We start from the raw sequence: 72089 nt of genomic DNA, 5'->3' as shown, positions 1-72089 counted from the left end.
TGCAGATCCATTACATCACCCACCATTCGTGTTTCAAGGGAGGCCTGGCAATTCTATAATACTGCCCCTGCATCTTGTAAAGGTATCTCTTTATTTTATAACCTATTCCAACAAAAAATGGACTTTGTTAAATCACCCCCTTATCAAAAATGGGAAGCTGACCTTAAGACAACTTTTACTATTCCACAGTGGAAGGAAGCTTTCAAGTGGCTATATAGAGCCTCAAAATGTGTTAACCATTGGGAATTGTCACAAAAGATTGCCCTTAGGTGGTATCTTACCCCGTATAGGATTGCCAAGTTCAGTAGGGATGGCTCCCCGCTATGCTGGAGGAACTGTGGAGAGGTGGGCAACTTGCTCCATATGTTTTGGACATGTAAACATCTCACTAGCTACTGGAATTCCATATTCCGCTCGCTCTCCAGCATCACGGGCATCATCACACCCCCCAGCCTGACCCTGGCCATACTAAACTTAGGAATAGACTCCTTCCCACCGGAATTTAGAGTGGTGGTCACACACGTATTGCTAATAGCCAGATCCCTGATCACAAGACATTGGAAGCTGGACAAGGCCCCTGATGTGGCCGAGGTCTTTACTACTATGCAGACCCATTATATATATGAGTCACTAATAGCAGCAGCAGGAGGAAACAAAAAATACTTTGATAATAAATGGAAGAGTTGGACAACTTGGTATAAAAATATGGACTGATCAATACCCCCGTCTTCTGGACCAGACCAGACCACCTACACCCTCCCCGCCCCCTCTTTGATTCCCTTCTTTTTTCTTGCCCCTTTTTACAATTTTTTGCTCACACAATCCTCGGTAGTGTACTTTTATAGTTAAATAATGATATGGTATTGGACCCTCTTTAATTGAGTCCTCTGCAGCCCAAGGGAGTCGGATTGACAATTTTGCAAATTAGTTGATATATTGTATAATATACATCCTAATACTCCCTTGGCTGCTTCTCTGCCGCAATATGTACTTGTTGGTTTACCTACATCACTGTACCGATATCCTGACACTGCTGTTTTTGTTTTTATTTTCTTGTTCCTTTTTCCCTTTCTTGCCAATATGCCTAACTTGTTGTGGAGATCGACATCTGTCATTTGCAAGAAAAGTGTATCTTCTTTTCTTCCTATGTATCCTGTCTTTTTATGTATGTTAATACCTTAATAAAGACTATTTATACAAAAAAAAACACAGTTTTTAAAACTTTTTTTGCATTGATCCATGTCCCCTGGGGCAGGACCCAGGTCCCCAAACACTTTTTAGGACAGTAACTTGCATATTAGCCTTTAAAATTAGCACTTTCGATTTCTCCCATAGACTTGTACAGGGTGTTCTAGCTTTTCGAATTTGCCGCGAACAGCCCAAATTGTTCACTGTTCGCTGAACAGGCGAACAGGCAATGTTCGAGTCGAACATGAGTTTGACTCGAACTCAAAGCTCATCCCTAATGTGTGTATATATATGAAATAATTTTTACTATGTGCTTTATTGTTATGTATTGTCACACTCAATATGCCAATTAAATATACTCTCAAATTATTCACCCCCACAAATCAATAACCTCATTTAAAGTCCCACTTTTCCTTTCTCTCATACTTGAACCAGGGATGGAGGGACATACCATGTGCTTCATTTAAAGTCCCAAATTCCCCCCATTATTTTATAGTCCCACATTTCCTTTCTCTCATATAGGTGCATTTCATTGTTCAACATCTTGAAGTATAACATTGTTATACATACTTCCCCAATGGCCTTCTTGTGTTCCTCCATGAGAAAGTCAAGATGAAGAAGAAAGATTTATGGTCCTCAATGCAAAGTTAGTGGCCTAAGAAAGTGCCATTATCACAGATTACAATGCAAGTGTAATATCTGATATGTGGCATTATATGTTTTTTATGGAAAAAAACGTTTTTGGTTATTGAGTATATCTTTTTTAATAAGTTATGTTCATTAATTTTCGGGTATAAAGATACAAAACACAGTACTTTACAGAAAAAAACAACAGGTTGTGCGCCACTCCTATAACTTCCATATATTAAAATGGATGTAAACCTGATTCATGAAATTTTGTCTAGGCACATATGTCTGCAGTGTTTTATTATCTATCTCTGTTGCTCCATTCTTCTATTATCAGCATGATAACTTCTGACAGGTTCTCCAAAAACCGAGATAAATCTAGCCTGAAATTTGTGTTGGGTGCTATAAATAGATTAGCAGAGAGCTGGTCTATTCACAGCACATTCCTTCTTTCCTCTGCCTGTGGAGGGGGGGGGGGGTGGCTTTCCTTCTGTCAGAGGTCACACAGTGTATGCCAAGACTACACTCCCAGTGCTGTACACCAAGAGAACATTTATAACATGATGTTCACTTTATAAAGACTATATAAATCTGAAGACAGCAGATATGCATGTAAAACTTCTGTAAATAGATTTGTTTTTTCTCTGCGTATCATCTGAGGCAGTTCACTTCACTGGGTATATGCAAGGGTTTACATCCATGTTAAGACCTTAACAGCAAATTATGCTTGATTTGCCATACCACACAGGATCATGTACCAACCATAGCTATAGAACATAACACATACAATACAATCTGGATCCCTAAAAGCAGTGGGACCCCACAACAGCAGAGGATGTGGCCCCCAAAAATGTAAAGGTTAAGTAACAGAAGGGCTCTTTATAAAGAGAGTGCAAAAAAGCCTAGAATTAGAGAACTATTGTATCACACTACTTAAATCCATGGAAAAGTACCAATGAGGGATGTAGTCAGACTGTCGAAATTCTCCACCCAGGGAGTCCAAACTTTATCAATATTAGTGGGACAACTTCTACTGTTATAGGTGGCCTTATACAGTACAAGAGGAGAGCATAATCTATTAAAGACTTCCACTTATCAAAAGTTGGTGAGGCAGAAGACTTCCTTTTAATCGCCACTGCCTTTCTGCTATAATAGAGCATCAGATAAAGTAAGGTTCTGCTAAATTTTCTGTGGGCCAAGGGTTTAACAAGACCCAATAACAGACATCCAGGAATTACTTGTGAAAACCAGGACCAATGTCTTTGCATTTCTGGACAAGTCCAGAAGATGTAAAGGAAGCCATCATTTCGACTATCACATCTCCAACACACTGCAAAGTGATCAGCTGAGAACTTTGCCAGTTGCTCCAGAGTAAGGAAGTAGAGATGTATGATTTTAAATTGTGCAAGTCTGTTACCAGCATAGACTAATGCCATGTACACCTGATCAGAATTTCGACCAGCAAAAGACCGATGAGAGCTTTTCATCAAAAAATTTGACCGCATGTAGGCTCCATCAGAATTTAGCTGGCTGAATTCCCACCAGCAAAAATTTGAGAGCATGTTCTCAATTTTTCAGACGGAAAAAGCTTTTATCGGAAATTCCACATGCTCGGAAGCATTGAACTTGATTTGTTCTCGGCTCGTCGTAGTGTTGGATGTCACTGCGTTCTTGATGGTCGGAATTTGATGTGATCGTGTGTAGACAAGACAACTTGAGTGGAATTCTGTCGGAATTCTGTCGAAAAAAACATCAGAGCTTTTTCTGACCATAATTCCGATCGTTTGCAAGCGGCATAATTGTTGAAATGGAGATTCCCACACATAAAACCAATCATCATTATCAAGATCAGGCATAGCTACTGACCACTTCTCTCTGCATTCAAGCAATTCCTGCCATATGGACTGTTGCAGGGCCTTATATAAAGCTGAGTGGGCCTTATGCAAGAACATGAGATATTCCAAACTGGATGAAAACAAAATAATATTGGTCGAATTGGGAAGCACAGTCATGAAACAGTTACGAGTAACAGAAACAATACCAGCTGGTGAGAGAATACTTTGATTGTAATAACTTAAATGATAAAAGTGTGTTGTTAACTAACAAATCCCGCTATACCCTGATGCCCAGATGGCTGGCTCTGGCAAGTGAAATAGAAGTGGAAGATTTGGATTATTCCACAAAAGCACATTCGGAGACCACCAACCAGAGTACCTTTCATCTATTATAAGCTGTATTAGTCACTTTTATGGTACAGGTGAGGAGATGGGGCCCCATATATACAAACCAAAAGCAGCACTGAGGCAGTATCTTTATTAACAGTGAGCCAGTTGTGTCCATACACAAGTTGACCAGACAAAAAATCTTGAAATGGCAGCGTGGCCTGGACATGAGACTGTAAAGACGCATCGCGCAAGAGCTCCGGCGCCGGCATCCTAATTGCCCGAGTAAACGCAGCCTATCGCCCTAAAGTCCTCATGGCCAGCATGGGAAGGAGATCGGCCAAGCCCCAGCATAAAAAGACCACACAGGCAAGCTCCATCAAGCGCTAATTAGCCACGGAGATGGAGGACATGCCGGAGCTAGATGGGCTGTCCGCCACATGGACCGGGCGATGGCTCGTCCCCCCGACACACACCGTTCTCCAGTTTCCTCAGGTGGCTCGGATGGCGAGGGGAGCCCAAGTAGACACATGAGAGTAGCGGACCTGATGAGTGGATTACCCACTAAAACCGACCTAGCCTCAATGCTCGCGGGGCTGGAGAAGGTAATTAAGAAAGAACTTGCGGCGGTCCGCGCTGACCTCTCCCAAGTCTTGAAATGGGTGGAGGAGACAGAGAAGTGCTTGGATAGGCACGCAGTAGCCATCAGAGAACTGCAGACTGCAACGCGCTCACTCTCCATTGCTCACAGGATGGCCATGTACAAAATTGAAGACCAGGAAAACTGTAACCGGAGAAACAACAACCGCATTCAGGGTTTACCGGAGGCCACGAGGGATGAGGACCTAGAGCCCACCATTCGAGGTATTTTTAATAGCTTACTGGGCAACCCGGCGGACCATCCCCTAAAGCTAGACAGGGTTCATCGAGCCCTCCGCCCACACAACCTCGCCTCTGAGACACCCAGAGATGTCATCTGTCGGGTACATTATTTTGAGGAAAAGGAACTTATAATGAGAAAGGCAAGAGAAGCAGCCACTCTGGAGTTTGATGGGGTTGTTCTGGCCTTCTTCCCGGACCTGGCCAGGGAGACATTGGAGAGATGCAGAATCTTAAAACCCCTCACGGATAAGCTACGCACGGCCGCCAATTAATTACAGATGGGGGTTCCCATCTGCTCTCATTGCAAACAGAAATGGAAAGACGGCCCTTCTGAGGTTTCCGGAGGACTTAGACACATTTTGTATGGATCTCAATATCGAACCCCCGGAGCTACCAGGTTGGCAGGAGGGCATACCGACAGCTCCCAACTCCACAGAGGTTCAATGGCAGAAAGTCACCCGCAAGCGACGCTCAGCCACCCAGGGACCAAACGCCATGGCAGGTTGATCAGGCGCTCCATGAGTGTGGAGGCCTAAGAGATAAGTAATGTGGTGGAGAGGTGTGATCTAATAGTCATGTTAGTTGTTAAACTAGTTGTCATGTTAACACGTTAAAAGGTTATAAGTTTACTATTTTGGTTAATTTTAAAAGGAGAACATTTTCCTTTTGGTAAGAACGTAGATGGTTTATTATTTGAGAAATGGGCGTGGCGAGATATGGCAGGATGGTGTTACGGTATGGGCTGCATATCTTGCATTCACAATATGTCAGAGCCAGACCACAATCGGTCCAGAGTTGAGGCTGAAACCTACCCCCTACAACTGGGACAGTGTGTGGCACACTGTGACAGGGGCTGCTGACCCCTCACGGGGAAGGTGGGCCTGCGTGGTGGGCCACATGCTGCTCTGGAAGAGGCACAGCAAGGTTTTGTGTGCAAGGCAGGGAAGTACTGTCTTATTGTTTGTTTAATATGATTTTTTTAAATTATATTTCTCTCTGTTTCTCTCTCTCTCCCTTTTCCCATTATTTTCTACATCCCACCCCATCTTACCACACCCTAAAATCTATCAGCCAGCCAAGCGGACGTAGGTTACAAGGGGAGGTCCCCAACCAAACCCAATGGCCACAATCAAATTGATATCGCTTAATGTGAGAGGACTACATGCTGCTGGTAAGAGACATGCACTCTATAGGGAGATGAAGCGCCTGCAGGGATATATAATATTCTTGCAGGAAACCCACCTTACACCTCTAAAGTCAGGTTGTATGCACATCGTTATCCCACATGGATGTATAGCCTTTCAGACATCTCAAAGGCGAAGGGTGTGGCCGTTGGGTTCAAAAGGGAACTTCATTTAATGTGGAGGATTTTCTTGCTGATCTGTATGGGAGATTCTTGTTCATAAGGGGTAGCCTGGGGATTGTACCTTGCACACTTGCTAACATTTATACCCCTAATCAAGGACAGGCAGAATTAATTTCCATAGTTTTAACTAAACTGAAAAATTTTGCCCAGAGATGTGTAATCATGGGAGGAGACTTAAACGTACCTCTTGAACCTCTCGTGGATACATCCCAGGACAAATCACGCATCCCTCATAGTCAGTTAGGCTACATACGTAAACAACTTCATGAAGCTCAACTTATGGACGCCTGGAGGGTGATGCACCCAAGGGAAAAGGATTTTACATACTACTCCCCCTTATATAACACCCATTCAAGGTTAGATTACTCCTTATTACAACACCACTTTCTAGAGATCATGACACAATCTCATATAGAAGTCTCAACGGTTTCAGATCACGCCCCGATTAGTCTATCTATCCTAGTCCCGTCCTTACCCGTTAGATCCACAAACTGGAAACTCAATGACTCACTCATTGCGGAAGAAATTGAGGTTAAAAGGATTGGTGGGGACATCTCCCTTTTCTTTCAGGATAATATTTCCCAAGAATTGACACCAGATGTCTTATGGGAGGCCCATAAAGCCCATATCAATGGCAAACTCATAGAATTGGGTGCTAGGAAGAAGAGGGAGAGAACCCAGCTACAATCCCAACTCATTCGAGAAATAGGAATATTAGAGAAGGATCACAAGTTAGCAAGCTCCCCCTTGGTAGGGCACTCCCTCACCAAGAAAAGAGAAGAGCTGAAAGCTCTTTTCTTTGACAAATATACCTCACAAAGACGTAAGGTCTCCCAACAGTTTTATGAGTGGGAGAATAAACCCAGTCATATACTTGCACATTCAATTGCTCAAAAAAAGTCAGCCTCTTTTATAGACACAATTAAATCAGCATCAGACAATTTGCTTTATAAGACTAAATAAATAGCCAAGGAATTCAGGACATTCTACCAACAGTTATATCAAGTAGAACCCTCTATACCGGACGGTGAGGCCAGGCAACCGGCAGTCCAAGAATATTTGTTGAGAGCCAACCTGCCAAAACTGCTTAAATCAGCGCTAGACTCTTTGGAAGGGGATCTCACCATTGCGGAGCTCAAATGCGCGCTCAAAAACATGGCAAATGGTAAAGCATCAGGCCAAGATGGCTTGACAGTGGCTTACTACCGCACCTTCGCAGGCATACTTCTCCCACATTTAACATCCTATGCCAATTGGGCTTCTGGGGGGAGGGGGGTTCCGCCTGGAGACTCTACATGCTCACATTATGGTTTTGCCTAAACCTGGGAAGGATCCGAGCCTATGCGGCAGTTACCGCCCAATTTCTCAATTAAATATAGACGCAAAAATGTACGCATAGGCGATTGCCAATAGGCTGCTTCCTGTCATACCCCAGTGAATTTCCAGCGAACAGACTGGGTTCATACCAGGGAGGGAGGCTCGAGATAATTCACTCAGAACCCTCTCTCTGATATCATATGTGCGGAGGTACTCCTAGCCCACCCTCCTACTGTCCACGGATGTGGAGAAAGCATTTGACAGGGTGGACTGGGAGTACCTATTAGCCACACTTTCACATATTGGGATAAGCCCAAACCTGTTGGCAAAAATAGCGGCTCTGTACCAAACCCCCTCAGCACAATTAAGAATTAATGGCACATTGAGTGACATTCTTTTTGCACTATGGAACCCGACGGGGTTGTCCCCTGTCCCCTAACCTTTTTGCATTACCATTGGAACCCTTCTTAGCTATAATACGCAGCGACCCTAACATACATGGAATTAAGATAGGACCGTCGGAACGCAAATACGCTGCGTACACGGATGACATCCTCTTCTACATACAGCAACCATTAATTTCCCTCCCCAATCTCATGGCAGCATTCCACGAATTTGGAGCAATATCTAATTTTAAAATTAATTTATCAAAATCAGAAATACTGAACATATCAGTCCCACATAGGCTGGCAGTTGGTTTGCAATCTACATTCCCCTTTCAATGGCAACCGTCAGCTCTAAATTACCCTGGAATATATCTTACACCCAACCTCGCCTCCCTGTTTCGCAAAAATGACATACCTGTTTTAAATGCATTTAGGGCAGACCTACAAAGATGGTCGCAGCTAGCACATTCTTGGCTAGGGAAAATTGCAATAGTAAAAATGAACATATTGCCCAGACTGTTCTTTGTATTTCAGATGATCCCATATAGAGTCCCCATGGGGTTTTTTAAACTTATACAATCTGTAATAGGCAGGTTTATATGGAATCGCAGGAAACCGCAAATAGCCTATAAATGGCAAATCAAACGCAAATGAGCTGGAGGTCTGGCACTCCCAGATTTTAAAAAATACTTTATTGCTATAATCTTAAATCACCTATCAGACTGGAAACATCCCAGGGAGTCAAAGCTATGGGTGCAGTTGGAAATAGATTTATATGGAAAAGATCTGTACCCGCTGATATGGATACCCAATAGCTACCGCAATCTACCTCTCCTCTCACCAAATCCTCACTTGCTGCATGGGACTCTTTATGCCAGACACATAGGTGTCTCTGCAACTCTCCACTTATGCAGCTAACAGGGCACGACTACTTCCCACCGGGAAACCTGGACTCAAGTTTTAATCACTGGATCTCAGACTCACCTGTTATGCTTTTTCAAGTGGCAAATTCCTCTGGCCTACTACATATCTCGGATATTACTCTGAAAGAGACACTCTCATTCATGAGTCGCTGGAAATAGCATCAATTAGGGAAGTTTGTTAACTCCCTCTCTAGACCTTTGCAATCCACCGAGAATTTAAACCCAGTGGAGGAGGTATTTGCCAGGAATCTGCCTCCAACCAAAACTATATCTAACTTCTACCAGGCCTTATTATCAGTTGCCTCCCCACCCCAATGTTTGTTCCTAGATAGATGGGAACTACACTTACCAGCCAACTAACAGCTAACCAATGTACCAAGATTCTGCATCTCTCTCACATTTCATCCATATTCTCCAAGGCAATGGAAACAAACTATAAAATGTTAACAAGGTGGCATTACACCCCAGCTACCCTTCATAGGACCTTTGCATCTATCTCGGAACTATGCTGGAGGGGCTGTGGGTACATAGGCTCCCACGCCCATATCTGGTGGGCATGTCCATTTATTAGACCATACTGGCTTAATGTCATCTACTGGATCGAGAAAATGTAGGGAAGTAAGTTATAGAATGATCCTTGGAGGATACTGTTCCATTGTACAGATGAGCCAGCGAGATCATATAGGAGAATTATCACTCCTCATTTGCTGAATGCCGCAAAGGCACTTATACCAAAATTTTGGAAACAGCAAAAAATCCCCTCCATTAGACCGTGGCTGGTAGAGGTGGATGGGATCTACCAGATGCAAAATAGTACGCTCAAACTTATGAACAAAGCTGAATTAGCATCCAAGATATGGTCTTGCTGGCTCATCTTTAAGTTCTCAACCACCTATGCTGAAATCATGTCCCAAAAATAAGTTCAGGAATAATGAGAAAAGTTTGGTAGTATGCAATATGATGCGCTCTCTCGGCTGGACACCTACCCTACCCCCACCCTCCCTGCTTTTTTTGTTGACTCTGAGCTTTCCTTCCTATCCTCTTTTCTATATATAAGGGCACAGTTAATAAACAATCTGCTGAAATTCAAAGCTCTCTAGAAATGCAACCTACCTAGTTAATATGACTACAACCGTCACCTCTAAAGAAATGTCATAAAGTTGCATGTGCATAAGAGTATGTTGAATTTGCCAGTTACATTCTACTGTAATGTACAACATGTCTTTAATAAAAACTTAATGAACAAAAAAAGAAATTTGGAAGTGGCAATCCAAGAGTGGATAGGCTAAAGTGTGGATGCCCATTTTTCCATAAGAAACTGGACATGTATGAATTAAATTGTTAAAAAAGGACAATGGAACCCAGGTATGAGCATTTCATAGGATGTGTAAAAAAATATAAGTATTTTCATTTTTATCAGATTGATCTTACCAGTTAGAGACAAGGTCAAGGATTTCTAACTATCAAACTTGGTTTTAGTCAGGAGGGGTAGAAAGTTCAAATTGACAAAGTCTGCTACCTTATTGGATAGTCGTATATCCAAGTACTTAATTTCTGCAACTAATTGTAGAGACAATGAGCTGTCTCGGACTACATTTGGTATGGGGTCAAGCGGCAGTATTTATGATTCGCCCCAATGTATTTTCAGTCTGTAAGTAATCTTCCAATTTCAATAAGGCAGATTTCAAAGACACATTAGGATCCTGCCAGAATAGAAGCATGTCATCAGCATACTTTTCCCTCAAGTCTACTCAAGCTTAATTAAATATAAGGCTGCTTATCAAAGGGTTAGTGCAGAGGACCAGAGCTATTAGCGCCATCATTAAAGCAAATGTATTTGGTGATAGAGGACACCCCTAGCCGGTACCTCATCTCACAAGAAAGGGGCAGATACAATGTTTCCCATTTATTTATTATTAAAGGATGCCTGGGATGACTATTTAAGTGTGGCACAATTTACTGGGAGATAAAAAGAGTAATTAGTAAAAAAACAAAGTCTGCTACAATAAAAATAACCCACAATTGTTTTTAACACAAAACAAAAGCACTCTTCTTCAGTAGAAACATGCAATTTTTCCAGAAAAAAGGTTAGGAATCCAATTTATTCCTGTCACAAATCTGATTCACAATATTGGAAGCTTTTCTGCCTTTTAATTGGAATTTGGAAACAGCATAAACTAACAGATGTTTATGTGGAGGCTTGATCAAGGTTCATGGCTTAATATATTGAGTGATTTAGTGTGTTGCTCTACAAATTGCTTTTATGAAGTAGAAAGCCTCGGTGGTGTATTGCTTTATTATATTATTCTCGGTTAAAATTTCATTTCATTTACATAAGAGTGTGAACAGGCTGTCAAACAAACAGTGAGATAAGAAATGTACCAGAATCACAATGTGTCAGCTTGAATAACTGTGTAAATATAGTTTACAGAATTTATATTTTTATAATTCTGGATATATTTTATTTAGGTGTAAAATAGATAAATATAACCCATCTGTCAAGTTATAGTCAGAGATATTACATGATGATCTAAGTACATACAATATATTTTTGGACAAGATGAATGGATCAATAGATGAGTATTTGGTAACTAGGGATAAGCCAAACACCCCCCTGTTTGGTTAGAAGCAGAACATACGAACAGGCAAAAAATTTGCTTGAACATGGAAACACCATTTAAGTCTATGGGACACAAACGTGAAAAATCAAAGTGCTAATTTTAAAGGTTCATATGCTATGTTATAGCCATATAAAGTGTTTGGGGATTAATACAAAATAAAGTTTTAAAAACTGAAGTTTTTTCAGGACCAGTGATTTTAATAATCCTTAAAGTGAAACAATAAAAATTAAATATTCTTTTAAATATTGTGCCTTAATATGCCTATGCCTAATTTGCCTAAAATGCCTTAGTAGTGCATCTTTCCCATGTTTTTTTAACATTGCCACAGCAAAATAACAGTTCTAAAGGAAAAATGTCATTTAAAACTGCTTGCAGCTGTAATGTATTGTTGGATTCTGGCAATGTAGATAAAAATACTAAAAAAAAAAATTACAAGGATGCCCCCACAAAATCCATACCAGGTCCTTCAGGTCTGGTATGGATATTAAGGGGAACCCTGCACAAAATGTTTAAAAAAATGGTGTGAGGGTCTCCCCAGGCATTATATACTCTGAACATCAGTATATCTACTATATGGCCTGCCCGATATACTCTGCAGAAAATTGGGCCTTGGGTGTTGGTGGTACCAGAACACTGTAAGCCCTCACGGTTACTCTTGTTGGGTGCAGTAACAGGCCCTGCATTGAAATATTATATCAAAAATTTTAATTACATGCCCCTGTTAAACAGGGGCAGAAAAATTAAACCTCAGACAATGGTGGTGGTGCCACAACACTGTAAGCCCTCACAGATACTCTTGTTGGGTGAAGGAACGGGCCCTGCGTTGAAGTGTTATAACAAAAATTTTAGTTATATGCCCCCGTTAAACAGGGGCAGAAAAATTGGACCTTGGGTGTTGGTGGTGGTTCCACAACACTGTAATCCCCCACAGATACTCTTGTTGGGTTGGCCCTGTGTTGAAATATTATAACAAAAATTGTAATTACATGCCCTTGTTAAACACGGGGAGAAACATTGGGCATAGGGTGGTGATGCCACAACACTGTAAGCCCTGACTGTTACTATTGTTGGGCACAGGAACAGGCCCTACGTTGAAATATTATATCAAGAATTGTAATTACATGCCCTTGTTAAACACGGGGAGAAACATTGGGCATAGGGTGGTGATGCCACAACACTGTAAGCCCTGACTGTTACTATTGTTGGGCACAGGAACAGGCCCTACGTTGAAATATTATATCAAGAATTGTAATTACATGCCCCTGTTAAACAGGGGCAGAAAAATTGGGCCTTGGGCGGTGGTGGTGCCCTAAACCAAAAATATTGTTGGAAGTTAACATCATCAAGATTGTGAAGAAAAAGGGTAGTCAGCATAGGCAGTCTTCAAGTCATAAATTTGCTCCAGAAGAAGCGTAAAGGTAAGCGAAACATGCCGAGCACGAATCCAGCATCAGCATTTTGTCATCTCTGATGTTCCGCTATTTTGTCTATTATATCAAAGTCTTGGATTACCTATCATTGAAGAAAATACCCTTTGTCTCTTAGTAACTATATTATGACTACAATATTAATAGTGGTAACATTGTTTGTTGATGAACTCTTGACTGTTTATGACTTTCTTTTAAAAATATTTATTTATGTAAATGCTATTTTTGTAAATAAAATTATACCTTTTTAATAAGAAATTCTTTGTAATAGTGCCTAGAAAGTCCATATCCCTCCTCTTCATTTTTCCCCCAAAATCCTTACCAGGCCCTTCAGGTCTGGTATGAAAATGAAGGGGAACCCTGTCCCAGTTTTTTTTTTAAATGGCCTAGGGTTGTGGGTATGAGGCCCTTGTCACCATCAACATGGGGACAAGGTGCTTTGGGGGCTACTCTAAAGCACCATCCCCATATTGAGGGCATGTTGCCTGGTACAGTTCAGGGGGCACTCTCTTGTCCCCTCTGTTCTCCTGAAGAGTGCCAGGTTGCGTGATCGGATAAGGGTCTGGTATGGATTTTGGGGGGACCCCTACTTCATTTTTTTTATTTGGTGCAGGATTCCCCTTAATTTCTATACCAGACCCATGAGTGTTATCTATATTGCTGAGACCCGACAATTTATTACAGCCACGATCAGTTTTAAAGGACTTTTATCCTTTAGAAATGTAATTTTGCTGTGGTACTATTATAAACACAGGAAAACTGCACCACTTTACAGGCATACTATAGACTAGGCATGTCCAAAGTCCAGGCCGCGGCCCGCGTTCCAGTTTCGGACGGCCTGCCTGGTAATGTTGACATATATGTCTTTTGTGGCCCCTAAAGAATCCCTGAGTGCTGGGCGCCACAAAAGATAGATATGCTGGCTGCCATGGAGGGGGTGGGACGAGCGCCGTGGATACAGGAGTATTTCCTGTTTACACGGCGTCCTGTGTAAAAGGAAGCCCCGTCTCCTGGACATTGGACAACTGTTTTGTCCATCATAGGAGGCGGGACTTTCAATTAAAGAGGCCGTCGGTAAAAACAGGAGTTTCTCCTGTATGTCTGTCAGTGCTCATCCCGTCCCCCTCCCTGTCTCCTCCAAGGCTGCAGAGGACATGATTTAGGCTGCACTGAGGGCAATGGTGAGTCTGCATTTATGTCAGTGTGGGGGCTGCATTCATGGCAATGTGTGGGGGTTGCATTCATGTCAATGTGGGGGCTGCATTCATGTCAGCTTGGAGGCTGCATTCATGTCAGTGTGGGGGCTGCATTCATGTCAGTGTGGAGGCTGCATTCATGTCAGTGTGGGGGCTGCATTCATGTCAGTGTGGGGGCTGCATTCATATCAGTGTGGGGGCTGTATTCATGTCAGCGTGGAGGCTGCATTCATGTCAATATGGTGGGGGCTGCACTCATGTCAATATGGTGGGGGCTGCACTCATGTCAATAAGGGGGGGGCTGCACTCATGTCAATATGGTGGGGGTTGCACTCATATCAATACAGTGGGGGCTGCACTCATGTCAGTCTGGGGGCTGCATTCATGTCAGTGTGGGGGCTGCATTCATAGAAATATGGTGGGGGGCTGCATTTATGTCAGTGTGGGGGTTGCATTCATGGCAATACGGTGGGGGCTGCATTCATGGCAATACGGTGGGGGCTGCATCCATGTCAGTGAGGGGGCTGCATTCATGGCAATACGGTGGGGGCTGCATTCATGGAAATGGAGTGGGGGCTGCAGATGGGCACTGTTTACGCTGCATTGATGGGTACTGACCCTAATTTTGCTTCACAGTTCTTTATTTAAAATGTAAGATTTTTTTTCCTGAGACTTCCTTTTTAAAGTTAAGGTACATGGTATAAGCCGATTAAATAAGGTATATCCAAATAACACACCAAGCTCATCTATTCACCACACACAGCACAAAGGCAAGAGAATTCTTGTTGGGCCACGTATTAGTGCTCAGATGAACACACTTAGACCAAATTTTTATGGTTTAAAGAATGTCAGGCAAAATAGTTGGCCCTCAAGCATGTTCACTTCATCAAATCTGGCACTCTGAAAAAAGTTTGGACACCCCTGCTATAGACACCCCCCAGACACAATATTTAAAGGAATATTTCATTTTTATTGTTTCACTTTAAGCATTATTAAAATCACTGCTGAAAAAACTTTTTTTTTTAAAACTTTATTTGCATTGATACATGTCCCCTGGGGCAGGACCTGGATCCCCAAACACTTTTTATGACAATAACTTGCATATAAGCCTTTAAAATTAGCACTTCGATTTTTAATGTTCGTGTCCCATAGACTTTAGCGGTGTTCGTGTGTTCGTCCAGATTTTTTGCCTGTTCGGATGTTCTGGTACGAACCGAACCGGGAGGTGTTCGGCTCATCCTTACCAGCAATCCAGTGGATGCTCTGTAGGAAAGGTCTCTAAGTCTGCTCTTGACCCTAGATATTCCTGTACCATGTAATGCAGATAATGGCGATGGTTGCTTGAACCGATCAGACCTTGGCGTCGAGGACTATGAAATTGTTTAAAGGCATCGGTCAGCCGGCCACCTTCTCCACTGCTCTTCCTCTGACTGAATGAAGCCTCAGCAACACGTTGTCCAGTACCAGCAAATTGTAATCACCCAGGGTCTGGAAATGCATTGCACAAACCTTTCTTCAAGGCCTCCTGAAGATGTTTCATTCTATGCTCCCTCTGCGTAGGCAGGATGAGTTCTGCAACCTTACCCTTGTAACGTGGATCAAGAAGGGTTGCCAGCCAGTAATGATTCCTACCCTTGATACCACGAATCCTAGGATCCTTTCGCAGGCTTTGCAGAATCAGGAAGGCCATGCAATGTAAGTTTGCATAGGCATTTTATTCTGAGTCCTCTGATTCACTAAGGAACACATGATCTGTAATTACCTTCTCTCAGCCACGTACAACTTCTTGGGTTTCTGGGGACTAAAAATCATCCTTTGAAAACTGCTGCTGAGTTTTACCCTCTACATCCATGCTGACACAACCCAACTCCTTCTCTTTTTCCTTTGTGTTTGGTGGGCCCTCAGGAATGCTATCTGGATAAAGGGGGCCTTGAGAGGAAAGGAAGTCCTCTTCCTCCCATTGTTCTGCCTCAAGTACCCTGTCCATGAATCCACGAAAGGACATGCTTCAGCAGGAAGACTAGAGGGGCAGTGTCACTGATGCATGCATTGTTGCTGCTCGCCATCCCAGTGGTCTCCTAAAATGATGATGGGACAGTGCATGCATCCTTGTTCAGTAGCCTCTGGCATGGCGAAAATAAGCCAAGCTCCCCTGACCCTGTCCTGGTGCCATACTCACACAGGAACTCAATGATGGCCATCTGCTGTGTGTGTGCAACTGCTGCAGCATTGCCAATGTTGAGTTCCACCTGGTGGGCATGGCACAATTGAGGCGGTTGGTGGGCAGGTTGCATTCCCTTTGAATGTCAGCCAGCCAAGCACTGGCATTGTTAGACCATCAGAAATGACCACAGACTTTTCTGGTCTGCCTCATGAGATCCTACAAGCCTTGGTACCTGCTCAAAAACCGCTGCACCACCAAATTCAGGAGGTTTGCCAAACATGAAGCATGGGTCAAGTGTCCCTGTCGAAGGGCGGAGAGAAAGTTGGTGCCATTGTTGCACACAACCATTCCTGGCAGAAGCTGGAGTGGCGTCAACCACCTCTGGGCCTGCCCCTGCAGAGCCGACAGAATCTTTGCCCCAGTGTGGCTCCTGTCCCCTAGGCAGACCAACTCAAGCACCGCATGGCATCTTTTAGCCTGATTGCTTGCATAGCCCCTCATCAGAGTCACAAAAGCTTTGCCCAATCAGGTCTTAGAATGCACCGCAAAGGCTGTAGTGCATTGCAGGGTGTTCGGTGAGACAAACACCTGCTGAACGCCATGCAAATTCAGGTGTTTGCTGAAAGGGTGAACCGGCGATGTTCAGGCAAACTTTTGCTCGGCCCGAATCGTTTGCCCAACTCTACTGTATAGCTGTGTTGTAAACAACTCATACTACTCTTTGCTTTGCGCTGTGAGGCTTTATTCGCTTTATTTGTAATTGCAGAATATTAGGCCAGGCATTGAACATCACTGCTGTTTGTCTGCATAGTATAACTGTGAACTACCTTTTACTGTTTATCAATATCATTTTTACTTTGTGCTGTGAGAATTATTCTACTGCATTTGCTATTGCAGCATATTAGACCAGGCATAGAGATGCAGTGCTGCCTGTATGTCAATTGTAGCTATAAACTGCTTTTATGGTTTATCATCGTTGATTTGTGCTGTGGAACTTATTCTATCACATTTGCTATAGCAGAATTCTGTATTAGACCAGGAATTGAGCACCAGTGTTGCCTGCTTGCACAGCATAGCCATAAACTGCTGTCATTGAGCAGCAGTGCTGTGCATCTGCACAGTATACCCATTAATTACCTTTAATGTTCACATCATTGTTTCGTGCTGTGTGGCTTTTTCTTCTAAATTTGCAAATACAGCATATTAGACCAGGTACTGAGCAGCAGTGCTGCTTTTCTACACAGTATAGCTCTAAATTACTTTTTACTACCCATCTTTGTTTAGTGCTTATTAAATTACATTTGCTGCATATTAAACTAGGCATTGAGTACCAGTACTGCATGATCAGCACAGTATAGCTGTGTTGTAAGCTATTGTTACTATTTATTGCTGTGTGCTCTGGGGCTTATCCTACAGCATTTATACCATACTGGAACAGGCACACAGTTAGAATGCTACATTTTGCCAATTGTTACAACTATATATTACTGTTAACAGAAAAATCTAGATACAAAGTTTGTATCAATTGGTAGTCACACAGTCTATTGAGTTGTAAAGGGGGACTAGCCAGGGGCGGACTGACCATTTGGGCACTCGGGCACTGCCCGAGGGCCCCATACCACTGAGGGGCCCCATCAGGGTTGCCAGCCTCAATAAAACTAGGGACAGTAGGTAAAAATTGGTGTTTTTAAAAAATCCCAAGATTAAAGCTGCCCAGCCTCTCCAGTACCTTTTCAGTGCGTGTGTGTGTGTATTCTGTGTGTGTATACTGTGTGTGTATATTGTGTGTCTGTGTGTGTGTGTCTGTGTATACTGTATGTGTGTGTGTGTGTCTAATGTGTGGCCCCATAATCTCCTATTGCCTGAAGGCCCCATAATCTCCTATTGTCCAGGGGCCCCATAATCTTCTCCTATTGCCCGGTGGCCCTATGAGTTGTTAGTCCGCCCCTGGGTCTAGCATTTCTTTTGTGTCTGAGCTGTCTTAAAAAGTTAGTGTACACAATTCAGTGTGTGTACAATTGTAGTCACACAGTCTAGTTATAAAAGAGGTCTGCAATTTCCTTTGTGCCTGACTTGTCACAACAAGTTAATGTTGCTGTTGGTAAAAAAAAAAAAAAAATACACATCTTAGTGTGCGTACAATTGTAGACACGCAGTTTACCCAGTTATAAAGGGGTCTGTCATTTCTATTATGTCTACTTGTCAAAACAAGGGTTATGGTTTTGAAAAGAAAAAAATGAAAGTACATAACTCTTGGTGGCCATCTTATTTTTCTTACACATTCAACAATTAAAAAACAACATTTATTTTTCAGACACAGTAAAGGGAAGGGACAGCAGCACTAGATGTGGGGTGGTAGAGAATGAGGGAAATTGGCTACTCAATCATCTTGAGCACAGCAAAGTTGTAATAGGGATTTAAAGCTTACAATAAGCCAGACATGCCCACCATTTCTTACACATGATGTGAGCAGTCAATAGCTGATTTATACTGCTGTGTGGGACAATTTTATACAGAATTTGCAGGATATTAGAACTTAGGGCATGCAAACGTATGTCAGAGAAGGACTGGCACTGTATAGCTGCAAGGGGACCAGGCAATAAGAAAATGCTGCAGATTTTTGATACATTTTTTCAGCGTCTACTCTCAATATGTCATTGTTGTGTGGGGCTTATTCTACTCCAGTTACAGAATTGAAAATGTGAGTTCCAATTTTTACAGTTTTGACAGTCCACTGTCACTGTTTAATTGCTGGTAAACAATTCTATGGGGCTTAATTAAAGTGATTGTAAAGGTTCATTTTTTTTGTTTTTTTTAATAACAAATGTGTTATACTTACCTGCTCTGTGCAGTAGGTTTTGCACAGAGCAGCCTGGATCCTCCTCTTCTGGGGTCCCTCTTTGCTGCTCATAACTCCTCCCTCCTTTGAGTGCCCCTCAGCCAGCAGCTTGCTACAGGGATCACCCAAGCTTAGTCAGTCAGAGCTCTGTGTATCCATTCAGTCATGGAGCGATGACCTGGCCCTGCCCTTTCCCTCCCCTGATTGGCTGACTGATTTTGATGGACAGCTCCGGGAGCCAATAGCACTGCTGCTCTGTCTCAACCAATCAGGAGGAGTGTACTGGATGGCTGAGGGGATCATGCTTCATTAAGATAAAAAAAACTTTTGCCTTTGCAACCCCTTTAAGTACATTTCTACTATATTAAATCAAGCAGGTAGCGGGGCCACTAGATATTAAACTACTTAAGCACTGGAAGATTTTAGCCCCTTTATGACCAGAGCATTTTTTGCTATTAGGCACTGCTCTATTTTAACTTGCATTTTCATGCAAAACTGTACCCAAATTAAATGTATATCACTTTTTAACACAAATATAGCTTTTTTTGTAGTATTTGATCATCACTGGGTTTTTATTTATTTTTTTATTATATAAACAAAAAGAAAACAACATTTTCTTTACTTTTTGCTATAAAACATATCCAATATAAAAAAAAATTGAATTTCTTCATAAATGTAGCCCATTTAGCTACATGTCTTTGGTAAAAATCCTTATAAGTGTATATTGATTTGTTTGTGTGAAAGTTATAGTGTCTATTTTAGGGATGAACCTGATGTTTGCCTGTTCGCCTGTTTACCGAATATCAAACAATTTGGGGTGTTCGTGGCAAATTCAAAAGCTGCAGAACACCCTTTAAAAGTCTATGGGAGAAATCAAAAGTGCTAAAATTTTAAAGGCTTATATGGGGACTTGGGTCCTGCTCCAAGGGACATGTATCAATGCAAAAAAAAATCTTCCTCCGGATTCTTCTCCGCTCTGTCCGCACGATCCGCCTCAGTGGGAGTCTTCCACCGTGTGATGCTTTGGTTCTTCTGACACTTCTTTTCCTATAGCCTGCCAGGTTGTATGCTTGGATAAGGGTTTTAATTTTGGTGTGGGGTTCCCCTTAAAATCCATACCAGACCTGAAGGACCTGATATGGAATTTAGGGCCTGGTATGGAATTTATTGGGACCCCCATGCATTTTTTTAAAATTTTGTTCAGGGTTCATCTGTGGGGAAATTCCATGCCGTTTTTATCAATGATCTTTTATGTGTATTGTCGGACTGACAATTCATTACAGCTGCAAGTAGTTTTAAATTACTTTTTTTTCCTTTAGAAATGTAATTTTTTTGTCAGACTGTTCTAAACACGGGAAACATGTGCCACTTTACAGGCATACTATAGACACCCCCCAGGTACAAAATGTAAAGGAATATTAAACTTTTATTGTTTCACTTTAAGCATTATTAAGATCACTGCTCCTGAAAAAACGTCCCCTGGGGCAGGACCCAGGTCCCCAAACACTTTTTATGACAATACCATGCATATAAGCCTTTAAAAATTAGCACTTTTTATTTCTCCCATAGACTTTTAAAGGGTGTTCCGCGTCTTTTGAATTTACCGCGAACACCCCAAATTGTTCAATGTTCGACGAACTAGCAAACCACCAATGTTCGAGTCAAACTCATGTTCGACCCGAACATAAAGCCCATCCCTAGTGGAGATGAAAGGCATTTGACAGGTGGCCATTGACACGGACCCTGGCTATGGGCGAAGAGTATAAAGCTATAATATATGACTGCATTAAATTTGGTATACCAATAACTGTGAGGACCAAGTCAATATAATCCCAGGCCACTCTGTTAAAAGCTTTTTCAGCGTCCAGAGAGAGGAAGAAAACCTTGTTTATCGTTTGAATTGAGCCAGCGGTGAATGTTTAGGGTCTTGGTCTTCCGGGTATAAGTCCTACCTGGTCTAGGGAGATTAGGGAGGGGAGAAGCGGTAGTAAGTGGTTAGCAAGGATCTTACCATATATTTTTACATCAACATTGATGAGCAATATTGAGTGATAATTAGTTACTAGAGAAGCGTCTTTACCTTCTTTTGGAATAATGCTTCTTTTGGAATGTGCTTCTAGCATTTGTGAGGGGGTCTGCATGCTGGAGTCAAAGGAGTGGAAGGCGACGAGGAAGTGAAGCTTTAGTATGTCTTTAAAAGATTTAAAATATTGTAGTGGAAAGCCATCAGGACCTGGGCTTTCCCTACTTTCATTTCTTTTAAAGCTTTTTAAAATTCCTCTCCAGAAAGCAGAGTATTTTGTTTTTGGGCCATCTCCATAGAAATTGATGTTGGACCGTGTTTGGAAAGAAAATCTTGAATGATGAGTTTTCTTGTATCTGAGTTATGGGGACAATTGGAGTTAGATGGTATGTTGTATAGTGTCTGATGTTATTTTTCGAATAGGTGGGCTATAGCCTCGTTGGATGTCTGTGAAGTTCCTTGTTTATTATTTATGTGGTGTATAGTGGCACTATATATTTATTGTTTTGGACCGCTCTGGCAAGGAGTCTGCTAGTTTTATTTCCCTGTTCGTAATAGATTTTGTGTCTTAATATGTATTGTCTTTTGGTTTTCATGTTTAATTCTTCCAGGAGAAATATTCTCGCTTGGGTTAGGGCTTGATATGTTTTAGATGCTATATTCTATTTGTGTGCTGCGTCTAATGAACGTATTTGAGACATAAGTGCTGAGATTTTAGATAGACTTTCTTTTTTTAATTTTGGAGGTGGTTTTTATGAGTTCCCCCCGGATGACACATTTATGAGCTTCCCATTGAGTTAGGGTATGTGTTTCTGGTATGTCCTTGAGTGTAAAGTAACCTTTGATATAGGTCTCCATGTTTTTGTCCTAGAACTTGTTTCTGGGAAGACTAGAAGAATGGTTATCGGATGATGATCCAAGATTGTCAAGGGCTCTATTGTGTTTTTTTTAAGTAAGGGGATATCATGTTGGGAAATCAAGAAGTAATCAATTAGTGAGTATTTTTGATGTAGAGGTGAGAAGGATGTGTAATCTTTGCCTTGTGGGTTCAGCGTTCTCCAGGTCTTCTCCAGACTTTGGAGTTGTAATTTGATTTGTTTTAAAGCTCTGTAGGGAATGGCTGAGGTACCTGAGGATGTATCCAACAGTGAGTTTAGAGGGACATTAAAGTCCCCTCCAAGAATTAGAATACCTGTTGAAAAAAAGGACAAAAGGTTACTAATATTTCTAAAGAAAGCAACTTGTTTGGTGTTGGGGGCAAAGATGTTGGTGATTGTGATAGGCCTAGATTTTATCATCCCCTTGAGGAATAAGTATCTTCCTTCCTGATCGTAGAGCGAGTCTGTCATTTGGAAAGGTGTGCTTTTTATGAAATGAGGATTTAAACCCCCTTTGTTTTAGATTGTTTATTTGTTGAGTGGAAAGCTTGGGGAAATTCTTTATCTGAGAATTTAGGAGTTTTATCTGTTAGGAAATGAGTTTCCTGAATACGTATGTTTTCTCTGAGTTTATAACATTCTCTGAGAATTTGGGATCTCTTTTGGGGAATGTTTAGACCCTTGGCATTAATAGAGGCCATCTTCAGCGACAGAGGAGTGGGGTGTGCGTTTGAAGAAGCCATTTTGTGATGGGTACAGTTGAAACGTTTATGGTGTAGGACAGGTGGCACAGTGAGTTTTTCTAATATCACTATCATTGTCATTGATGTGTCTAAAAAATATTGCTCTGGGAATTGTAATTATAATTTAAAAAACCAAAATGACTTCATGTGCTTCCATTTGTTTAAACATGTTCATTCCAGTGAGAAAAGTGACACTGTGGCATTGCTTGTAGTGGCTTTTGCCATCTTTTTCTCATAATGCTGTGCACACCAAAAAATACTGTATATTCTTTCTTCAAATGACAAAGTGACACTGTGACATTGCTTGTGGTGGGCTTTGTCATTTGTTTATCATATTGCTGTGCTATTAAAAAAAAAAAAAAACATTTCTTTAACCCTTTTACTGACACAGACGTAATCATTTTGTCATAACAGAAGTGCATGTAGCAGTGCAGCAGGCGCTGATTGTAGCTTACACAATGTCTTGAATGAATGTGATTAGCAAGAAACAAGCTGATGGTTACATCCAAACAGTACTGTATGTAAATTTGGTTGCTCCTTTACATAGCTTTGTAAATTTGATCAGGCAGCCAAATTGCCCATCACTGTGCTGATTACTACCAGTGCCAGGCTTCTTAAGCTGTCAGCTTGTTCTGGCTCACACTTACTGATCACCTCAGCATCAGTGTGCTTGCAGTCTGTAAGAGATCCACAGATCTGTGAATGTGATCCAGCAGCCAATTGACTTCTGACTTGTTCAAGCACTGCCTGCTCTGACAGACAAGGCTTTGCTTACCCAGCGCCCTTACCTGCACCCATTTTCTGTCCCGGTCACCCATTCTATTTCTAGCTTGGTTTGATAGAGCCACCTCTCCTCTAGTCTGCTTTGTTCAGGCCACCCCTTACCAAATGCTCCTCCAGGGAGAAAGGCTCTGTTTACGTTTGAGACCCAAACATGAATGGGCTTGAAGGTAAACAAAGACATTTAGATCAATGTCACACAGAAATATAAAACAATTGTTTGCCCCTCTTATTTTTTACTGATTCAATTATGAAATCCTATTTAAACAGAGTTACAAATAAGAGAAAGTATCAGGAAATGCAATGTTACTTAGAGGAAGTTTCTAAACAGGGCTCAAGGCTGCTAGACAGTGGGTAAGTTTGGCTTCTAGGAGGAGAAGATTCAGGCTGTGGCAATTGGCAGGAGAGGTGGCCTGTAGAGAATTCAATAGACTTGTTAGCGCCTTTTGCTACAGTGGTGTGAAAAAGTGTTTGCCCCCTTCCTCATTTCCTGTTCCTTTGCATGTTTGTCACACTTAAGTGTTTCGGAACATCAAACCAATTTAAACAATAGTCAAGGACAACACAAGTAAACACAAAATGCAATTTGTAAATGAAGGTGTTTATTATTAAAGGTGAAAAAAAATCAAAACCATCATGGCCATGTGTGAAAAAGTGATTGCCCCCCTTGTTAAAACATACTATAACTGTGGTTGTCCACACCTGAGTTCAATTTCTCTAGCCACACCCAGGCCTGATTATTGCCACACCTGTTCACAATCAAGGCATCACTTAAATAGGAGCTGCTTGACACAGTAAGGTCCACCAGAAGATCCTTAAAAGCTACTCATCATGCCGAGACCCAAAGAAATTCAGGAACAATTGAGAAAGAAAGTAATTGAGATCTATCAGTCTGGAAAGGGTTATAAAGCCATTTCCAAAGCTTTGGGAATCCAGCGAACCACAGTGAGAGCCATTATCCACAAATGGCGAAGACATGGAACAGTGGTAAACCTTCCCAGGAGTGGCCGGCCGCCCAAAATTACTCCAAGAGCGCAGCGACGACTCATCCAAGAGGTCACAAAAGACCCCACAACAACGTCCAAGGAACTGCAGGCCTCACTTGCCTCAGTTAAGGTCAGCGTTCATGCCTCCACCATCAGGAAAAGACCGGGCAAAAATGGCCTGCATGGCAGAGTTCCAAGGAGAAAACCACTGCTGAGCAAAAAGAACATCAAAGCTCGTCTCAATTTCTCCACAACACATCTTGATGATCCCCAAAACTTTTGGGACAACATTCTGTGGACCGATGAGACAAAAGTGGAACTCTTTGGAAGGTGTGTGTCCAAGTATATCTGGCGTAGAAGGAACACTGCATTTCATAAAAAGAACATTATACCAACAGTAAAATATGGTGGTGGTAGTGTGATGGTCTGGGGCTGTTTTGCTGCTTCAGGACCTGGAAGACTTGCCGTGATAAAAGGAACTATGAATTCTGCTGTCTACCAAGAGATCCTGAAGGAGAATGTCCGACCATCTGTTCGTGTACTCAAGCTGAAATTAACTTGGGTTCTGCAGCAGGACAATGATCCTAAACACACCAGCAAGTCCACCACCGAATGGCTGAAGAAAAACAAAATGAAGACTTTGGAGTGGCCTAGCCAAAGTCCTGACCTGAATCCTATTGAGATATTGTGGTATGTGGTCGAAAACCCTCTAATGTAACTGAATTAGGACAATTCTGCAAAGATGAGTGGGCCAAAATTCCTCCAGGACGCTGTAAAAGCCTCATTGCACGTTATCGCAAACGCTTGGTTGCAGTTGTTGCTGCTAAGGGTGGCCCAACCAGTTATTAGGTTTAGGGGGCAATCACTTTTTCACACAGGGCCATGATGGTTTGGATTTTTTTTCACCTTTAATAATAAACACCTTCATTTACAAATTGCATTTTGTGTTTACTTGTGTTGTCCTTGACTATTGTTTAAATTGGTTTGATGTTCGGAAACACTTAAGTGTGACAAAGATGCAAAGGAACAGGAAATGAGGAAGGGGGCAAACACTTTTTCACACCACTGTATAACAGAGTCATATAAAGAAACATGGTTATGCAAAGTGGTGTTAACACTTGGAAACATTGTCATGATCAGGATCCGAAAAGGACTGTAATAAAGGCACATGACTGGTACTGGCCACACAAGAGTTATAAATTGTCAGCAGTTTTAATGCAGCTCTAGATGCAGGTCTGGGACCAGGACCTAATCTCCTCTGTAGCCCAGTCTATGTGTGGGTTATGAAGTTTAAGCCAAGGGATACCCTAAGACAAGGGGATAGGCAGGAGATGAGATCCAGTAGAAGCTAATTGTCTCCCTATGAAATTCCCCAATGGTCAGAGTAATAGGTACAGTGCACAAGGAGGTACAGTGCACAAGGTGACTAGGCCCATGGACAAGGGAGAATTATCAACAGCTAAGACTGTAAAGGGTCTGTGCACCTTAGTTACAGGTATCTGAAGAGTTCTAGGTACCTATCAATGAAGTTGCTAGCAGCACCAGAATCGAAGAAAGTTGATAGGTGATGAGAAAACTTGGCAGAGCTAAGTTGTGCAAGAACGAATAGTTTATCTCTGAGGGAAACTGACACAGTATAGTTTATAGAAGCGGACCCCCTCCCCGCACGAGATTCTTGCCATTTCTCGGCTTATTAGGGCCGCTGGCAACAAAGTGGCCGTGGTTGCCACAGTATAAGCAGAGTCCTTGAGATCTTCTTCTAGCCTTTTCCCCAATGGATAAATGGGTAGCACCAATTTGCATGGGCTCATCCTCCAGGACAGGTTCAGAGGGCTCAGGAAGGGTTGGTGAAGAATAAGTAATATGGGGGGCCAAAAAACAAACCTCTCTGTATGCCTTTCCTGTAAATGCCTGTTTATACGGATGGCTACTTGCATGGCTTAATTTAATGACTTTGGTTCAGGGTAATGTACTAAGGAGTCTTTGAAGGAGTTTGATAAGCCTAACCTGAATTGGCTTCTTATAGTTGGGTTATTCCACCCTGAGTCAGGTGCCCAGGGACAGAAATCAGAACAGTATTGTTCAGCGGTGCATTTATCCTGACATAAAGACCTAAGGTTAGCTTCAGTTGAATGGGCACGGTCAGGATCATCATACAGTAAACCTAAAGCCTTGAAAAAAAGCTTCAACTGATCCTCTGGCTGGGTCATCTGCGGGGAGACAAAACACCCAAGACTGGGTATCCCCCTGCAACCATATAATAATCCTGTCAACCTGCTATGCTTCGGAACCAGAGGAGTGTGATTTAAGCTTAAAGTATAGCATACAACTATTTTTAAAGTAGAAAAACACATGGGGTCACCAGAAAAACGATCAGGCAGATTAACTTTGGGCTCTGGCTCCTGTGTTACTGCTGGAGGTGCATTTGCATGCACAGACAGTTGCGGACTTGGCGTGTCCATTTGTAAATGTCCTCAGCAAGTAAGCAAGCCTGTGTAGAGTCCATCTTCACTGAATTATTTTTTTTTTTTAGCTTGCTATCTTTCCTGCCAAGAAGGCAACTTTATTCCCACTGAAAATCTGGGAAAAAAAGGACCATTGCCCATCTAATACCATTATCTAAACTGTCACCACTGAGGCTTATATTACAAGAAAAAAAAAACTTTAATTTGACTGACATTTGTCCTAAAATGTTTTGGGGGGGGGGGGCTTCCTTTGCAATTTTATAAACTAGGCTGTTGGAGTTGACCACCAAAGGCCAGAAGAAAAAGCACTTTAGTGGTTTTTAAATTCAATATCTTCCAAATCCAAAACATTCTGATTTTTTGGACCAAACTTATCATGAGCACAGACATATTTGAGAAACACTATATGGGTTAAATTTACATAAGCTACCATATAAATGTATACAAGGTGTGTCAAAAGAGTTCAGTGAATGGTCTGATATCTCAACGGCAACATGGGGCAGGTGCACGCACATGCACATGACTATCCAGAGACAAGTTGAGAAGTGCCAGTATGAGAGGTAGGGTCACAGTGCAATGGAGCAACAAGTGAACATCAAGTTCTGCTACAAATTGGGGAAAACAGTGACGGAGAGGCATGAAATGTTGGTGCAAGTATAGTGGACAGAAGCCATGAGCAAAAAATGTGTTTAACCACTACAATACAGGGCACTTTCGCCCCCTTCCTTCCCAGCCCAATTTTCAGCTTTCATCGCTCTAGCGCTTTCAGTGACAATTGCGCGGTCATGCTACACTGTACCCAAATTAAATTTTTATCATTTTGTTCGCACAAATAGAGATTTATTTTGGTGGTATTTATTCACGACTCCGTTTTTTATTTTTTGCGATATAAGCGCAAAAAAGCGGAAGTTTGGAAAAAAAACAATATTTTCTTTTTTCTATTTTAAAAGAAATCCAATAAAATCTAATTTTGTCATAAATTTAAGCCAACATGTATTCTGCTACATGTTTTTGGTAAAAAAAATTCCGTTAAGTGTATAATAATTGGTTTGTGTGATCACGAACATATGTACGCAAATGATCATGTACATATGTGTGCAGGTGATCACGTACATATGTGTGCACATAATCATTGGGACAAGTGATTTTAGTGGGACATATGTGGGGGACATGTTTTTATTATTAGGGACATGTGTTTTTATTTTTTGGGGACATGTATGTTTTGGGGACATGTGTGTTATGGGGACATATGTGGGGACTGTGTTTACACTGTGTGGTGTGTTGTGTGTTTACACTAGACTGAAGATCAGTGTGTAAAAAGCTGTAAAAAACAGCTCATACTCACTGATCATCAGCCGGCTGCAGCAATCTGCTCTCCTCTCCTCAGCGATGACTTCTGTGTGAGGAGAGGAGGAGCCGATTGCCTAGCAACCGGCTGTTTGTTTACATCACATGACGGCCGTGATTGGACATGGCCGTCATGTGATCAGGAGGGCCAATCACAGAGCCCTCCTGCCGATCTGAGATGCGCCGTGTCCCGGTGACACGGGCGCATCGGGATCGCGCCGTTGCGCGGGCACGCGTGCGCGCGATCCCGCTCCTCCTGATGGACATTCCTGAACGTCCTATCAGGAGTAGACGGCTCCCACCCGGCCGTATATGTGCATTGGCCGGGTGGGAAGTGGTTAAAAACTGGTTCAACCGCTTTCATAACGGTAATGAAACTGAGAATGAGCCACGTTCGAGTCATCGGGCCATTGACAAGCAGAACCCCAGACATAATCGGGCGAGTGCGACAAATGTTGGCATGAGATTGGCGACTGACTCGATTAGTGCACAGTTGATATTGGAGGAATTTGGCATTAGCAACGACACAGTGCACACAATTGCCTGTGAAGATTTGGGTAAGCGAAAGATCTGTTCCCACTTTGTGCCGCACAAGCTGACAGATCAACAGAAAGCAAAATGGATGGAAATCTCTGGAGATTTCATTGCCATGTATGACAAGGATCCATAATTTGTGTGAACCATCATCACAGGGCATGAGACCTGGTGCAATCGGTTCTTGCCTCAGCACGGCGAACTTGTTCTCGATCGTCCACCGTACTTCTTTGATCTGGCTTCTTTCTGTTTTCCCGCCTGAAGAGCGTCATAAAAGGTGCACGTTTTGAGGATGTTGCGGGAATCCAAGAATGCGCGACAGCAGTTCTGCGATCAGTTCCTGAAGAGCCCTTTGCTGACAGTTTTCAGAAGGTTTATAAACGTTGCCAAAAGTGTGTTGTAAAGGATGGTAAATATTTTGAAGGTCAATAAAGGTCATATGTTTGTATCTTCTGTTTTGTTTGTTTTCTGATACAATTCACCAAAATTTTTTAGACACACCTTGTATGACTAAGTTAATTAGAGGGTGACACCCACTTTATTAGAGTTATGTTCCCATGAAATCCTGCCTGTCCTTTGTTACCTTCAATAAAGATTGATCTTCCTTAAGCACAACAGATGCTAGATGGCCTTCTTAAGTAATGGGTTGCTAGTGGTGAATTTATTGCACAATTCTTCTTATCATGTCCTTCTGTTTGCTCTTTTTCCACTGCAAAGAATCCCACCAAATGTAACACCATTCCACACATTCTGTAAGATACAGCAGTCCTTTATGCCAAGTTGCCAGACTACCAATCCTTAATTACTGCCAATGACCTTCTTCTGTCTTTCAGACAATGAACAGCCTATTAAAAAATTCCTTAACACCACTACCTTAGTGAACTGAAAGAGACATTGTTTGCTGTATTCCCCCAGAGGATAACCAATAAGTACCAGTGCAGTATTTTATGTGAACACAAAAAATTACTTTTTAATTATAAGTTTGCTCCTCACAAGAAATTTTAGGATGATCAAACTGATTTAGAGCTCTGTCAATGCGTGCCATTATATGTTTTTAGTGTAACATATGTTTTATATGGTGGATTTGTATTATATGTATGTTATCTTCAAGCACAAGTTCACCTTTGTAAAAAAAAAAAAAAAATCACATCTTTTTGCAGGTAAGAAAATATGCATTTATTTTTTATTTTTTACTAGGAACCTGCAAAGCATTGCACTCATGATCAGCAGATCATGGGTGCAATGCAGGACTCCTGCAGGCTGCTTATGTAAGCTGTCTGCTCATACCTCTTATGCCGCGTATACACAACCAGACTTTCCAGCAGACTAGGTTCAACGGTCTTCCCAACGGACTTTCGGCGGAGTTCCGACAGACTTTCCGAATGAATGGACTTGGCCAGTGGCCACACATGAACGGACTAAGTCCGTTCGAAAGTCCATTCATTTTGAACGTGATGACATAATACGGTACTAAAAAAGGAAGTTCAATAGCCAGTAGCCAATAGCTTCCCTTGCGTCGTATTTGGTCCGTCGGACCAGCATACAGACTAACGGTTTTCTCAATAGGAATTGAGTCCGTCGGACAAATTTGAAACATGTTCTATTTCTAGGTCCGTCTGATTTTTTATCGAAAAATTATCGGATTAGCCCACACACGATCGGATTGTCCGACAGACTGATTCCGTCTGATCTAGTCTTCCGGAAAATCTGGTCGTGTGTATGCGGCATTACAAGCAGGCAGTTACACAATGACAGGAAGAAACAATGAACTACCTCGAGTGCTCAAAAGTACCCTGGTATTTAGTTCATTGAGAACTACATGCAGACAGCCTCAAATCCAATTGTTGTCAAAAGTTTGTAGACTTCCCCTCCGTAACATCTCAAAAATGCGCCCCTTTTTAACAAATGAAACCACCAAGCTCCTCAATCACTCCGCTGTTATCTCTCTCCTTGACTATTGCAACTCCCTTCTCATTCCCTTCTCACTCCCTCTCCATAGGCTATCCTCTCTTCAGTCTATCATGAATGCTGCTGCCAGGCTTATCCACCTTACCCAGCATTCAGCGTCTACCAACCCTCTCCTCTAATCCCTACACTGGCTCCCACTCACACAGCGAATTTAATTCAAATTACTAACCACAACATATAAAACCATTCACAACTGTGCCCCAAGCTACATCACCAGTGTTGTCTCCAAATATCACCCAAACCACCCCCTACGCTCCTCCCAAAATCTCCACCTCTCAAGCACCCTTGTCTCCTCCTCTCATGCTTGTCTCCAGGATTTCTCCAGAGCCTCTCCCATCCTCTGGACCTTGCTACCTCAACTTATCCGGCTAACCGCTACTCTTGCTACCTTCAGGCTATCCCTGAAAACTCATCTCTTCAGGGAAGCCTATCACACCTCCAACTAATCTTTTACCACTTCCATCAGCTCATTCCCCACAGTTAGGCTGGATTCACATTTATGCATTTTTAGTGCTTTTTGCATTTTGCAGATTTGTACTACAGTCCATTTATAATGGTTTCCTATGGGACATGTTTTGTAGTGCAAATCTGCAAAATGCAAAAAGCACTAAAAATGCATAGGTGTGAATCCAGCCTTACAACCTTTGTTACCACCTGCCCCACCCTATTAAACTGTAAGTTCTCTTAATCATATTGTATTTTATTGTATTATAACTGTTTTGTCTCCCTTTTTATATTGTAAAGCAATGTGTAAACTGTTGGCGCTATATAAATCCTGTATAAAAATAATAATAATAATAGTTCTCCCATTCTCAGAACTGTGTAAATGAATGGATGACATGTCCAGGTGGGTGGAGTTCCCCCAATCCCTGCCAGTAGAGGTTGCGGGTCGGGAAGCAGCTGCAGCAGTAGGAACACATAACATGTAAATGTGTATTTACTGTATCCTTTAATAATTGTCAGATTGTTACTGGTCAATGGAGGGATTGTATGGTATGAGGACTAAAACTATTAAACCTTGAGGTTTCACTGAGGGAGAGAGAGAGCTCTGATTGCAGTGATGATATTGAATGAACAGCCTATGATCCACTCTGTTATCTGATTCTAGATAGCTGATGTAATTTTAATTATATTGACAAAAATTGAAGTATTTTGACATTATTAAAATGTTGATTTATCTATTAAACTCTGTGTTTTATGTGTTTATTTATTTATTTATTTATTTTCACATACAAAAGCACATTTTTCTGTTGATGGATTTCCAACAATCAGAATTTCCAGACTAAAACCAGCCTTTATAATCTATGCGGCAAAACTTTGACATATTTTTGACAATGCACAAACTGTGAAAGAGAATTACACAGAGCAAAAACAGGCATGATGAATTGAGATACAATCGATTGCATCTACCATGGCATTCATGAATGCCTTTGCTTTGAATTGTCTGTGTTGACACCATTACATTGTGTCTGAATCAAGGACATGACGGGTGGAACAAAGGCTAGTGGGGAAGGAGTACAGTTTATTTTGAACACAACCTATTCATTTCATCATACGGCCTCATTAATCTGATATCCTCTCTCTAGACTTCAGAATCCAGAAGAAATTAACTGCGTTGGGTGAAAGATATATTTTTTTTATTCAGAGCTACCCCTAGTGAACATTTGCCATACATCTTTATAAAAACAAAAGATATTTGCACTGCAGAAGAGGGAGATTATCTATAACTCCTGTTTATAGATATAACAAATCTTCTTAATTATGCATAACTCAAAAGGGCGGCATGTTTTCATTACATTGGTTTATGGCTTATGTCTGAGAATTAAATATGATTATCACTGTTTCATGTTGTTGTCCTTCATAAACTAGCTTTTATTATTAAAAAAAATCTCAAAGATATTTAAGTTTCTAAAATATGCTTTTAACTTTATATAGCATTTCATTATCTTGGGACAAAATGCACTTTAATTAAGTCATTTAAATTAGAAATGAGAAAATTAGCTTTTTTGCTCATCTTTACAAACTCGCTGATGTTTCCAGTCTGAACAGATCACTTTAGTGCTCAGCCTTGTCTTTAAAGTGGAACTTCACTCTGTCAATCATCACAATCATCATATTCTTTATGCTGCTTGCATTAGTAAATAGATAGGAAAGTATAACCTATTTACTTACTTGAACCTCTTTTTTTATACTTCTTCAGTTACTCCTAATTTTCAGGCCTAGGCCAAAATTAAGTCATGCATTAGAGGAGTTTTTAGGAGGGGAGGAGGGATCTCTGAGCTCTGCACACACTCCTGCCTGTAGACCTGAGCTAAGGGCAGATGGATTCCAGAAAGTAAATGCTACAGGAATTACCAGTCCTTACTCAAGTTGGCCATGACCAGAAACTCTAGAGGGTGTTTTTCAAAGTGATTTCTTAGCAAAATAAAGCACGGCAACATGGATGGTTGAGTGAATTTGCTTAGAATATTAAAGATGGATTAAATTGTGTTTTTAGTTTGTGGCCCTCATATGCAGTGTAGTTCTGCTTTAAGTTGTGTTGACAGTTTTCTTATTTCAGTTCAAGCCCAATTCCCCCAACCCCATTCTATATGGACTTCTTAAAGTGGTTGTAAACCCTTACAACACACTTTGACCTACAGGTAAGCCTAGATTAAGGCTTACCCGTAGGTCCAAGAAATATCTCCTAAACCTATACGGTTTAGGAGATATTTTCCCGAAGACAGGCACCGCTGTCTACGGTGCATGCGTCGTAGACAGCGGCGCGCAGGCGCACTGAGCTCGGCATTTTCAACGACGGAGCTGCCACGCGTGTCGGCTCCCGTGCGCATGCGCAGGAGTGACGTCATCGCGGCTTCGCCGAATGACAGCGGCGGAGCTGCGATACCCCACCGAGAAGATGGATGCGCCGGACTACAGGGGACAGCGGTGACTTCGCTGGCTCCTGTGTCAGGTAAGTGACACATAATGGACTACTATGAGATGCATAGTGGTCCATTATGCTTTGCCTTTGCAGGGAATGAAAGAGGAAGTAAACTCATCAGGGTTTACTTCCTCTTTAATTGTTCTATATACTTACCTTTTTTCAGATGTCTTCTGATTGGTCATATGACATGCAGTGTATTGTTCCTTTTCACCTCTCCTCCGATGCTGGATGGTCCTCAATTGAATCAGCACTCCTCTCTGCATCATTGTGCTGTGAGTGCAGGGCTCTGTGGTGACACTTCTCAGGAGTCAGGTCTAGGACAATTTGAACTTAAAGAAATTGGACGTCATTCAGCACAAAGACTGGCAGTCAATCTTGGAGTGGCAGAGAATAAACTTTTACTTTGGCCAAAGTTGCTTTTTATTTGTATGAATTTTAGGAATACTTGCACTATTTAATTTTTCAAGTTATGATGGTATTGGAATTTAAAGTATAGCTAAATCTAAAACATTTTTGTTTGTTCTCAATAGTGTAGGGAATGGTTAATACCCATTTATGTTTTTTTCTGTGTTCGTTTCGAACTGTCAATAAATGTAATTTTGTGTCTGAAGATAAATTAAAACATTTGAGCTAATTTGTAAAACATTATTACAGAAATCCCCCTTATAAAGTAGACACCAGAAATAAATGTTACTATTAAAAGATTTTCGATCACCTTTTATAAAATGTATGGATTTCCAAAAATGTTCTCTCATAAAGTAGCGATGGGTCTAAACACCCCCCAGTTCGGTTCGCACCAAAACATTTCGAACAGGCAAAAAGTTCTAGTGAACATACAAACTCTATTAAAGTCTATGGGACATGAACATTAAAATCAAAAGTCCTCATTTTAAAGGCTTATATGCAAGTTATTGCCACCTGCCCTGAGGACATGTATCAATGCAAAAAAAATGTTTTTAAAACCATTGTTTTCAAAGGAGCAGTGATTTTAATGATGCTTAACCACTTCCCACCCGGCCAATGCATATATACGGCCGGGTGGGAGCCGTCTACTCCTGATAGGCCGTTCAGGAACGTCCTTCAGAAGTAGCGGGATCGCGCGCGCAGCGGCGCGATCCCGATGTGCTCGTGTCACCCGGACACGGCACATCTCAGATCGGCAGGAGGGCTCTGTGATTGGCCCTCCTGATCACATGACGGCCGTGTCCAATCACGGCCGTCATGTGATGTAAACAAACAGCCTGTTGCTAGGCAATCGGCTCTCCTCTCCTCACACGGAAGTCATCGCTGAGGAGAGGAGAGCAGAACGCTGCAGCCGGCTGATGATCAGTGAGTATGAGCTGTTTTTTACAGCTTTTTACTCACTGATCATCAGTCTAGTGTCAACACACAAATGTTGACACATTTTTTTGTTTTTTATACAAGCTCTGAGTTATATTGTTTTTCTTTCACAAATGGATATCTTTGAATATAGGACCTCTAGATCCTTCAATACCGATGGTGTGTTTACACCTAATTCCACTAACACTGAAGTTAGTGGTCTCTTTATTAGACTCAAGAACGTAATGGTCTCTGAAGTCCACCTTCAATGGGACATTGCCTTCTTGAGACAATATATTAAAGAGAAAATGGTCCCTCGGGGTTTACGTTGGGACATACATCCCCAACAAGGAGAGGTGGAGTTTGATGCCTGGTTCATCTTTTTCAATGAGATGGGTATTAAACTATTAAACTTCTTGATAGACAAGAAGCAGGCCAGGTTACCTCTCATTGACAAAGAAATTAAAGATATCAAAGAAAAACTTACACCAGCATTGGGTACACCAGAGTATAATACGTTATCCTCCAATCTAAGAAATCATCTGGAGAAAGAGGAAAAAGATCAACGTGTTAAAAAACAAAAAAAATATAATCGTGATGTTAATGATTATAAATCCAATGCTGTCTTTAATTGGCAGAAAAAAATTGGTTCAGAACCAGGCAACGATCCACCATCAGATATTATACAATCTGAAGCCATGGAGACGGAAAGAAGGTTAATATATGAACCTCTTCCACCCCCGTCTAGGCCTAGTGGACCTCCTAGAACAAATAACCATGTATACAGATCCCCTGCCCAAGTCCAATACCCCAACCCCCAAGGGAAAGGCTCCAAACCTCGGCATAAGGGTAAAGGGAGAAACAATCCGGGTTATGGTCTAGATAGACACCATGGAAATAACAATGGTGGCTATCAACATATTCCCCGTGAACATAGTAGAACTCGGAGGGACGACAATTATAGTCACAGTAGGGAGGATTATCCCCACAGTACTCCAATTCGTACTTATAATCGGTATCTACCCCTCAGGGATGACGACCATTTTGATTCTCAACGCGACCCTCCCCCGTATATGACTTATAATGATGAACCTCCGTTTAGACCCCCATATAACCGTAATCATCCATCAGGGCCCCCCTATTATCAGGATTTTCACAGGGATACCCCCATACGTGGAGGAAGCCAAAAACCAAACGAGGCACCAGAGGGGGGAGGCGCATCCAGCACAAAAAGAAAAAGGACACAGTAGGTGCGGGCATTTTTAATTTAAGCACAGCAACATTATCAGCAAGTGAAAAATCTATTCTAGATAAGGGTCTCAAATTTGTCCCACCTAGAAAACTTAATAAATTCAACACATTCATTGATGTGCATAAGTTTATTCGTAAGTTACATATTCAGAGACATTTTTTGTCACTTCCAAGTGTAACCAATACAGTTTCTCACTCTACATCAGTTAGACACTCAGGTTTGAGCAATCCATCTTTGTTCAATCCAGGCATCTTACCTCCATCTATTAATGTTTTTAAAAATCTCGTTTTAAACGATTTAGATAAGTTACCCATAAAAAGGACACACCAAGACCCGTCTATAGCACAGGGTCTTAAATCTTTATGTGAAAGGAAAAATCTCATCATTCGCCCTGCAGACAAAGGGGGGGGTATAGTGGTTCTAGACAAATCTCACTACATAGGGGAAATGAATAGATTATTGAGTGATGTTACCACTTATAGCCCCCTACCAGGGGACCCTACACTCAAATACAAAAAAACACTCATGCAGATCGTAGACGAAGGTTTTTCTCTGAATATTCTAAATAAGAAAGAAAGAGAATTCATGATCCCATTGGCTCCACGCATTCCGACAATATACCAACTCCCCAAGATACATAAGGATTCTGTAAATCCACCGGGTCGCCCTATTGTGAGCGGTATAAATTCTATCACTTCCCGAATAGGGAAATATATAGATTCCTATTTACAGCCCTTAGTAAGGAATATACCTTCCCACTTACAGGATACAGGTGATACAATTCGATTACTTGAGAATATTGAGTACCATGATGATCTTATTCTTGTTACAGCAGATGTCTCTGCACTATATACTTGTATCCCACAGGATTTAGGCCTGAGAGCTGCTGAACTATTTCTCTCTAGGGACTCTACACTTCCGGTGATACACAGGAATTTTCTTATGCAGCTATTAGAGTTCGCTATGTCTCATAACTATTTCTGGTTCCAGGGCACTTTTTATACCCAGAATAGAGGGGTTGCCATGGGGGCCAAATATGCACCCAGCTTGGCCAACCTGTTTATGGCCCAATGGGAGGAGGATGTCGTCTATGCCCTTAACAGGCCAGAATTGGTGCTGTGGGCTAGGTATATAGACGACATCCTCCTCCTATGGAGGGGCAGCCGGCCCTCTCTTGACTCCTTCATGGCAACCCTTAATGCCAATGACCGCGGCATTCAGCTGACTTTTGAGGCCAGTGCAACTAACATTCATTTTCTTGACTTGGAGGTTACAATAGTGCAGAAACGCCTGGTCCTGAAGACTTTCTTCAAACCAACGGATCGGAATGGGTACATTCCCGTTGACAGCTGCCATCATCGCCAATGGCTCAATTCCATCCCACGCAGTCAGTTTCTCAGGCTCAGGCGCAACTGCACGAATGTCAGTGACTACATTTCTCAATCTTACACCATACGTAAGAGGTTCCAGGACAAAGGATATGACCCACATACTCTTGATGTTGAGATCCAAGCAGCTTTACACATCGACAGGGCCTCTCTTATACAAAAAAAAGTCAAAACAGTAACCAGTGATAAATATAAATGGTCGTTCTTCACAACTTTTTCCACCCAACACAATGACATAAAGAGAATTATTAATAGGCATTGGAAGGTACTACAAAGTGACAAAGTTTTGGGCGGGACGATTCCAGATAAAGCTGGAACCATTTACAGGGGAGCTCGATCTATACAAAATGATATCGCTCCTAATGTAATAGATATCCCTAAATCGATACAATTCTTCCCCCAGAGTAAGGGTTACTTTCCCTGCAGAAAATGCAACGTCTGTCTACACAATAAGTTGGGTAAGGGGAAAAGTGACTCCTTTACTTCTTCATCCACTGCACGCAGATACCTTATGAAACACTTTACCACTTGTGTCACGAGGTATATCGTTTACTTGATTACCTGTCCTTGCAACCAACAATATGTTGGCCGCACTATTCGTAATTTCTCCATTAGAGTCAACGAACATCTTAGTAAAATCAAAAAAGGGTGCGATAAACACCCCGTTCCGAGACACTACCTTGAAAAACACAATAGAGACCCTACGGGTACTCGTTTTCAAATCATTGACAAATTTGTCCCAAACTGGAGAGGAGATTCATGCTTGAGGGGGGTCTCGCGTCTCGAGACATTTTGGATTTATGAGTTGAGGTGCTACACCCCTTTCGGCATGAACACAGATTGGGACATCAACAGCTTTATTAATCAGGCTTAATTTATCTTATTACGGATCACTAGTATTTTATTTTTATTTATTTCTTTGATTTTTTTTCTTGGTTTTACACACCAACGTACCTACTATCCATCTACTGGACACTCCACCTTTCACTTTTTATTTTATCACTCAATTTGTGTTCTTTGTGACACATCGCCCTATGCACCGCATTTATTATGCGTTTTCTTCATATTTTTTACCTTCACATATTCCCCTCCCAGATTACTACTAGAATCTGGATATATGCATTTATTATGCATTTTTCCAGATCATGTGTAGTCTGGGACAGATTCCCTCTCACACTCTGGATATATACATTTATTATGTTTTTTTCTAGATTATGTGCGACGGGTTTCCTTTCACATCCCTCTCACATTCTGGATATGTGCATTTATTATGCATTCTTTTAGATCATGTGGAATCTGGGACGGATTGCCTCTCACATTCTCATTTTTAAGTTTAGCCTTACTTTGGGCACGAGTTGAAAATATGTCGTATTTATCAGATCTCACTGCCATTTTTGGGGTTTCAGATACCTCAAAATATATATATATTTTTTAGGTTAATATGTGTGCAATTTGCAAGCATTACATCTGACCCACGTGATTATTCCATATTTCCTTCATTTCACATAACCTTTGGCTATTTTTGGTAAAAATGTCCAGGGTAAGATGCACATTCTGATGATGTAGCGATATTCCGTTTTTTCCTTTCGTTTCTTTACCTGCATTTTTTTACTTGCGGCACCCTCAGATGCGATGACGCGTCTGTGGTTACCATGGTTACGCCGGGCTGTATTATTGGACGTGACGTGACACTGACACGTCTTCTATATTCCCCGTAATTGCCTTGTGACATCCACCTTCGGTCCATTACTGCGCATGACATGACGTAATTACGTCATTAGTCATTGCGCATGCGCGGAGTGACAGACTTTCGGATTGGCCCTTTTGCTATCGTCCACGCCCATTGGCGTGTGACGTTCTCCATGTGCAAATTGGCGCCAGATCTAAATGCCTCCCCCTTTCCTACACTGCCGTGAAGACATACGCAGTGTGACGCTTACACGCCCCCTTCCTATTTTTGTTTTTTTGCATGAACATCCAATTTGTGACGCTTTTATATACACGCCCTATCTCGTCGCTGTGCACCTATAAGCGCTTACGATGCTTGATATGGCCCGCAAAGTGGAACGCATAACAATGAGTAAACTGGCGCTATGTTCTGTAGGACACCTCCTCCTTATAGTTTTGCTTGATGACATTTAAATATACACGCCTCTACCCCTTAGACTCGAGTCTTTTCTAACCACTCCCACATTCAGCCACATGACACACACATTGAGTGATTGGTTCAGCCATTTCTGTGTCACTACACGTCATGACACTTCAGTTTATCCGATCTGAACTGTATGAAACTGATCATCATGTATGAAGTAACATCATGAGCACTCATGCACATCTCCAGGTTATGCATTGTTGGCACAACAAGTAAGAGACATCCAAATCACATTATGATAGATCTTTATTAAACACTATCACTGAGAATGTTACAGCTCTATTTTTGTTATAATATAGACAAACTAGTCCGCCCTTGGGACAGTATAGTGTAGTCTATGTACAATTGATAGTGCATGTTAGAATTGGATGAGTTCTCTGTATGTGCTCTGTGTGTACATTGGGATTGCAACTCACAAGTCTGATGAGGCTGTGAATAATCTAAATGTAAACTGGCAGCTTCTGGCAAAGGTCTAATATAATTTATGTATAACGAACAACGCAGGTCTGATTTTTATGTATTAGTACTTGATGTGTTCTCTGCATATGTTTTACAATCGAATTGAATCATGCTGTATCTATACATCCGATTAGGCTGTGAACAATGTAGTTTATTTAGTGCTATTCACGAGTGAGTATGGTGACTTACTTTTTATGAATTTTTTTATTTGTTTAGATTTTATTGCCATTAATACTTATCTAACAGTCTGCATGAATGACATTTTTGGATGTTATTTGTATCTGTTTATAGTGTCTGAATTGGTAGACTTTGGTTTGATCAAATTGTACACTGTAGCTTTAAGAGACTGTCTGAGATTGGATGTCCCGCCCCTTGTTAGGCGTGACCTCTTCCTCATTTTCTATATATTTGTCAGCAATGTGGTGGGTTCCAACATGCCCCAGTTGAAGACACATATGTCGAAACGCGTCGGGCGAGCTGTTGGCACCCCACATTGCTTTTAGTTCATTTTGCTTTTTATGTGATCACTAAGTCATTTATTACCTTTTTGACTTTAATAAATCAACTTTTTTACATTGTTTGACCCGCACCATGTGGAGCCTTTTTTTCTTTTTTCTCCTCTCCATTGCTTTGGTGTAAAATTTTACAAACACCCCCCTCCCCATTCGGGGGAGGCAGGATTATTGGTACAACGAGCTGCGTCTGGGCTTGATCATCTTGACCTTTGATGTTTCATCTGAAAGGATCCACCTTTGAACCTACAACCGTCTGGAGCTCCTCCACCAGCCCAACTGACCTCTCTCCTTACAGTCTTTGGTCCCAGAGTGTGACCCCAAGCCTTCTAGACTCAACCGTCATATGACTGTGTGAGTCCAACCGCTCCGGTAAGAAGTATTTATTCACTTTTCATTTTGATGCTTACAATCAAGTTTACCCGCATGAACACATTCGTCCAGTACACCATTGTCCTTCTATGTGACGGTTTGGTCACTTCTACGCCATCAACACAGTTGAATGATTGTTTTATGTTGGACTTTGATTTCTAGGCATTTGGTTCTGTGCGATTTCTGTTTTGCTATTATTATCTTTACAGAATTTGTGTTGATTACACTTATTATTGAAGCGCTACACTATTTTTTATTTTATCTGTTGAACTTTGTTTGTTTTTGGTGTTGGCTGCTGTTGTGGCCGTTGTGGCCATTTTTTCACAAACTATAGCGCAGTGTTTTCCCTTTTTATAGTGTCAACACACAACACACCACACAGTACAAACACAGTCCCCATATATGTCCCCAAAACACACATGTCCCCAAAACATACATGTCCCCAAAACATACATGTCCTCAAATAATAAAAACACATGTCCCCAATAATAAAAACATGTCCCCCACATATGTCCCACTAAAATCACATGTCCCAATGATTATCTGCACACATATGTACGTGATCACCTGCACACATATGTACATGATCATTTGCGTACATATGTCCCTGATCACACAAACCAATTATTATACACTTAACAAAATTTTTTTTACCAAAAACATGTAGCAGAATACATTTTGGCTTAAATTTATGACAAAATTAGATTTTATTGGATTTCTTTTCAAATAGAAAAAAGAAAATATTGTTTTTTTTCCAAATTTCCGCTTTTTTTGCGCTTAAAAAACGGAGTCGTGAATAAATAACACCAAAATAAAGCTCTATTTATGCGAACAAAATGATAACCATTTCATTTGGGTACAGTGTAGCATGACCGCGCAATTGTTATTGAAAGCGCTAGAGCGATGAAAGCTGAAAATTGGTCTGGGAAGGAAGGGGGTGAAAGTGCCCTGTATTGTAGTGGTTAAAGTGAAACAATAAAAATTTAATATTCCTTTAACCACTGAAGATCCGCGCTCAAGCGGCCTGTGCCCCCCTGAGGGGCGCGCGTGGCGCGCTCTGTGATCAGCGAGTCTATGAGATTCGCCTGATCACAGATCGGAGCAAGGGGTCGATCCCGAACCCTTACCACGTGATCAGCTGTCAGCCAATGACAGCTGATCATGTGACACAACAGAGCCGGTAATCGGCTATTTTTCCTCCTTGCGCTGTGAAAAAAAAAAGCAGATCGCCGGCTGTGAGAGGGACTTCAGTCCCGATCGCGGCCAGCTCATCAGTGCCCACCTGCCCCCTGCCAGTGCCACCTAAATATTAAAAAAGTGCCACCCATCAGTGCCCACAGTGCCACCTATCAGTGCCCACAGTGCCACCTATCAGTGCCCACAATCTGCCTCAACAACAGTTCTGCACCTCAGTGCCACATATCCGTGCCCATCAGTGTCATCTACCAGTGCCCATCAGTGCCCATCAGTGCCACCCATCAATGCCCAGCAGTGCCACCTATCAGTGCCACCTATCAGTGCCCATCACTCCCATCTATACTGTGTGGGGTCCCCCAAAATCCATACCAGACCCTTATCCGAGCATGCAGCCTGACAGGTCAGGAAAAGGGGGGGCGAGCGAGCAGGTCCTTTCCTTCTGAACCATACCAGGCCACATGCCCTCAACATGGGGGTGCGTATAGACAGTGTGATGAGCCTCAAGGAAGGTGGTAGAATTTTCCTGGTGGTATTGTATAATTAGTCATGCGCATCCCGCTGCCTATGCAGACTAGGGAAGTTCCGAAATTATATGTAGAAAAGATAAAAGGAAGGTGCGTGGTCTAGTGCATGAATACTTAGAGAGAAGTTTATTTAAAACAAAATGGTATAGACTGAAAGTACTACATATTCCGAAATATAGATACATTACAAAAGACTCACTTGGTACACAATTACAAAAAACACTGCCCATATAGGGGACACAAAGTGGATGGTTAGCTGCCCATACAAGGGGTAAATAATGGATAATTTTCCTTTTCCTCAGAGCTTAAAAAGTATTATAAAACCAGGTCTGGTCTGCATGCTAGAATCAGTAGGATGGGTGGGGCAGCACTTGATAAGTGATTTTGAACATGGGGCAGAGTCTCCTTTCGTTAACACATCACAGTGCTCTGTATTAAACAAACATCAAGAAGATATACATATATAGAGCGAAATGCAGACGCTTTGTGTAAATATTAAAAACAAATATAATACATGAAAAGAGCGTCTGTGGCACAAGACAGATGTTTAGTGCCATCTGTTTGCCAGGGTTGTAGGGGTCGAGGCCTGATTCTGTGTGTAGTAAGGGGGGCGAGCTTGTCCAGGGTGGAGGACAGGGAATTATTGTAGATGGAAGTGGCTTGGTTGGGGCTGGACAGGGGAGAGATTTTGTCTTAGAGGGGGTCAGTAGCAGAATAGAGGAGAGAAGAGGTGAAGTTGTGAAAATTTCTACGGGTGATGGTTAGGCAATTGGAGGTAAAGGTGGTGGAAGACAGGGAGAGAGAGAAACTAAATAAGGTGATGGTCAGAGAGAGGAAAAGGATTGTTTGAGAAGTTGCATGGAGTGCATAGGTAGGAGAATACAAGGTCAAGGGTGTTGCCATCAGAGTGAGTAAAAGCCTGTACCCATTGCTTCATGTCAAATTAAGAGGTTAGACTAAGATGTTTAGAAGTAGCAGGGCTGTTTGTATTAGCAGGGATGTTGAAATCACAGAGAAGGATTGTGGGCATTTCCAAAGAGAGAAAGTAGGGTAGCCAGGCAGAAAACTCATCAAGGAAAGTTGATAATGGTCCAGGGGGGTGGTAGATCACAGCAATTCTTAGGGAAGTTGGAGAGAATGGACGTATACAGTGAGCTTCAAATGATGAGAGGGAAAGAGAGGGAGGGGAGGGAATAACCTGGTAGGTGCATTGGGGGTATAGGAGGAATCCCACTCCACCTCCATTGTGTCCATTAGGCCTAGGGGAGTGGGTCCAGTGAAGGCCAACCTGGGAGAGGGAAGCAGGTGAATGGGTGTCAGATTCGTGAGGGCAGGTTTTCGGTGAGAGCAAGTAGATTAAAGGAATTTGTGACAAAGAGGTCATGAACAATGGCGAGTTTGTTGCAGACAGAGTGAGTGTTCCAGAGGGCGAAAGAGAGAGGGAGGCTGGCGTTGGGAAAAAGAGGAATGGAGACTAAATTGCATAGATTGTGACTACTGCCTGAGGGTGTAGGGTGATGGTGATGGGTGTGTTGGGTACAGTTAAAAAAGGGAGGCCCAGGGTTTGGGGAAATATCTCCAGCGGTTAGGAGAAGCAGAAAGGCATGGGAGGTAATATGAGAATACAATTTGTATGAGGGGACATGCTTCAGTATCTTGGGGGGTTTGTTAGCAAGTGGGCTTAGAGTTAGAAAGAGGTGATGAGTGCAGAAGTAGGAAGAGGGGAGAAGTGGGGGTGATATGTACAGATTATGGGGTGGAGAAGAGGGGTGAAGAAAAGTGAGTTTGAGGAGAGAGGCTGCAATTGTGAAAAGGAGGAGAGTTAAAGAGTGCATGTTTCAGAGAGGAAGGTGAGATCATTTGAAAATGAGTTCACCTGCAGTCTGCTGTGGTTAGCTTTGTGAAAATCGCTGAAGTGCAAGAGCATATATATATATATATATATATATATATATATATACATATATATATATATATATATATATATATATATATATATATATATATATATATATATATATATATATATATATATATATATATATATATATATATATATATGAACATAGTAAGGCAAAATATGGATGAAAAAAGCAGATAGTATAATTAGGAACATTTATGCCGCGTACACGCGAGCGGACTGTATGGCGTACTTAGTCCGTCATACAATCCGACGGACAGTCCGTCATACTTTCCACTGAACGGACTTGACCACACACGGATACACGAACAGTCCCTCGAAAGCTTGCGCGATGACGTGTACAGCACGTACGACGGGACTAGAAATAGGAAGTCCAATACACAGCAAAGCACTCTTCCGCCGTGTAAATCCTTTCTGGGCATGCGCTATTCTTAGTCCGTCCAACTAGCACACTGACGACCGTATTGTCCGCTGAAACCAAAGTATGATGGACAGAATTACGGAAATTCAGAAATACTTAGTACGCCAGACTGCACGCTGAAAAAGTCCGCTGAAGCCCACACACGAGCGGACTGTCCGCTGAAATGTGTTTCGACTGACTAAGTACGCCATACAGTCCGCCCGTGTGTACGCGGCATTAGAGACCTTCTTTACTGTGAAGTGCTATGATAGCGCTATAGCTATAGTATTGCTAGCCCCTTGTAGCATGTGGAATAAACCAGTTCCAAATGGAAATTGTACACATGAATAACTCTGTGAGGGTGGTGTAGGTAGACCTAACCTACCTCAGCACCATGGGAGGGTATACGAATTGGGTCATCTGTCGGTCTTGAAAACTTATGGATATAACATATTATAATGAGTGAAGCCACTAAACAGAGGATTTAGCTGTGCAATGCTTATCCCAATAGTGGGAACAGACAGTCTCTCTGTAGAGGGATATAGTAGCCAGGTGTGATGGTAGGGTATAGTACACTCAGAAATGCTGGGCTACAAAGGGTCTGAGATGAGACATTAGTGCTTAAAGCCTACCTAGTGATCTCTCTGATGGTGTTGCTGTCTCTCTCTCCTGTTCCTTTTGACAGTCCATGGTTTGATATGTGAATCTTCACAGTGCCATCCAGCCAATACATATAGAGTGGAGCTATGTAGTATCCTATAGTGTGTGGCAGATGCGGCATGCGGCATGCGGCAGCGTTACTGCTCCTGGTGTATGTTCTCAAAGGGGCAGAGATGAACGCCTGTGCTTTGCGGCCAATCTGCAATTGGACACTCGTTCTGATGCTGACTGATGACCTCAGAGTGAGGTGCTGTTCTCAACATAGTCATCCACAAATATGGCACACCTACAATGCCTGGTCAGATCACTGCAGGGCTGCAGTAGCCCTTATCCAGGTGTGTGCAATTGGTTATCACTCCCTGGCACAGATATATACAGAGCTTCAGCCACTCAGTCAGTCTCTGCTCTACCTTGCCAGACACCACCAGCCACATCTCCATCATTTTTGACTCCAACTTTAACTGCTTGCCGACTGCCTCCTGTACATTTACATTGGCATAATGGCATGGCTGGGCAAAGTAACGTACATACATTTTACTTTAAATTTCCCACCGCACACTCGTCTGCCGCAAGCTCTGTGACGGGGGCTCGGCGGACCTGTGGACTCGTTCTCCGCTGTGTGCCCACGATCGTGTCACGGAGCTGAAGAACGGTGAGATACAGATGTAAAAACAGCATCTCCCTGTTTTGCCTAGTGACAGGACACTAATCGTCTGATCCCTCTCATCGAGAGCAGCGATCAGTGTCTTGTCACTGCTATCCCATCCCCCAGACAGTTAGAATCACTCCCTAGGACACACTTAACCCCTCCCACCATAATGTTGCAGTCACAATAAAAATCGCTGATCACTGCCATTACTAGTAAAAAATATATATATATATTAATAAAAATGCCATAAAACTATCCCCTATTTTGTAGAAGCTATAACTTTTGCTATAACTTTTGCGCAAACCAATCAATAAATGATTATTGTAATTTTTTTACCAAAAATATGTCAAAGTATAGGCCTAAACTGAGGAAAAATATGTTTTTTTATATTTTTTGGGGGATATTTATTATAGCAAAAAGTGAAAAATAATGTGTTTTTTTCAAAATTGATCGCTCTTTGTTTGTTTATAGGGCAAAAAAATTAAAAATGCAGATCAAATACCACCAAAATAAAGCTCTATTTGTAGGGAAAAAAGGACAATTTTGTTTGGGAGCCACGCCGCACGCACGCACAATTGTCAGTTAAAGCGACGGTGTGCCGAATCTCAAAAATTGCTCTGGTCTTTGGCCAGCCAAATGGTCCGGGGGGCTTAAGTGGTTAAGGCAAATTATATACAATATGTAGGCATTTTTCTTTTGCCTTTTGACCTTTACATTTTCTTCTCATTTATTATACCGCAAGATATATAGCAGTTCTGGGTACAATCTATTAAGTTAACTTTTCCCTATGTGATCATTTCCAGGTCCATAAGGTACATCCAGATATCTCGCTGATGGATACAACCATCTCTAACCCTTGATGTTCTGGATGGTTTAATAACTTTTGATACACACTCTCTATCAACCAGACCTTCATTAAGGCGAAAGTACTATTCTACCTCTCCTCTATAGCTACGGTCTATATAGATATGTGTTGAAGCCTGCTGTCTTAGTAATGCTGCATACACACAATCAGACTATCCGGCGGACTTAGTCCGACGGACAATCAGACTATCCGGCGGAATTAGTCCGGCGGACAATCTGCCGGACTTTGCAGCAGATGTCCACCGGACTTTCCGAACGAGCGGACTTGCCCACACGTGCCCAGACTTTTTCGGCAGACTAGGTCTGCCGGACAATCCGCCGGACTATGGCGGGGGTCCGCTGGACTTTTGAAATGAATGGACTTGCCCACACACGGAGTATAGTCCGTTTATTTTGAACGTGGCTCCAGGTAGACGGGACTAGCGCAGGAAGATGTCACCACCTCCATAGGTGAGATTGATACCCCATGAGCCCCATCACCTGGTATGGATTTAAAGGGGAACCCCTATACCAAAAGGACGGCTTGGTGGTCCCCCCAAAGTCCATAGCAGACCCTTATCTGATAACGCAGCCCGGACTGTCAGAAAAGGGGGTGGGGACGAGTGAGCGCTCCCCCTCCAGAGCCGTAACAGGCCACGTGTCCTCAACATGGGTGGGTGCTTTGGGGAAGGGGAGCGCCCTGCGCCCCCCCACCCCAAAGTACCTTGTCCCCATGTTGATGAAGACAAGGGCCTCTTACCGACAACCCTGGCCGTTGGTTGTCAGGGTCTGCGGGCGGGGGGCTTATCAGAATCTGGGAGCCCCCTTTAATAAGGGGCCCCTAGATTCTGGCCCCCACCCTATGTGAATGAGTATGGGGTACGATGTACCCCTACCCATTCACCTGGGGGAAGAAGTGTTAACAAAAAACACAACAGAGGTTTTTAAAATACTTTATTAGACAGCTCCAGGGGGTCTTCTTCCGTCTTTGGGGGTCTTCTCGCCAGACACCTCTGTGACGAACGCTGGTGTCAGATCCCTGCCCTCCTCGCTAACTGGCGACAAAGGACCGGCCAACCTAACACCACGCTGTCACTTACGTAACAATGCCACACTCAGCTGCACCCAGCACAAAGATTTTCCAGCTTGCGGGACCACAATCTAGGTGCAGGCAGCCTGAGAGCGATTGTCACTGGGCTAATTACACAATTAACCCTTTAACTGCCACCACCCCCGTTTAAAAGACAGAGCCGGGGGGACTCGTAATTTAAGCAACACCAATTAGAATAAGCGCCTGCAACACACACTGCCACCACAGACAGGTCTGCTCAGCGCCTTACTCTATCACAGTAGCGCCCTTTTAAGAGACAGGTTCGTTTATAGTTTGCATCAAGAGCTTTAAAGACAAGGTTAACACTTTTCAACATAAGGATTTATTATGAAAAGGTCAAGGTTGGTGCGAATAAAACATTTACAGAAAAAGGATGTTTCAAAAAATAAAGACAATATACAGCCACAAAGAAATAAGGTAGAATTGGGAAGGAAGTATACTTGCAGTTAATGTCCAAGGGTTGATCAGAGTTCAATCGATAAGCAAAGGTAATCGGTTCTCAACTTGGCAGATGTTCTTTCTTGGATGGTAAAAAGGAGAACTGACTATTGCCTTGGCCTCTCCTCTTTTCTGTCAAATCAAAGGGGGTGTTGACAGCGACCAGTGACCAATCGTCTGGTCATCTTGTTTAGGGGTTGGTTGCTGGGAGGTGTCTACACTCATGACCCTGTCCCAGGTACACTTTATAATACATATTCATATCTCTGCCTCTCTATTGTTTATAGACTGCAGATATCCATTTTAGTGATCAGCAGGATATTTGCTTCAAAACGAGTCCACACATGACAGGTTTGCCATTTCAGGGTTAACTAGGAGGAGTAAGGGGTCCCAGGGGCTTCCCATATGACCTGACATAGGGGTGTTTGGACTTGAAATGTTAGAAATTATCAGAGGAAACTAAATATATCCATATTATGGCTGTGCTATGAGGGCTTTGAAAGTTATAAAAAATGGTAAAGTTTTCAACACTTTACTAATCTTTTTTCAGCCTGTGGTTGGAAGTATTTACGACGGGTATCTGTTGTTTCTCTGCCTGGAGAAAGTGACAGTTTTACGACAGGCCGGAATATCTTGCCAGGCCACTTGAGCCTTGTTTATTGTCCTATCCTGGTTGTGCTTTCTCTGCTAAGATAACCTTTCGTCCCTTTGAAGATTTTAAGAGCTTTTGGAATTCCTAAGACAAGGGAGGGGGGAGTTTTTACAGATGCAAGTTTATTCTACGGTCAGCCAAACTGTCATGGCTGCTTTCCACACAAAATGGCAACTAGTTATAATATATCCTGGCTCAGACGTGATATCGTTACACCTCCCTCCTTAGGTGGTTGCATGGGAGGGAACTACAATTTCCCTCCTGACGCAACCGACTCTTGCAGGCTCGGCTTGTCGCGACAGCCCATCAGCATTGCCATGGGTGCTGCCTTTCTTATGCTGGATGGTGAAATCGTATTGCTGAAGAATTAAGCTCCACCGAAGTAGTTTGCCATTCTCCCCAGCCACACGATTTAGCCAGCTCAAGGGATTGTGATCTGTGATCACAGTGAAGTGCCGTCCATAAAGGTACGTTTGTAACTTCTGGAGAGCCCACACGATCGCAAGACACTCCTTTTCAATCGTGGCGTATGCTACTTCCCTGGGAAGCAGCTTTCGGCTCAGGTAGAGGATGGGATGCTCCTCTCCGGCATCATCCACCTGGCTCAGGACTGCACCCAATCCATAGGCAGAGGCATCAGTCTGCACTAGGAAACGGCGGGTGAAGTCTGGAGCCTGTAGCACAGGAGCGCGGGCCAGCGCCTCTTTCAAGGCCTGAAATGCCTGCTCACATTCTGGTGTCCAAGACACCACCTTGGGCAGTTTCTTTTTGGTTAGGTCAGTCAAAGGTTTAGCCAGGCTACTATAGTTACATACAAACTTCCTATAGTAGCCAGCGGTCCCCAAGAAAGACATAACCTGCTTTTTGGTTTGGGGGGTAGGCCATGCCAGGATGGCATCAACCTTCCCGGTCTCGGGTTTCAGGGTGCCCCCTCCTACCCGGTGTCCCAAGTACTGCACATTGGTCATGGCAATCTGACACTTACTGGGTTTGACGGTCAGATTGGCAGCTGTCAGTTGGTCCAGGACCTGTGACAGGTGCACCAGGTGTTCTTCCCAGGTAGGGCTAAACACGGCGATGTCATCCAGGTAGGCTACTGCAAAGGTTTCCAGCCCCTCCAGTAAGTCATTCATGACTCTCTGGAAGGTAGCTGGGGCGTTCTTCATCCCAAACGGCATGACGGTAAATTCAAACAAGCCGAATGGGGTGATAAAAGCCGACTTTTCTCGAGCCTCAGGGGCCAAAGGAATTTGCCAATACCCCCTGCTCAGATCCATGATGGTGATATAGTGGGCAGCCGCCAGCCTGTCTAACAACTCATCAATCCGAGGCATGGGGTAGGCATCTGCAGTGGTGATGGCATTCAGTTTCCGGTAGTCCACACAGAACCTGGTCGTCTGGTCCTTTTTGGGGACCAAGACTACTGGGGACGCCCAGGCACTGTGGGACTTCTGAATCACCCCCAGCTGTAGCATTTCCTCCACCTCCCTTTTCATGTCAGCCAGCACCTCCAGGGAGACGCGATAGGCTGACTGTTTAATGGGAGGATGTACCCCAGTGTCCACCTGGTGGACAGCGAGATGCGTCCTCCCAGGTTTTCCCGTAAACCTGCTACCATGCACTGCAAGCACTTGCTTCAGTCCAGGTACCTGGTTGGGGGTAAGATTGGAGTTTATCAGGAGTTCTGAGTCTACCTCCCTGGTGTCAGCTAGCAGGTCTAGAAGTGGATCAGCCTCCTCAGGCTCTGGCCTGCTGCAGACGGGCATGACATAGGCCGTGCGTTCATGATGGGCTTTGATCATGTTCACATGAATGGCCTTCTGCCGTCTACTCCCTTCTCCCAACCTGACCAAGTAGGTGACATCATTCAGACGCTGGGTGATGGTGTACGGGCCTTCCCATGCTGCTTGGAGTTTGTTCTGCCGCAGGGGAAGCAGAACATACACCTTCTGACCAATGTCATAGGTCCGCTCCCTAGCATTACGGTCATACCACTCTTTCTGCCTGGTCTGGGCCTGGGTCATATTTTCCCGCACAATTTCCACCAGCGTCTCCATTTTATCCCTGAATTTTAGGACGTAATCCACAACAGAGACCTCTGGGTCGGCAATCTTGCCCTCCCAGGTCTCACGGATTAGGTCCAGGGGCCCTCTTACCCTCCTTCCATACAGAAGTTCAAATGGCGAAAAGCCTGTGGACTCCTGAGGCACCTCTCTGTAAGCAAACAGCAGATGAGGCAGATACCGTTCCCAGTCCTTGCCCTGGGAGTGCACAAAGGTTAGCAACATTTGTTTCAAGGTGCCATTGAAGCGCTCGCACAAGCCGTTTGTTTGTGGGTGATAAGGACTGGCCATGATATGCGTCATCTGTATTTGCTGACAGAGAGCTTGCATCAAGTCAGACACAAACTGAGGGCCTTGATCGCTAATGAGCTCGGCTGGGAATCCCACTCTTGTGAAGATTCCCAGCAGAGCATCAGCGACCTTGTCTGTCCGGAGGCAGGAGAGAGCCACCGCCTCTGGATAACGTGTGGCATAGTCGACAACTGTAAGGATATAACGTTTGCCTGAACTGCTAGGGATGGCCAAAGGCCCAACGATATCCACTGCCACCCTCTTAAAAGGTTCATCAATCACAGGCAAAGGTTTTAGTGGAGCCTTGTGGACATCCCCTACCTTGCCAACTCGCTGGCAGGTAACACAGGACCGACAGTAGTCAGCTATGTCAGCAAGCATCCTGGGCCAATAAAAGTTATGTACCAACCGCCCTCGGGTCGTAGTGATCCCCAAGTGCCCTGCGAGGGGAATCTCATGGGCTACTTTTAGCAGTGGTCCCCTAAATTGACTGGGTACCACCAGCTGTCTGTCACCTATGTCAGCCTCATTCCCCTCTGCAGGCAAATTTTCTCTATACAGTTTCCCTTTGTCCCAGTAGACCTTTTGTTTGTCATTCTTTGCAGGGGGGCGATCAGCTAGACTTCTGAGCTGTGCTAGTGTTTGGTCTGTCTGCAGTGCTGTTTCAAAGGCGGGACCACAACTCTCAGCCAGCAGTCCTGTGGCAAACGAGGACGGCTGCTGAGGCTCAACAGAGGTGGAGTCCACTGGGTCAGAACAGGGAGAGGGCCCCGAGACCTCCTCCTGCTGTTCTGCGATCAGTGCCTGCACCTCGGCTGCCTTTGCAGCACTGCGAGTGACCACTAAGACTGGCAATACATCATCATCATCATCATCATTATCGTCATCATTGTCATCATCATCACATTTAACCTTTATCAGTTCAGCAACATTGGAACATACATCAGGTACCTTCACTAGCAAGGGGATCTCCTCTCCTGTCTCTGAAGGAGGACCTTGCACTTCAACTCCACCCTCCCCCTCCCTCTGTCCATCCACAGGTTGCCCAGATATTACCCCAACATCTGTAAACAGTACCTTGGTAGGTCCAGAAGGTTCCGTGGGAGCATCCTGGGTGCTCTTAGCAGGGGCATAGTAAGAAACAAGGGTACCTAAATCAGAACCCAACAACACAGCAGTGGGGATCTCCTCAGAGACACCCACCTCTCTCATCCCACTTCCGGCACCCCAATCCAGGAAAACATAGGCACGAGGTACATGGGAACAGGTTCCCCCAACTCCAGTCAGGGAAAGGTACTTCTCTGGGATGATGTCTGTTTCTTCTATCACCTCTGGTCTGACCAAAGTGACTTCGGCTCCAGTGTCACGAAAGCCTGTTACAGTTCGTTGGCCTACAATGACTGGCTGCAAGTTGGCATTGGTTCCTGGAGGTTTTCCACCGACGAGCAGCACAGCAGAAGGGTTGCTGGCCGGATGGCCAGGGATTGTCGTCTTCTTCTGCTCAGGGCACTGTGTCCGGAGATGTCCGCCTTTCCCACAGTTATAGCATTTGCGGTTGTCAGTCACAAAGGCTTTGGCTCCAGGAGCTGCAGGTTCCGGCCGCTGAGGAACTTGGTTGGTAGGTAGAGGAGGGGTTGCCAGGTGTGATTTCCCTCCTTTCCAGCCATTTGGAGGAGCCTTGCGATGGTCAGATACCCGAGAGTGGATATAGGTATCTGCCAGTTCTGCTGCTGCTTTGGCAGAGGTTGGCTTTCGCTCCAGCACAAACTGTCTGACGTCTGTAGGACAGATATGCAAAAGTTGATCTTCAATCATAAGATCTTCCAAGGACTCAAAAGAATCGGCTTTCAAGCCTTTAGTCCACTGCCGGAATGTGGTGCGTAAGCGACTTACCACATCCAGGTATGAGTCCCCAGGCCCCTTTTGCAAGGACCTAAAACGCTTCCGGTACACTTCCGGGGTTAGCTGAAACTTTTGGATGATTGCAGCCTTTAGGGCCTCATAATCACCTCCTTGCTCTTCTGACAGTTCTACATAAGCATCCAGGGCCTTGCCTCGTAGCCCTGGCGTCAGGTACCGGGCCCATTGTGCTGGGGGCAGATGGTACTGACGGCAAGTTTTTTCAAACGACAGTAGATACACGTCAATGTCACTGTCCTTTTCCATAACTGGAAATTTGGCTGCCGGGGTCACTGGCAGAGAGTCATCCCTGTGCTCTAGGGATCCGAGGTTCTGAACCTGTCGCTGCTGCTGGAGCCTAGCCATCTCCAGTTCGTGCCGACGATCAGCCTCTCTCTCAGACCGGCGTTCCGCAGCCTCTCTCTCAGCCCTGCGTTCCTCTCTCTCAGCCTGGCGCTCGAGAAACTGCAGGTACGCCACAGGATCCGTCTCCCTGAGGTGTTGTAGTGTTTCCTGCATTTGAGGACAGTCTATTCTGGTTCCAGGCAATCTGATGCTGGCCTGCTCTGGCGATGACTTGGAGGTAACAATCCGTGGTAGTCCAGTGTCAGTCTCTGCATGCCCATCTGGTGAGGCCGCCTCTGAACCACTGGGCTCTGGAGTAGCGGAAACCCTTTCTGGTCCAGTTTCCCCCAGGTTCTGGTCTGCACGGATATCAAACTCATGTAGGGCATGTATCAAGCCATCACGGTTTTTGCCACCGACATCAATTCCTCTTTCTGTGCACTCAGCAGTCAGTTCATTTTTGCTCATCTTTTTATATGCTGATACCCCAGACATGTTGCAAGCAGAAAAGATAGAACAGAAAGCAGAGATAGGAAGAAGATGTAGAAAGGAGCTGTTGCTGTATATCTCTTTTTAAAAAACGTAAACAAAAAATAATGTGCACCAGCTTGTCTCTAAGGACTGTTTCCACAAAGGTTACACTCCTTCAGTGCAGAGCTAATTCCTAACAATGCACTGAATGCTCTTAATGCGAAACTATCCCGCTACGCTGCCAGCCAATATGTGACGAACGCTGGTGTCAGATCCCTGCCCTCCTCGCTAACTGGCGACAAAGGACCGGCCAACCTAACACCACGCTGTCACTTACGTAACAATGCCACACTCAGCTGCACCCAGCACAAAGATTTTCCAGCTTGCGGGACCACAATCTAGGTGCAGGCAGCCTGAGAGCGATTGTCACTGGGCTAATTACACAATTAACCCTTTAACTGCCACCACCCCCGTTTAAAAGACAGAGCCGGGGGGACTCGTAATTTAAGCAACACCAATTAGAATAAGCGCCTGCAACACACACTGCCACCACAGACAGGTCTGCTCAGCGCCTTACTCTATCACAGTAGCGCCCTTTTAAGAGACAGGTTCGTTTATAGTTTGCATCAAGAGCTTTAAAGACAAGGTTAACACTTTTCAACATAAGGATTTATTATGAAAAGGTCAAGGTTGGTGCGAATAAAACATTTACAGAAAAAGGATGTTTCAAAAAATAAAGACAATATACAGCCACAAAGAAATAAGGTAGAATTGGGAAGGAAGTATACTTGCAGTTAATGTCCAAGGGTTGATCAGAGTTCAATCGATAAGCAAAGGTAATCGGTTCTCAACTTGGCAGATGTTCTTTCTTGGATGGTAAAAAGGAGAACTGACTATTGCCTTGGCCTCTCCTCTTTTCTGTCAAATCAAAGGGGGTGTTGACAGCGACCAGTGACCAATCGTCTGGTCATCTTGTTTAGGGGTTGGTTGCTGGGAGGTGTCTACACTCATGACCCTGTCCCAGGTACACTTTATAATACATATTCATATCTCTGCCTCTCTATTGTTTATAGACTGCAGATATCCATTTTAGTGATCAGCAGGATATTTGCTTCAAAACGAGTCCACACATGACAGGTTTGCCATTTCAGGGTTAACTAGGAGGAGTAAGGGGTCCCAGGGGCTTCCCATATGACCTGACATAGGGGTGTTTGGACTTGAAATGTTAGAAATTATCAGAGGAAACTAAATATATCCATATTATGGCTGTGCTATGAGGGCTTTGAAAGTTATAAAAAATGGTAAAGTTTTCAACACTTTACTAATCTTTTTCCAGCCTGTGGTTGGAAGTATTTACGACGGGTATCTGTTGTTTCTCTGCCTGGAGAAAGTGACAGTTTTACGACAGGCCGGAATATCTTGCCAGGCCACTTGAGCCTTGTTTATTGTCCTATCCTGGTTGTGCTTTCTCTGCTAAGATAACCTTTCGTCCCTTTGAAGATTTTAAGAGCTTTTGGAATTCCTAAGACAAGGGAGGGGGGAGTTTTTACAGATGCAAGTTTATTCTACGGTCAGCCAAACTGTCATGGCTGCTTTCCACACAAAATGGCAACTAGTTATAATATATCCTGGCTCAGACGTGATATCGTTACAACCTCCCCTATCTTTTGCTCTTTTCCTAGCTCTTTTACTAGCGGAGGAGCCCGGATTTCTCCTTCATTGCTGCCGCCGTCCGGGGGTCTTCTTCCAACTTCGGGGGTCTTGTCCCCCTATTCGGTTCTTCTTGCCGGGCCTCCGCTTTCTTCTTCCAGCTCTTTTACTAGTGTAGAGTAGAAGATAGCGGAGGAGTCCGGTGCGAAGACCCCCGAAGACCCACGAAGACGGAAGAAGATCCCCAAGCTGTCTAATAATGTATTTTAAAAACCTGTGTTGCGTTTTTTTATCAACGCTTTTTTCCCCCAGGTGAATGGGTAGGGGTACATCATACCCCATACTCATTCACATAAGGTGGGGGGCCGAAATCTGGGGGCCACTTATTAAAGGGGGCTCCCGGATTCTGATAAACCCCCCACCCTCAGACTCCGACAACCAATAGCCAGGGTTGTCGGGAAGAGGCCCTTGTCCTCATCAACATAGGGACAAGGTGCTTTGGGTTGGGGGGGGTCACAGGGTGCCCCCCTTACCCAAAGCACCCCCTCATGTTGAGGGCATGCTGCTTATTACGGTTCAGGAGGGGGCATTTGCTCGTCCCCACCCCCTTTCCTGACCGGCCGGGCTGTGTGCTCGGATAAGGGTCTGCTATGGACTTTGGGGGTCCCCCACACCATTTCGGCATAGGTGTTCCCCTTTCAATCCATACCAGATGATGGGGCTTGTGAGGTGTCAATCTCGCTGATGGAGGCGGCAACATTGACTTCCTGCGCTAGTCCCGTCTACCTGGAGCCATGTTCAAAATGAACGGACTTTACTCTGTGTGTGGGCAAGTCCGTTCATTTCAAAAGTCCGGCGGACTAGCACACAGATGGGCGGACAATTTTGAGTCAAGACTTCTTTCTAAAGCCCCATACACACTGTCAGATTGTCTTCTGATTTTTGTCATCAGACTTACCAAAACCATGTAGTAGAAGGGCCTGCCTGATTGCATACAAATTGAAACTCCTAATGTTTGACCTCATATTACATGGTTTTGGTAATTCTGAAGGAAAAACTCAGCAGAAAATCTAATAGTGTGTATGGGGCTTAAGTCTGCCAGACTTTTGGGAAGAAAGAGTCCGCCAGAGCCCACACACGGGCGGATTGTCTGCTGGATATTCCGATTGTGTGTATGCGGCATAAGGTGTATTTACTGGAAGTTTTCATTCAAATTAATTGGCTGTTCCATTTTCCCCTAGAGTTATACCACTAAATTATACAATAAGACCATCCCACAATATATGGACCCCTGGCTGATGTAATTTACCTTCTCTGTTGCTTGTGCGCTGTTCTCATGGACAAACCTTTCTTTTGATTTTTTTTTGAGTTATGTTCTTTGTCTATATGGGTGGAGCATCGACATTTGAGGTCAGTATGCTCAGCTGTGTTTTTACTGTTTCAATTTTTAAAATATATTTAGAATGTATATAAAATACATGTATATTTTTTATGCATGTTATGTATTTCTGCATATATGTTATACATTCTGTTATCATAGATATAAGCTAAAGGTCTGGAACCCACAAGCCCTCTGTCCCTGAAGAAGATCTGCATTTTGTTTTTCGAAATGCTTTGGCTGTTCTGTCTGTCTGACAAAGTTCTGGGCTTTTCTTTGCAGCTGGTTTCCATTTATGTTCCCAATATTTGTGTTTGTTTCATATATCCCCATGTTCATCTTGCTATATATTATCAATGTGTAATACATTTTTTATATTTTTTTTATCATCAAACTGTTTGTAGCCCAGTTTAAAGTCCCAATCTGAGAAATTCATGTTTTGACCATTAAGATAAAAGAGTTAATAAACAGAATTTAGACTGGTGTACCTAACTAAGTGACTACTGAGTTTATGCTTACAGTAGGGGTTATCATATGGATAAAAACACAGGAATCATGTGTGAAATCCCCAAGATTCCCTAATTTGTTAAAACTGTGTAATAGTCCTGGCCTCATCACTCTGAGTATCAGGGATAGACTTAGCGATAGTAATTAAGCAGTTATCAAAAAAAAAAAAAAAACTTCTCATTGCATGTTAAATGCTGTACCATTAAGGATTATAAAACATGCTCAGTGACTACCAACCACTCTTACAGGCTTCTGCCTTGCTATACGTTATGTGTAACTCTATCACTATTACCTATGAAGAGAGAGTGTCTGTGGACTTAAAACGGTGTTCCGGTACTTCCGGTTCCGGCACCGCATGGAGTAGCTGTCCCTCCACACAGCGGCCTATAAAACCGGCATTTCTGCCCTAAAAACTCAGGCAGCCCTTCCCCACGACACCGGGAACACAATGGACTGGTTCATGGAAAAAACCAGGCTGCAATCGTACGTGACTGACACCGCGTGGTCGGCCCAGCCACAAATCGAGTCCCCGGCTTCGGCCTACACAGCTCCGGCCATCGCGGCCCCCCTAGCGGAGACAGCGCCTGAGATGGAGGTAGGGGACAATCCAGCCTCACAGACAACCCACCTGGACACATCTCAACAGCAGTCCTCTGCCCCTCCACAAATATCTGGCCCTCCTCAAACACTATCTATGCAGCACCACACAGAACTCCTGGCTCAGGCTGTAGCTGCTCTCCTCTCCCCAATGATTGCTGCATCAGTGGAGAAAGCTGTCAGTTCAAGCATGCAAAAGATACAAGCTCAGCTAGGGGAGCATACCTCCAGATTAAATGAGGCTGAAACTCGCATCTCCAATCTTGAGGAAGAACTCTACCAGACACAATCTCTGGAACAAGCCCAAGACAGAATGAATAAGTATGTGCTGGAAAAGCTTGATGACCTCGAAAATAGGTCCAGGAGGAGCAACCTGCGATTTGTAGGAATACCCCGAATCGCTTCACCAGTCTGCTCTGTCAGAGCATCCCTGAAGCACTGGGCCTAGGGGGGCCCTTCACCATGGAACGTGTACACCGCGTGGAAGCTTTCAACCCAGAGCACAAATCTCCCTGCCCGATAATCGCTAAATACCTGAACTACTCGGATAAAGCCTCCATACTACAGCAATACCGACAGTCCAGATCCCTTCAAATTGATGAAGTGAAAATTTCGTTTTTTGCGGACTATTCGGTGGATGTCTCCAAAAAACAAAAGGCATTTCAACACATCTGCATGGAACTTCATCAACAACAACTAATGCCGCGTACACACGGGCGGACTGTATGGCGTACTTAGTCCGTCGAAACACATTTCAGCGGACAATCCGCTCGTGTGTGGGCTTCAGCGGACTTTTTCAGTGTGCAGTCCGGCGTACTAAGAATTTCGGATTTTTCGAAATTCTGTCCGTCGTACTTTGGTTTCAGCGGACAATCCGCTAGTCAGTATGCTAGTTCGACGGACTAAGAATGGCGCATGCCCAGAAAGGATTTACACGGCGGAAGGGTGCTTTGCTGTGTCTTGGACTTCCTATTTCTAGTCCCGTCGTACGTGCTGTACACGTCATCGCATAAGCTTTCGACGGACTGTTTGTGCATCCGTGTGTGGTCAAGTCCGTTCAGTCGAAAGTACGACGGACTGTCCGTCGGATTGTATGACGAACTAAGTACGCCATACAGTCCGCTCGTGTGTACGCGGCATAAAGTTTACCTTGGCATTCCCTGCTGTCCTGCGGATCAAAGCACCTAATGGCGAACAACTCTCCTTTCAAGATCCGGCGGAGGCAACATCCTTTCTGAAATCACTACGCTCGGGTCCCCATCTCAGCCCCACACCCAAAGCGGCTCCTATCAATCGTGCTCTGGATCAAAGGAGCCCGCGGAAAGACTCTCCTAAGTGCTTTAGGGCCTTGGGTCCGGGTTAAACGCGCCTTAATCCCACGCTGATGGGCTCAAACGTCCATTCATTTTCTTGATCTATTCCTTCCCCTTGAGGCCTGGTCATACTAGGCATTCCTATCTGGGCAAGGTGAACTGATCTTGGACCCCCCCTCCTGTGGCCGTCCACACCCCTCAGGTAGTATCTGACATGGGTAAAAGGGCTATTGGATTGTTTTGCATTAGTATTGGTTCACGTTTCGTTAACTATGTTTCATGTTTTTCAGTGGTTCTACTGATTGTTCATTCCTACTTCTTTAGACTTGTAATTCCCCTATGGCCTCTTTGTGTAGACCCTCCTACTCTCCCCGAACCCTTGCCTTGACTGATGGTACACCCTATCCCCCCCTGTAGGGTGGACTTATCTGCATCGGGCACGGGGCTTGGTACTGGGAGCTGGTCTTCACAGTGATTTCCATGCGGAATAAAGTGAAGTTAGTTAATGATTTTCTATGGTTCGTTATTATGTATCTCTGGCATTCACACTCTTCCCTCCTCCCTCCCCCGCCTTACCATCCTCTCCTCCCCACTTTGTCCACTTTTAATACATCACCATCCGCTGTCCCATCCATGAGGGCCCCCCTGGCCTTCTTTAGCATAGCTCCTTCATATATGCCTTATTCAGGTTCCTGCAACCAAATATCACTAGTAACACCAGCACAAATCCCCAACACAATCCCACCATGATGAAAGTAGTCTCTTGGAATGTGAAGGGGCTTCGTTCCCCCTCCAAAAGAATGAAGGTGCTCCGCCACCTCAAAAGGCTTAAAGCCGACATTGCCCTACTGCAGGAAACCCACCTTTCTTCACCCGACTTCCATCGGATGAGGAAACTTTGGGTGGGTACGGTGGTGGGCTCCGACTCCATTGGCCGTGAAGTGGGAGTACTTATACTTATACATAAGAACCTTCCCTGTAAGATCTTATCTACTGACACGGACCACCAGGGCCGGCTTCTTTACATTCGCGTCCATATTGGGATGAAAGATTTCATAATTTCTAATGTCTATGCCCCCAACAGCCCTCCAAAGCAATTCTTCAGCACATTGACCAGTTGGCTACTCCGCCATCCACACCTTCCCCATATCGTTGGAGGTGACTTTAACTCCACAATTCACCCATTGGACAATAGGTCCTCGCCCTTGTGCCCATCCCACCTACAGCCCCCACCATTCCCACAACCCTAGCATCAACGATGGAATCCCTCCGCCTCCATGACATTTGGCGACTTCACCACCCGACCGATCGAGAATTCTCCTTCTATTCCCACCCACATAATGTTTTCACTAGGATCAACTATCTATTCTGTTCAGATGACCTAATTCCCCTGATCCCGGGAGCGGACATTCATGACATAGCTATCTCTGACCATGCACCCATCTCAGCGACCCTAGAGACACCTGACTTACACCCCAACCCTAAAATATGGCGCTTCCCATCCTACCTTCAGAATAACGCCAACTTCTGCGCTTACATTGAAAAAGAATGGTTAGACTACACACTGACCAATGCGGCACACACTGATAACCCAAATCTGTTTTGGGACACGGGTAAAGCGTTCCTCAGAGGGGGCATGCTCTCCTATGCATCCTCCTGCAAAAAAACGCTCATCTCAATTACAAAACATCCAGTTCCAGACTCCACCACGCACAACGGGCACTCTACGCCCATGAGTCTCCTGAAAACCGGACTGCTTGGCAAGTAGCCAAACAGTCCTTTGACACCTGGGCCGACACCCTGGAATCTACCAAAAAAGCATACTTTGATGCCACCCTTCATAAATTTGGCAACAAGGCGGTCAAGCTTCTCGCCAGACTGTGTAAGGGACCCTATCGCTCCAACTATTATCTCCTCCATACGCGACCCAGACGGCAACATCACGTCCACGCAAAAAGGAATAAATGTGGCTATGCTGCACTACTATTCTTCGCTCTATGCGGCGGACCCTATAGACAAGCCCACGGCACGCGACTTCCTCGAGAAAGTTGAGCTGACCCAATATCCTCTTCCCAATAACATCTACAATACGTAAACTAGCCTCATCCAAAGCCCCAGGCCCAGATGGCCTGACAGGCGCATTTTACAAATCACTAGGCCCACTCCTAGCACCGACTCTTAAAGACGTCTACCAACACATGTGGTCTGGCGGCCCCTATCTGCCCACGGGCAACCAAGCGATTGTTAAACTACTAGAAAAAAAAGGGAAGGATCCACAAGAACCTGGCACATATAGGCCCATTTCGCTTTTAAACCTCGATGTCAAAATTCTTTCAAAAATAATAGCTACTAGACTGGCCACCATCATCCCTTTTCTGATACACCCTGCCCAATCGGGTTTTGTCCAGGGCAGAATGGCAACAGTCAATATCAGAAAGGTAATGATGGCTCTAGAACACGCTAGATGCAACCCAAACGGTGACCTTGCCATTATTACCCTTGACGCCGAAAAGGCTTTTGACAACGTTAGTTTCAAATGGCTTTCAATGGTTTTGACTAAAATGGGCTTCTCCGGCCCCTTTCTCCACCTAGTCAGCTCTATGTACGCCTCCCCGGCATCCAGATTGGTAGTCGCAGGTCTCCTCTCGGACGAGTTTCGCCTTCATAAAGGCATGAGACAGGTCTGCCCTCTATCCCCACTCCTTTTTAATATAGCTCTTGAGCCCCTGTCCAGATATTTGTCTAGTGTGGCCCCTTTACATGGCATTAAAATATGGGAGCATGAATTGAAGACATCACTCTTTGCAGATGATGTCCTCATATTCTCCGCTAACCCGTCTGTGGACATGCCCATGATCAAATCCACCTTTGACTAATTCAGAAAATGTTTGTGTTTACGCATAAACTACTCTAAATTCTTCCCATAGGATCCCTTTCACCACCAACATGGCCCATAAATCCATTTTCACGATCGCAAAATCTCACCTACCTAGGAGTAAAAATAGGGAAACTTCCTTCTCTACCACCTCAATTATCCCCCCTTTTTGCCAAAATTACTCAGGAACTAGAAAACTGGATGGATTTGCCTCTCCCGCTCCTGGGAAGATGCCATCTGGTAAAAATGGTCAGTTTCGCACGCCTACTGTATCCTCTCCAGACGATACTCTTGCTCCTAAGGCACAGGGATACCAAACTCCTTAACTCTGCTATATCCAAATTTATTTGGCAGAACAAAAGACCACGCATAGCCTTCTCAAAATTCCATCTTCCCAGGACCGAAGGGGGTATTAGTCTCCCTAATATTAGAACTTATAACCTAGTTTGTCTTTTGAAGGTGGGCATGGACTGGATAACCCAAAAATCCTACTACTCTAACTATCATCTGGAAGCTGCAATGACTCACCCTTACTCCTTAACAGCACTCCTCCACTGTAAGTGGAAATCACTGCCGCCGTTACTTCAACACAACCTCCTGCTAAGAGATACCACTATTGCTTGGAGGGAGGCGAGGAAAAGTCTCAAACTACAGTGGTGTGAAAAAGTGTTTGCCCCCTCCTCATTTCCTGTTCCTTTGCATGTTTGTCACACTTAAGTGTTTTGGAAAATCAAACCAATTTAAACAATAGTCAAGGACAACACAAGTAAACACAAAATGCAATTTGTAAATGAAGGTGTTTATTATTAAAGGTGAAAAAAAATCCAAACCATCATGGCCCTGTGTGAAAAAGTGATTGCCCCCCTTGTTAAAACATACTATAACTGTGGTTGTTCACACCTGAGTTCAATTTCTCTAGCCACACCCAGGCCTGATTATTGCCACACCTGTTCACAATCAAGGCATCACTTAAATAGGAGCTGCTTGACACAGTAAGGTCCACCAGAAGATCCTTAAAAGCTACACATCATGCCAAGACCCAAAGAAATTCAGGAACAATTGAGAAAGAAAGTAATTGAGATCTATCAGTCTGGAAAGGGTTATAAAGCCATTTCCAAAGCTTTGGGAATCCAGCAAACCACAATGAGAGCCATTATCCACAAATGGCGAAGACATGGAACAGTGGTGAACCTTCCCAGGAGTGGCCGGCCGCCCAAAATTACCCCAAGAGTGCAGCGACGACTCATCCAAGAGGTCACAAAAGACCCCACAACAACGTCCAAGGAACTGCAGGCCTCACTTGCCTCAGTTAAGGTCAGCGTTCATGCCTCCACCATCAGGAAAAGACTGGGCAAAAATGGCCTGCATGGCAGAGTTCCAAGGAGAAAACCACTGCTGAGCAAAAAGAACATCAAAGCTCGTCTCAATTTCTCCACAACACATCTTGATGATCCCCAAGACTTTTGGGACAACATTCTGTGGACCGATGAGACAAAAGTGGAACTCTTTGGAAGGTGTGTGTCCAAGTATATCTGGCGTAGAAGGAACACTGCATTTCATAAAAAGAACATTATACCAACAGTAAAATATGGTGGTGGTAGTGTGATGGTCTGGGGCTGTTTTGCTGCTTCAGGACCCGGAAGACTTGCCGTGATAAAAGGAACTATGAATTCTGCTGTCTACCAAGAGATCCTGAAGGAGAATGTCCGACCATCTGTTCGTGTACTCAAGCTGAAACGAACTTGGGTTCTGCAGCAGGACAATGATCCTAAACACACCAGCAAGTCCACCACCGAATGGCTGAAGAAAAACAAAATGAAGACTTTGGAGTGGCCTAGCCAAAGTCCTGACCTGAATCCTATTGAGATGTTGTGGTATGACCTTAAAAAGGCCGTTCATGCTCGAAAACCCTCTAATGTAACTGAATTAGGACAATTCTGCAAAGATGAGTGGGCCAAAATTCCTCCAGGACGCTGTAAAAGCCTCATTGCACGTTATCGCAAACACTTGGTTGCAGTTGTTGCTGCTAAGGGTGGCCCAACCAGTTATTAGGTTTAGGGGGCAATCACTTTTTCACACAGGGCCATGATGGTTTGGATTTTTTTTCACCTTTAATAATAAACACCTTAATTTACAAATTGCATTTTGTGTTTACTTGTGTTGTCCTTGACTATTGTTTAAATTGGTTTGATGTTCCGAAACACTTAAGTGTGACAAACAGGAAATGAGGAAGGGGGCAAACACTTTTTCACTCCACTGTATCTACGTTTATATCCAGGTTCTTACCGATACAGGGTCACCCAAATTTTACCCCGGGCTTGGACCACCAACCCTATGAGTTATGGCAGCAAAGGGGTCTCTCTACCTTCTTCCCTTTGTGATCTGGAGTCTGGATGTGCACTATCTTTCTCTTCTCTGGCCGCCAAGTTTTTTCTCCCCAACTCATCTACCTTCCACTATGGTCAATGTCTCAGCTTTTTACAAAAAACCTGCAGAGATGAACCCACGAGATTTAAATCTTCATTCATAGAGGCACTCCTACAAAAAGACTCTTACAAAATCTCCGACATCTACATGCCGCTACTCTTGAGAACCATGCCTCCTCTGGAATCCTCCTCAGTAGCCAACTAGGCAAGAGATTTCCCAGACGTTGACCTAGTGGAAAAGATTCTTCAAGGCCTTAATACAGTGTACAAGCTGGTCCCAAATGAATTTTGGAGGGAAACACAGTTGAAAATTGCCCATCGGGCGCACATCCCCTTCCACCCATAACCCCAACCACACTCATCCTCATCTTCAATGTTCCCATTGTGTCAGCAACCTAAGCCCTCCCTCACACACCGCTATTCGACCTGCTCTTTTATTTCCACCTTCTGGGATCAAATTCTGGCCTACATCTTTGAGATTACACTGCTGAAGCTCCCTAAGGACCCTTTGCTCCTCATCTTCGGTCACTGGGACCACAAACTGCTCCCCTGGTCAACCTCTCCCACTCCTCAGGGCAAGGAATGGGCCCTGATATGTCTCCTGCTCGCCAGGAGAGCCATTATAGCCAACTGGATCTCCACCGCAAAACCTTCTGTTTCCCAAGTCAGCAGAGACCTCCTGCAGCTCCTATTCCGGGACAAACTCAATACGAATCTGGCTCACGAGAAAGCCAAACAGCGCTTCTGCAGCAGATGGGATCTGTTTATAGCCTCGAAACTCACTCCCCGGGAACAAGCCCAACTTGAAGAACATTCTTTCCTCTACCCTCATTAACATTAACATCTTCTACAACTTGATCGCTACATTCAGCAGGACAGCAGACTCCAGACCCCCCTACCTGGACTCTTCCCCCCCTTACTGATTGAACTTCTGTGGGATACCCCCCCCCCTTTATGTGTCTCTGGCATATCGGACCTCAGGTCGTTTCTCCCCGTCCCCCGTCCCCCCTCCCTCTTTTCCTCCCGATCTTTCTTTTTATTTTCATGTATGCTACAACTCGTATTTTGGTTCTTCTAAGGTTAGCAAAGGGTCTTGCTATTTCAGATCCATCCAGTTGAATTTTCCCTTTCTCCTTCTCTCTGAAGGGGAATATTATGTTTATGTTTACCAATAGGGATGAGCCGAACACCCCCCGGTTCGGTTTGCACCAGAACTTTCGAACGGACCCCAAATTCGTACGAACGTTAGAACCCCATTGAAGTCTATGGGACTCGAACGTTCAAAATTAAAAGTGCTAATTTTAACAGCTAATATGAGAGATACTGTCCTAAAAAGGGTTTGGGGACCCAGGGGACATTTGTCAATGCCTAAAATGTTTTTAAAAACGGCCGTTTTGGCGGGAGCACTGATTTTAATGACGATTAAAGTGGAAAAAAAGTGAAATATTCCTTTAAATATGGTGCCTGGGGGGTGTCTGTAGTATGCCTGTGAAGTGCCACGTGTTTCCCGTGTTTAGAACAGTCCCTGCACAAAATGACATTTAACAGAAATAACGTCATTTAAAGCTGCTTGCGGTTTTAATGTTATAACTGGTTCCTGCAATATGATTGAAAATCATTGAGAAAAATGGCATGGGTAGCCCTCCCTGCCCATTACCATCCCCTTTGGGTCTTGTACGCATATTAAGGGGAACCCCGTACCCATATTAAAAAAAGGAAATGCGCATGGCCCCCTGGCCCTATATACTCATAACAGCAGTATACAGGCGGTGCAAACAAGACAGAGACTGTGTAGGTTTGTTGTGTTAAGTTGAATCTGTTTGTAATTTTCAACTGGTACATTTTTAAAGTGTAGCTCCAGTCAAAAAAACTATTTTTAAGCTTTTTGGAAAACATAGGGAAGGGTTATCACCCCTGTATAATTTGTTTTGTCGTACATCTTTTTTCATCTCACTTGCTGTTGTCTCCTTCCGTTTGCAAGTAGGAGATGTTTGTAAGTTGGATGTTTGAAAGTAGGGGCCTGCCTTATATGCTCTGCAGAAATGGCAGAACAAGGTGTTGGTTTTGCCACAACATTGTAAGCACTCAAAGTGACTCTTGGTGGGCGCTGGAACGCCCTGCTGTGAATGATTATATCAAGAATTGTAATTACATTCCATTGTTGAACAGTGGTAGAAAAATTGACCTTTGGTGGTTGTGGTGCTGGTGCCACAACACTATAAGTCCTCACAGTTACTCTGGGTGGGCACAGGAACGGGCCCTCCTGTGAAATATTATATCAAGAATTGTAATTACATGTCCCTGTTAAACAGGGGCAGAAAAATTGGGCCTTAGGCACTGGTGCTGGTGCCACCACACTGCAACCTCTCCCATATACTCTAGTTTTATTGCAGGAATTAGCCCTGCTGCAAAGCATTGCATCAAAAATTGTAATTAAACGCCCCTGTTAAACAGGGGCAGGAAAATTGGGCCTTAGGCACTGGTGCTGGTGCCACCACACTGCAACCTCTCCCATATACTCTAGTTTTATTGCAGGAATTAGCCCTGCTGCAAAGCATTGCATCAAAAATTGTATTTAAACGCCCCTGTTAAACAGGGGCAGAAAAATTGGGCCTTAGGCACTGGTGCTGGTGCCACGAGACTGCAACCTCTCCCATATACTCTTGTTTGATTGCAGGAATTAGCCCTGCTGCAAAGAATTGCATCAAAAATTGTACTTAAACGCCCCTGTTAAACAGGGGCAGAAAAATTGGGCTGATGGCATCAACCAGAACCAGAAATGTTCTTCCAACATATCAGCGGAGGAGGAAGAGGATAGACAATCAACATAACAGGACAGTCACTCAGCATCAGCATAGGCAGTCTTGAAGGGATGTGATATTTCAAAAAAAATTATTCTGTTACATCAGCTTCAGGTGCTTGGTAGCTGTGGGTGATCCAAGACTGATTCATCTTGATAAAGGTCAGTCGATCAACTGATTCGGTGGACAGGCGCAACCTGTGATCGGTAACAAAGCCACCAGCAGCACTGAAGGTGCGTTCCGAAAGAACGCTGGATGCAGGACAGGCCAGTAGCTCAATTGCATACTGTGCAAGCTCTGGCCAGTGATCCATCCTCAAGACCTAGTAAGCCAGAGGATTTTCGGTGGGAAAGGTGTCCAAGTCTGACCTTGCCCCTAGGTATTCCTGCACCATGTAAATCAGACGCTGGCGATGGTTGCTGGAACCGATCATACCTTGGGGCTGCGGACTAAAAAATTGTCTGAAAGCATCAGTCAGACGGCCACCTTCTCCCCCGCTCCTTCTGACCGATGCCTCAGCAACACGTTGTCCAGGACCAGGAGTTTGTAACATCCCAGTCTCTGGGAACGCGTTGCACAGACCTTTCTGCAAGGCCTCCCGGAGATGTCTCATCCTCTGCTCCCTCTGCGATGGCAAGATAAGGTCGGCAACCTTACCCTTGTACCGTGGATCAAGGAGAGTGGCCAGCCAGTAATGGTCCCTCTCCTTGATCCGAAGAATACGAGGATCCTTCCGCAGGCTTTGCAGGATCAGGGAGGCCATGCAGCGTAGGTTAGCTGAGGCATTCGGTCCGGAGTCCTCTGGGTCACTAAGGACAACATGATCCGCAGCTACCTCCTCTCAGCCACGTACAAGTCCACGTGTTTCTTGGGACTGTAAATCATCCCTACAAGACTGCTGCTGCTGCTGCTGCTGCTGCTGATGCTGAGTGCCAGCCTCCACCTCCATGCTGACACAATCATCCTCCTCCTCCTCTTCCTCCTCCTCATCCTCTTCCTGTGTGATGGGTGGCACAGCAGGAACACTGTCTGGATAAAGGGGGCCTTGAGAGGCAAGGAAGTCCTCCTCTTCCTGCCTCTGTTCTGCCTCAAGTGCCCTGTCCATTATTCCACACAGCGTATGCTCCAAGAGGTGGACAAGAGGTACAGTGTCACTGATGCATGCACTGTCACTGCTCACCATCCTTGTGGCCTCCTCAAACGGTGACAGGACAGTGCATGCATCCCTGATCATGCCCCACTGGCGTGGGGAGAAAAAACCGAGCTCCCCTGACCCTGTCCTGGTGCCATAGTCGCACAGGTACTCATTGATGGTCCTCTGCTGCGTGTGCAGCCGCTGCAGCATGGCCAACGTTGAGTTCTACCTGGTGGGCATGTCACATATAAGGCGGTTCTTGGGCAGGTTCAACTCCTTTTGGAGCTCAGCCAGCCGAGCACAGGCATTAAATGATCGGCGGAAATGCACACAGACTTTCCTGGCCTACTTCAGGACATCCTGTAAGCCCGGGTACCTGCCCAAGAACTGCTGCACCACCAGGTTAAGGACGTGAGCTACACAGGGCACATGGGTCAGTTGTCCCTGTCGGAGGGCGGAGAGGAGGTTGGTGCCATTGTCGCAAACCACCATTCCTGGCTTAAGCTGGCGTGGTGTCAACCACCTCTCGGCCTGCCCCTGCAGAGCTGACAAAACATCCGCCCCAGTGTGGCTCCTGTCCCCCAAACAAACCAGCGCAAGCACGGCATGGCATCGTTTTGCCTGCGTACTTGCGTAGCCCCGGAACGCCTACGGAGCACCGCTGGTTCTGAGGACAGAGCACTAGAAGAGGCCATGGAGGAAGAAGAAGAGGAGGGGGTGGAGGAGAGAGGTGTGTCACAACCAATAGTAGCATTTTGGAGGCGTGGTGGCGGAACAACCTCCAACACTACTGCACCTTGTCCTGCATCCTTCCCAGCTGCCAGAAGAGTGACCCAATGGGCCGTGAAAGACAGGTGACGTCCCTGTCCATGCCTGCTGGACCATGAGTCAGTGGTAATGTGCACCTTACCGCTGACCGCCCTGTCCAGCGAGGCAAGGACATTGCCTTCCACATGCCGGTAGAGAGCCGGAATTGCCTTCCATGAGAAAAATGGCGTTTGGGGATCTGCCACTGTACAAACTCACGGAAGGGGGCCGAGTCTAACAACTGAAAAGGCAGCAGTTGAAGTGCTAGCAATTTAGCCAAGCTAGCATTCAACCGCTGGGCATGTGGATGGCTGGGAGTGAACTTCTTTCGCCGGTCCAGCAGCTGGGGCAGGGACATTTGCCTGCTATAATTGGACGTGGGTGTACTGCTAGCAGAGTGCCCAGAAGCACTTGGCTGTGACACACCTAATTCTACACCTTCATTCCTCTCAGAGCAGGTTTCAGAGAGGACTGAAGGTCTAGTGGGGTTGGAGATGCCAGCTGATGAGGAGCAAGGAGAGGTCCGCTTTGTTCTTTGGTGTGGGTCTTTGAGGTACGCTTGCCAACGAGCTGCATGGCAGGTCAACATATGTCTGGTCAAGCATGTGGTGCCCAAGCGGCTGATGTTTTGGCCACGCGAGATATGCTTGAGACATATGTTGCAAATGGCAGGGGTGCGATCTGATGCACTCGTCTCAAAAAAGGCCCACACCAAAGAACTTTTAGAATAACGCGCAGCGGCAGCGCCCTGCACAGGCGGAGCTTTGCGGTGTGATTCAGTCGGTGTGCTGCCCCTAAGCTGGCCCCCGGAGGGCATCCTGCCTCGTTGGACATGTGCCTCCTCCTCCTCCTCCTCTCTCCTACCAGGCACCCACGTGGAGTCAGTGCCCTCATCATCCCCTCCCTCTTCATCGCTGTAGCAAACCTGGCAATATGCTGCAGCTTGTGGAACATGACTGCCAGATTGCTGTCCTTCTTGAGCATCCCCTCTCTCTGCATTCACGCTACTGTCTTCCTCTAGCTGAGTGTCATCATCAGAGGCTACAAAACACTGGGCATCCTCCTGGAGCATGTACACAACACTGTGTTCAAAGAGTTCAGGAGACTCCTCAGGAGGAAGTTGTGGGTCTAGGGAAGGAGTCACTGATGATGACATTGAGACGAGGGAAGACGATGCATTGGCAGCTGCTTTGCTAGTACCCTGAGACTGGGTGAGAGAGGATGAGGAGGATGAAGAGGGCTTGGTCATCCACTCTAAAAAGTCATTGGCATGTTGCGGTTCAACATGTCCAGCTGCCGAAAAGAAGGACAAGCGTGTCCCATGGCCACGTGCTGATGACAATGCACCGCGTCCGCGACCAGCACTGTTGTCTCTAGACACAGAGCCTGCTTGCCCTCTTTTATCGGCTCGCGCCTGTCTGCCTCTCCTTGCTGGCCTTCCAGACATGGTAATGGCCTGAAGGGAGTTGGGTAAAACAGCAGCTGGGTAGTGTATATTGTGCTGGAGGCACACAACACCCACTAACACCTGCAGATGCCTTTATTATAGAACACCAGAGATAAAGGGGTATACTGTAATTGAGTCACACAACACCCACTAAGCCCGGCAGATGGCTCTATTAGAGAACAGCAATAAAGGGTAGATACAGGTGTATATTGTGCTGGAGGCACAAAACACCCACTAACTCCTGCAGATGCCTTTATTATAGAACACCAGATATAAAGGGGTATATACAGATGTATACTGTGCTGTGCTGGAGGCACACACAACTTCCAATAACTCCTGCAGATGGCAAGTGGACTCAAATAGAGAAGAGCTATGTAGGTGGATATAGCGGTGTGTACTGGGTACAGAGCACGCAGACAGCACGCACAAGCTCCTAACACTACTGACTGCAAGCTCTATTATAAAAGATAGATCACTAGCTATATA

The 72089-nt window shown here is 44.1% G+C and overlaps 1 protein-coding gene across 1 annotated transcript; it reads right to left on the bottom strand.

The window, feature by feature from the left end:
* Positions 1 to 22304: 22304 nt before the first annotated feature.
* Positions 22305 to 55784, bottom strand: LOC143975892 (uncharacterized). Its single transcript, XM_077478440.1, has 3 exons — positions 52358 to 55784; positions 50537 to 51859; positions 22305 to 22313 (listed from the first exon to the last, which is right to left on the bottom strand). Exons 1-3 carry the CDS (start codon positions 54689 to 54691, stop codon positions 22305 to 22307), a joined length of 3666 nt encoding a protein of 1221 aa, XP_077334566.1. The 5' UTR covers positions 54692 to 55784.
* Positions 55785 to 72089: the final 16305 nt, after the last annotated feature.

The sequence above is a fragment of the Lithobates pipiens genome, unplaced genomic scaffold (genome assembly GCF_037356315.1).
Source record: "Lithobates pipiens isolate NorthernLeopardFrog02 unplaced genomic scaffold, aLitPip1_a1.2 Scaffold_13, whole genome shotgun sequence".
Classification (NCBI taxonomy): Eukaryota; Metazoa; Chordata; class Amphibia; order Anura; family Ranidae; genus Lithobates; species Lithobates pipiens.
This window is presented reverse-complemented; position numbering and strand designations above follow the sequence as displayed.

Excerpts from the sequence above, each read along its gene's own strand:
- LOC143975892 (XM_077478440.1), bottom strand. The coding sequence starts at position 54,691 with ATGTCTGGGGTATCAGCATATAAAAAGATGAGCAAAAATGAACTGACT. Across the intron at positions 51,860-52,357 it reads CTACGACCCGAGGGCGGTTG|GGCAAGGACTGGGAACGGTA; the intron begins GTACATAACTTT and ends GTGCACTCCCAG.